Source organism: Oryza glaberrima, chromosome 3 (genome assembly GCF_000147395.1).
Source record: "Oryza glaberrima chromosome 3, OglaRS2, whole genome shotgun sequence".
NCBI classification, from domain to species: Eukaryota; Viridiplantae; Streptophyta; class Magnoliopsida; order Poales; family Poaceae; genus Oryza; species Oryza glaberrima.
In genome coordinates this window covers 31,434,801-31,492,380 of record NC_068328.1, presented here as the reverse complement: position 1 = coordinate 31,492,380, position 57,580 = coordinate 31,434,801, and the positions used below count along the sequence as shown (strand labels likewise).

General features: G+C 42.8%; 6 protein-coding genes, 1 long non-coding RNA gene and 1 other non-coding gene across 10 annotated transcripts; 5 read left to right on the top strand and 3 right to left on the bottom strand.

Annotated features, from left to right (window-relative positions):
• Nucleotides 1-3,135: 3,135 nt before the first annotated feature.
• On the bottom strand, nt 3,136-5,247 carry LOC127765393 (uncharacterized). 2 transcript variants are annotated; one of them, XM_052290283.1, is made up of 6 exons: nt 4,875-5,168; nt 4,656-4,763; nt 4,408-4,532; nt 4,224-4,324; nt 4,058-4,117; nt 3,136-3,468 (listed from the first exon to the last, which is right to left on the bottom strand). In XM_052290283.1, exons 1-6 carry the CDS (start codon nt 5,146-5,148, stop codon nt 3,384-3,386), a joined length of 753 nt encoding a protein of 250 aa, XP_052146243.1. In that variant the 5' UTR covers nt 5,149-5,168; the 3' UTR covers nt 3,136-3,383. The 2 variants fall into 2 exon arrangements, with proteins under 2 accessions (XP_052146243.1, XP_052146242.1); XM_052290282.1 differs by having other exon boundaries at nt 3,385-3,522; nt 4,875-5,247.
• Nucleotides 5,248-8,142: 2,895 nt separating this feature from the next.
• Nucleotides 8,143-15,317, top strand: LOC127768617 (uncharacterized). The gene is made up of 17 exons (XM_052294232.1): nt 8,143-8,643; nt 9,250-9,512; nt 10,379-10,456; nt 11,250-11,470; nt 11,578-11,670; nt 11,830-11,913; nt 12,059-12,175; nt 12,283-12,373; nt 12,452-12,508; nt 12,702-12,755; nt 12,837-12,894; nt 13,361-13,437; nt 13,746-13,816; nt 13,966-14,026; nt 14,478-14,537; nt 14,699-14,761; nt 14,897-15,317. The coding sequence occupies exons 1-17, from the start codon at nt 8,505-8,507 to the stop codon at nt 15,017-15,019; spliced, it is 1,710 nt and encodes a 569-aa protein (XP_052150192.1). The 5' UTR covers nt 8,143-8,504; the 3' UTR covers nt 15,020-15,317.
• Nucleotides 15,318-16,597: 1,280 nt separating this feature from the next.
• Nucleotides 16,598-19,776, top strand: LOC127767250 (uncharacterized). Its single transcript, XM_052292520.1, has 8 exons — nt 16,598-16,745; nt 16,910-16,991; nt 17,383-17,436; nt 17,529-17,620; nt 17,704-17,817; nt 19,028-19,095; nt 19,201-19,312; nt 19,394-19,776. Exons 1-8 carry the CDS (start codon nt 16,692-16,694, stop codon nt 19,487-19,489), a joined length of 672 nt encoding a protein of 223 aa, XP_052148480.1. The 5' UTR covers nt 16,598-16,691; the 3' UTR covers nt 19,490-19,776.
• Nucleotides 19,777-20,067: 291 nt separating this feature from the next.
• TRNAT-AGU (transfer RNA threonine (anticodon AGU)) lies at nt 20,068-20,141 on the top strand. Its single transcript has one exon. It is a non-coding gene; the product is annotated as a tRNA-Thr (tRNA).
• A 2,469-nt stretch (nt 20,142-22,610) lies between these two features.
• On the top strand, nt 22,611-25,849 carry LOC127767248 (malate dehydrogenase, glyoxysomal-like). Its single transcript, XM_052292519.1, has 9 exons — nt 22,611-22,910; nt 22,991-23,200; nt 23,756-24,070; nt 24,184-24,273; nt 24,374-24,457; nt 25,095-25,130; nt 25,206-25,295; nt 25,379-25,473; nt 25,582-25,849. Exons 1-9 carry the CDS (start codon nt 22,839-22,841, stop codon nt 25,652-25,654), a joined length of 1,065 nt encoding a protein of 354 aa, XP_052148479.1. The 5' UTR covers nt 22,611-22,838; the 3' UTR covers nt 25,655-25,849.
• A 990-nt stretch (nt 25,850-26,839) lies between these two features.
• LOC127767251 (uncharacterized) lies at nt 26,840-35,193 on the top strand. The gene is made up of 3 exons (XR_008016346.1): nt 26,840-27,057; nt 28,255-28,308; nt 34,776-35,193. It is a non-coding gene; the product is annotated as an uncharacterized LOC127767251 (long non-coding RNA).
• LOC127767247 (leucine-rich repeat receptor-like serine/threonine-protein kinase BAM1) lies at nt 29,508-33,400 on the bottom strand. Its single transcript, XM_052292518.1, has 2 exons — nt 30,537-33,400; nt 29,508-30,304 (listed from the first exon to the last, which is right to left on the bottom strand). The coding sequence occupies exons 1-2, from the start codon at nt 33,139-33,141 to the stop codon at nt 29,820-29,822; spliced, it is 3,090 nt and encodes a 1,029-aa protein (XP_052148478.1). The 5' UTR covers nt 33,142-33,400; the 3' UTR covers nt 29,508-29,819.
• A 5,515-nt stretch (nt 35,194-40,708) lies between the features above and the next one.
• Nucleotides 40,709-48,177, bottom strand: LOC127767486 (kinesin-like protein KIN-8B). 2 transcript variants are annotated; one of them, XM_052292839.1, is made up of 16 exons: nt 47,548-48,175; nt 47,344-47,421; nt 47,116-47,232; nt 45,631-45,716; nt 44,791-44,935; nt 44,589-44,684; nt 44,032-44,123; nt 43,659-43,760; nt 43,419-43,565; nt 43,190-43,340; nt 42,976-43,038; nt 42,650-42,886; nt 42,272-42,376; nt 42,081-42,194; nt 41,420-41,998; nt 40,709-41,178 (listed from the first exon to the last, which is right to left on the bottom strand). In XM_052292839.1, the coding sequence occupies exons 1-16, from the start codon at nt 47,593-47,595 to the stop codon at nt 41,149-41,151; spliced, it is 2,190 nt and encodes a 729-aa protein (XP_052148799.1). In that variant the 5' UTR covers nt 47,596-48,175; the 3' UTR covers nt 40,709-41,148. The 2 variants fall into 2 exon arrangements, with proteins under 2 accessions (XP_052148799.1, XP_052148798.1); XM_052292838.1 differs by lacking the exon at nt 40,709-41,178 and having other exon boundaries at nt 41,203-41,998; nt 47,548-48,177.
• Nucleotides 48,178-57,580: the final 9,403 nt, after the last annotated feature.

Here is a 57,580-nt window from a genome sequence, read left to right as displayed (position 1 = left end):
AATACTCCATTTTGTCTTTGTGGCCAACAGGATCATCGTTCAACCATTTATGAGTCTTACAATATATTAGTAGCAATAGAAAATTGTTGTATGTTTTTAATGTATTCCATTTTATAAATAAACCTCCTTGTTCCTTGTTTCAGACAAACAAACTACGGGAAGTCTTCAGACCAGTTCTTCTCAAATGGAGAAACACGAGGTGGTGTGCGGAGATAATGCTAGACTTAAAGAAGAAGGAGCAACTGTGGATAATATGGATCCTTCCCGTCCTTTTCTATACCTTGAGAAATTCGATCAGAAAAAGATGGATGAGGTATGTTGGCTACCCATCTCTGTGATCCTCCTCTTGGCTTCTGTTTTCTTCCCTTATGAACTGGCATTTGACATACTCTCTTCCAGTGGGTAAAAATTAAATCTGTTTGGGCCGCCAAGAACGTAAAGAACGATATCATGACAGATCCTACTCCTCAGGTTTTGTTTCTATTTCACTTACAGAATTCAGTTGACAGATCACTCTGTTATATTAGTTATTTCTTTCTAACCTGCAGCATTTTGGTGTATCTAAGTAGTCCATGTTGAAGCTAAGTGTTCTGTTACTTAATTATAAAGCGCATGCCCGTGAAGCTTGTTTATTATGTTCTGCTTTATCAACTGGAAAAATAACTGGCCTTCTTTTTCATTTGTCAATGGATCGATCTAGTGGGTGCAAAATAACTTCTATTGTTTAACTCCCTACTTGGAACACATCCTGAAAAAGGATAGTACCCGGTGCTTCCGCCGCTTGTTTGCAAACTCTTGGATATTGGCATGGGATTTTACCATTACCTCTGAAACCTTGACCTACATGGTCAGGCATAACGCCCTGCGATGTGCGAAAGTTGTATTGGAGGGCAAGGCACCTGAGCTCAATTATATGCATGCTAATCCCAATTGCATGAATCCATATGGATGTTTTGCACTCCATGAAGCTGCTGAACGGTTCTTTGTTGACATGATCAAGTTGCTCTTCCGCCATGGTGCTTCAGCTAATGTACGCACAGTTGGTAATGCTGGCACTGAGGACCTTCTCCCTCCATATTGCAGTTGAGAATACTTGCATGCATAAGTATCTGGAGGATAATCTATCTCCTACCCTGTATAATGAGGATTATGTATACAAGCTCATTCATCTGCTGTGCTTACCTGAGATGGTTTGTTTCACTTTCCTCTCTACAAAACGTGTGCAGAATGGCATTTTAAATATGTATACCTTTTTGAATTTTTCATATGTGGTGCAGCCTGTTTTTATTTCAAATTTAGCAGTCAGTAATCCTGATATTCTACTCCCTCAGTTGCAAGTAAGGTGTTTTAGTTTTGTCCTTAGTCAAAGTTCTTTAACTTTGACCAAGTTTATAGAAAAATAATTAACATCTTCAATACAAAATAAATAAACTATCAAGACATATTTCATAGTGGATTTTAATTGAACTAATTTGATGTTGTTTATGTTGGATCATTTTATAGAAAAAATAACATCTTAAGTTCCAAACATTGTGACGTTACGATATGGGGAGTATTAGCTAAGTAAATTTTATTTGGCTTGAAGATTGGTCCTAATTTATGCCTTGTAATTAGAAGAAACTAGGTGATGTAATATAGGAAGTTATTCAGTGCTGCTTGATAAAGGCAATCTAATTTTGTTCCTTGGCGGCCTTTTTGTTTTGCAGAAGATTTTCTTGGATACAACTAGACTGCTTGCCGAAAAAACAGATAATCTTGTTGATGAGCTATGGAATTACATGAAGGATGGCAAGCTTGTACAGTCAGCAGTTCTACTCCTGGCAGCTCAAAAACAGTTTCGGAAGGTCAAGCCTGAAGGATTTCATGTTATCGTGCAGCGATTATGCTGTGCTCCCCAAACACGCGAGAAAGGTGATACTGGAGAGGCACAGAAGCAGCTGGAGGAGAAGGGAGGACGTTTTAATTGTTCTTTACAGCTTGTTAGTATAATTTCTCTGGCTGGCGAAGTTCTTGACAAGTATATTCAGGCACATTCAGAGGTACCACCTCTTTTTTAATCATTTCGCTGTTTATTTTGATAGTGGTATTTTACTATATACTTTCAAAAATCCATGCTCTAATTTGAGCAAGAAGAATGCATAGTTCTGTTGATTTCCACGCCCTTTCCATATAGTGTGCATGTGGGAGCATAGTCAGCGTAAAGAGATTGGTGTGTCCTGTTTGTGTTAAACCCATGAGAAGAAACTTGCCACTGAAGTGATGTTACTTCTCAAGATTTTTCATGAAGCTTATGACGTCGGAGCCCCCGGTGTTTTGAGAAGCTGGAGCCCCTCGAGTCTTAGGGATGCGGCCTTAGCATGTTGAAAGAATTGACTATCAAATGGTTGAATTGAGATAGGACTGAATTAGTTGTTTGGGGTATGCCATATGTCAAGTAAACCCTGATTTATGTAGCCTGTTAATACATGACAATGTACCATTTCTACCATGACAGGCCTGATCTCCTGCTGCCTTCTATTGAGTTCTCTCAGGTAACTCGGTCACAAATTGGAGATCTACAAGCACGCACGCTGGGCTGCTATGTCACCCAGAGAACCTGTTTGATAAACTGAGATTGCCAAGATCAGTGGAGACAAACCCAGAGGATGGCACACCATGAAGCAGATTGTATTTGGTGGAAGGCTGACCGCTAAAGAGGACATTTAGGTCCATTGAATAGTCATTTGAAAATGATTATGGCTTCCCCCCCATCTTTCCCTGATTGCTTGCAGAATTCATTACCATTCAAAATTTCAAACCTGATGTTAGTATGTGACTTGTATTTGTATAGTTCCCATTCAGTTCAAGGTAAAAATTGTATTACCAAGGTTTTTCCCTATTATCCATTACTGCATAATAGCTTCCAAATAGTCGCAGTTTATTTAGTAAGAATCAATTAGTGTAATCAAGCTTATGTTGGACTAAAAAAAGATGAAGTAAATATCCCATTAAATTTTATTTCCGTTAGTTTAATGAGTATCAAGAACAAGATAGTCCTAAGAAACTAAAAGTTTAAGAAGTAAATGGATAACGATTTTAGTGATGCTATGCTGGCCAGTAATTAGTGGAGCACAAGTGCACAACAGACAGAAGATATTGAAGGGAATGATTGAACTAAAGAAAGAAAAGGATAACCTTCTATAAACAAACCTCCCTAATTACTTCTGATATTTCATTTTCCATGCTATGGAATGACCATTTTTACTGTAAAGAGGATATGTCAAATCAAATATGCTAGTCGGAGAACAACATGCTCTGATGAACAGAGGAGCTTAACCTTACCTCGTGGGTAGATTTAGGTTACTCTGGAATAATTTAATCCTCAAAGGTGCTTCTAGAAAATTCTAGATACCTAAACAGTCTTTAACACTCTGTTCAAATTTATCGATGGCAGAGACGGTGCTCAGCAAGCCATCCTTCATCTTCTCCCTGCAGGATAGTTGAGTTGATAAGCGTCATGCATTTCCTAGCTTCGCAAATATTCTGAATAAATGCAACAAAGAATCACATGTAATCGGCATCGTAAAACTCATTTTACTGGGAAATGTAAAGAAATAAGCAGTTGAGCACACTATCATTTCCATTGAATTCCTCCATCGCACTAAGAATAAGATTACAAAAACCAGTTCATGGGAACATGAAAGATGTTCCAAACTGAAAGGAAATGAGATAATGCAGTCCAAGGAATCATGTAACTTGGTTCCTAGTTACCACCTAGAATGACATAAGACCTACCTTAAATTTTCTCCGGACCGAAGACCTACCTTAATTGTTTAAAGAGAGGCCTTTGGCCCAGCGAAAAATTAAGGTATTATGTCATTGTTGCCCATGGATGAGTTATTGAATATACCATAGCCAGATGATAAAAATAGATGGCTGCACTGCAGAACTCAAATAGCAACATTTCTGATTACACCATATATATGAAACGTCAATCTATTCTACGGTTAAGAGCCAAGTGTATTCGAGCTGGTAACATGGGAAAAACTGATATAGCTGATGTGGAGATAGTACCCACCTATCAGAAGTGAGCTCAATGTTACTGTTATCCACCACAGTTCCCAGGTCAGAGAATGACCTGTACAAAGAAATTTGTAAGTGATTAGAAGTTTACCCAACACAATATAAATTACAAAGCAATTTGGTAAGTTTCTTTGTTTCTGTAACGGGAATGTTAAACCTACTGTATTAGCTCGGCAAGCCTAGCATCAGCTTCAACCTTGAGAGGGTCCTTATCCGTGAGCAGCGACGCGGCATTCTTCAGTATCAAGCTGAATGTGCAGACCTGAAGCGTAATTCCATCAAACACCTGGTGTACCAAGAAAGAAAAGCAAACCAAACCATGGATATTGTGAGCGCCTCCCAAACCTCAACGCCGCTCCGCGACTGCAGCGAGACGAGTGAGTTCCTCTGCCGCGGCACGCAGTCTCGCCCCGCCGCGGCGAGCATCCGCCCCACCTCCTCGACGTCGTCAGCACCCACATTCGCCGAAGCTGCACTCCGAAGCCACATTAGTGAAGAAATTTAACCCAAATTGTCATAGCTTGAGACGGATCGACCAAATTGTCATAGCTTGAGACGGATCGAGTGTACAAAAGGTGATCAAATGGAGTTACCGAGAAGGCTCTGGGCCTTGAGGAGGATTTCGCGGGAGGCGGCGATGGGCGCGAGGAGGAAGCGCGCCGACTTCTTCTTCTGCTCCCGCAGCAACTCCTTCGGCCCAGCTGCGGCATCCCAACAAACAACAACAGCGAGAACAACCGGAGAGGAGAAGAGGTGAGAGCACGGTCTCCGGCGAGCTGCAACAAGTGCAGAGTCAAGGGAGGTATTCGTACGGATGCCGAGGGAGAAGGCGGCGGCAGCGGCGGGCGGGCGGGGCGTCGAGCCGGCCAGGACGAGCGCTAGTAGCGCCGCCCGGCGAGAGGGGAGGTCCGGAAGCGCTTGCGGCTGCCGCGAGGACTCCCGCGAGGCGCGGGCGGCGCTGGTCCTTCGCCGGAGTGGTCGCGTCGCCGTCTCCGTCGCCGGCGCCGCGGCGAGCGAGTGGATGGCGCGCATCGGGCCACTCATGGGTAGCTCTGGGATTTGCTTCGTCTTCGTGTGGGCCTTCATGTTGTGTTGAACACATCGCTTCGAGGATGGATTAAATATCCCGTATTTACGTCTTCGTGGAGGTTTGACGGGTTTGACTTGAACTACGCTTACACTCATGTAATGGCGTCGAGTAACTCCTAAGATCATATGATAATCAGGGTTTAGGGGTTAATATTCTAAGAAATAGTAACTTTTTTGGGCTTTCACACCTGAATTTGTCATTTCATTGAAAGGAAGAGTGCAAGGTTCATTACATAGAGTTTAGAGTTCGTAGGTGGGAAGAGAAGATTTCTTTCCAAATAGAAATTACATGGTGATCTTCAGTCTTAAAGTTTTCAGCCCACGTTGCAGCCTCTCGCACACAGCGTTGCAGACATGAAGCAATCGAGGGGACTTGTCATCTGAAGACAACATCATGTCCGTGATTCCACATTGCCCATAAGTAGAGGAGGTAGAAAACCTAAAAATGTAGAATAGGCACTCCTTATCCTGGCTTCAGCTGATAGAACGGGTTCACGTCTTGAATCATCTGTTGCACTCCAATTTTCTTGCCTTGGCTTCAGCTGAAGAAATAACTTGTTGATAGTTAGCTTCGAAAAATCTAAGCAACTATAGATTATTATAATATGGATGAAAAGCTTAGCTATTTAGGGGAGCTTTTGGCTCTAGTCTCTCATGTATTCAGGCTCACGTCATGACAGCAGGAAAAGAAGGTGAACTTTGTGAAAAGCAAAAAGGATACGTGCAAGGTTGCATATCAGAGAATACAATACGTGAGGATAATTGGAGGTTATAAATTGGAACAATGGATAAAAACATGTTGCAAGCATAGGATGAACGAGTTGATCGAAATGGATTCGCACAACCTCATCTTTTCATAAAAAGAAAAGGAATCGCATATATAACTCCAACCAATTAAGACGATAACACAATCAACAGAAGATGCTAGATGCGTGATGGATATATCGCATCACAAGCTTCACAAAAAGATTTATTCTGTCCTCCTCAACACTTGCAACAACATTTTAGCCTTTGGTTTAGGATATACGTGAGTAATGCAACATATCGAATTTGTTCGATTTTCTTGTCCTTGGAACAAATGGATTCCTGCTTACAAAAAGAATCGAAGTTCTTGTGCCAAACTGCCAATGATGCAGGATGATTGGGAAAAAAAAATCTTGTACCAAACTGCCAAATGCTACTCCTAGTAATGCAAGCCACGTGCTTCAGTGTTCTCACCGCGAATCGTGTTCGGGGTTGGCATCAGATTAATCTAATCACGCCGTCCTAATCCCGACCTTAGCCGCAACAAAAGCCTCTGAAAATAGATCGGATCGATCACTTGGAGTACTGATTTGTTTGTCTCAAGCGTCTCGCCCATTAGCCTATTCTCACTCGCGCAAACTTAACACGTACTTACAACTTTATCATAAGTTGAAAGCTACTCACTCAGTACAAAAAAAAATATAAGTATTTCTAGCATAGTACTCCACAAGTTAAATATTTTTAACTTTGACTATTAATAGCAAAAATATAAAAAAGATCAATCATATAAGATTGATGTCACTAGATTTATCATTAAACAAACTATCATAATATGTAACTCTTTTTTATTTAAAACATCTTACTTTTATAAATATTGTCAGTTAAAATAGTATCTCGGAGATCGTATCAAAGTCAAAAATAATTATATTTTGGAACGGAGTGAGTAGGTTAATAATTGGACGAAAAGCTTTAACAGAAAAGGTCATGTCATCACTTATAAGATACTACTACTATAACCCAATTTGGAGTGTAATGCTCCCTTTCCAAGTCTATACTACTCCACTTTGTAATCGGTTACTAACCCCACTCTCGCAAGTAATTAAGCAACAAGAGCATGCGAATACTTTGACAAGCTAACAAGGACAATGCGACCAAAGAACTAAAGATATATACCAGTGCAAGCAAAGTGCAAAGAACTGACCCAAGCATGTGCCAAAATGCAACTGATAGCTATCGATCGCTTGGCTGCTTCGTGCAAGAAGAAGACGAGTGCTGTGCGTGCAGCTACTGGTGGCGCACACGGCGTGAGTTATCTATCTATCCAACACGCGTCGGTGGGGCCCAGAAGGAGAGGAAGAGGAGAAGAAAAAGCGACGGGAACGGCTTTTGTTCTCCTCCAGGAGTTGTTGATCCAGAAGCCCACGTGGAATCCACGGTCCAAATTGCATGGGAGAATCTATTCAACGGCCAGGATGCCCCATCCATGTCGATGCCCTCTTTATGCCCAGATCAAATATTGATATGCTCACCCTGAAATGTTCACATGGTATTAATAAACCTCTTGGTTCTACGAACAATATAATTCACTCGTGTCTGGCTCTCGTTATATGGGTGTTAGAAATATTTATTTTAAAGAATCGATATATCAGGAGCATACGTTGTATTGAAAAATAGATTGAGGTCGGATCATATCTTGTCTTATCTTGATATTTATCGTATGCCCTTTTCACCCGTGTCTCCTATCTCATCAATTCTTAACGGATACCTATATTGTCGCATGCACATTGAAACCCTAATTTTAGTCCTTCTCTCTTGTTCCATCTTCTTCCTCATCTCCGATAATCAATCGCCATTAAAACCATTTTTGGTAAGCTCATTTTAACACTCTCGTATTACCTACTCTGACATACACCTTAAGCGAAAAACTCTACAATTGCAACCACTAACATCCCTATTACCAATTCATCAGGTTATCAGAGATACATCCAACTTTAAATTTTTTTTATAAAAATAATAGTTTAACTGTGATATGATCTGATCTGATGTGATATTGAGGACGTTTGAAACCTCTGCATTGGAAATCAATCCACATCTTTTTTAGCAAACCGCTTCTATTAACACATATACTTTAGGTGAGCGTTCGTGTGGCCGGAGCAATATCCCGGAAGCGGTAGCCGAGCCGCACCGTCCGTTTCCCCCCTCGAGGCCCTGAACCGCAAGGCCCCCCTCGTGTGTGCTTCTCCTGCTTGGCGCGCCCCGGCCAAACGCATCCCCACCCCCTCCCCTTCCCGTCGCTCGCTGGCTTCCAACGCACGCGAGCCTCGCATCGCATCGGAATCCTCACGCGATCCCTCCGCCCCCCGCCGCGGCGCCGGCCACCACCGCCAATGCCCGGCGGCGCGCGGCGCCGGTGAAGGGTGAGGGCGAGCAGCGCCGTCGCGCGCGCGCCCCGCCCGTTTGGATTCCATTCCTTCCTCTCCCCACTCACACCCACTGCTCAATTTATTCCCACGCGCCCCACGCTGACGCCTCGTCGCACTCGTGTCTCGCGTCCCGTCCCGTCTCGGCGTCGCCTCGCCTTCGCCTTCGCCTATTTAAGGGGGGGCGATATGCTCTTCGCCAGGAGGCCGCTCGCCACCGCCGCCAGCCACCTCGCACCCTTCTCCCCTCCCCTCCTCCTCTTCTTCGCCTCCGCCTCCTCGTCGTGCTCATCCGCCGCGTCGCCTTCTTCGGCCTCGGGCCCTAGAGGTAAGCGCGTTTTTCCTTTTTTTGTTATATGGCGTTTATTTTTTTTTGGTTGAATTTTGCGGTTCTCTGGTGATTCTTCTGTGCATGTGCTATTGTTGGTATTTTGTTTTGAAATGGCAGATTTGATCCGACGCGAGCCGCGGAGGAGGCTAACCGTTTTGTTTTAGCCGTCCCATGGCCGACATGGTGCGGTTATATTTGCCGGTTTTTTTAATCATTTTTTGCTGGTTGTTTTAGTGAATTTCACGCTCCATCTTAGTTTACAGTGTGACTTTGCTCTCTGGTGTATTTTACATGGTTCGAATTTTACGGCCGTTTGCTGAATCGGTAATGGCAATTGGGTATTATGGATTTTGTTTGAATTTTGATGTATTCTTATGTGTGTTTCACACTTGTTATTACATTGCAATCGTAGTACAATTGTTTAGGGAATGGATAGCAGTTCAAATGTTCATTTTACTCTATGTAATCGGCTGATCATCCGTCAATTTTTACCTAGATGCTGGAATTCCAGATTGTGGCACTGCACTTTTTCACTGATTACATGGCGAACATCGATTACTCAATGTTTAGCGTCTCTGTCCTGAAATATTGATCTCATATCAGGGTGCAGTGCTGTAAGGATGGAGACCGGTGCGGTGGAGCCAGCATCAACAGGAGCAATATGGTCAACGCCATCAGTGGAACCTAGAACCATTTCTGTTGGGAAAGAGATATTCTGCAACCGGTCACTCAACATGAGGAACATCACTGCAGTAGGATTTGATATGGACTACACTCTTGCGCAGTACAAGCCCGAGACATTTGAGGCTCTTGCTTACCATGGCACAATAGAGAAGCTTGTCAAGGACCTTGGCTACCCTGAGGAGGTTAGTTGCACTGAAACACATGCATACTTGTTTGGTGTGTAAAGATAAAACTGTATTAGTTGGTTTAGATGTTTTGAATTACTGTGCCAAGTTCTTCTCTGTATAAACTGAGATATTTCTCCCCTTCGAGTAGGCAACAATTTGTTTGTGCCGTAGCATCCTCGTGCGTCCGCTGTAGTGGCTGGTGCCTGGTTGCCAATAAGGTACCGGCGCAGCGACGGCAGCCTGTTGTGGTTTGTTCTTGTAGCTGTTGTAAATACTGTAGCTTGGAACTTCTTCTTTCCAAATCTCAATAAACTTCAGCCGGCTTCTACACCGGCCCGGCAATAAACTGAGATATTTCATGGCACAGAGGGACTTTTCTTCTTTTGTTTGTAAGATTGTATTATTTGACTGTCAGAAAAGTTAAACTGTGATGGGACTTCCTTTGTAGCACGTTAGCACTATCATAATGCAATTCTTGTGATGTTTGAATGTAACTTATTTAATGAAAATATAGCATTGTGGACTACTGGGATGATATGATGTTTTTTTCATATCATTTCTTTACATTTTTTTATATCATTTCTTTATCTGTATTGAGTAAGCATATATGTGGATATGAAAACAATGAAGAGAATACCACCACAATGTATACTAACATTCTCATGCTCTGGCGTTTGTGTTATTGACTACAGCTGAAATTTGCTGGTAAAAGTGTTATGTAATAGTCTTTTGCAAATTTGCTTGTTCCATACATTGTTTTTTTGTTGGACATGTCATCTAACCCGTTCCATATTTAATGTTTTGATGCTGAGATGTATGAAGCAATTGTTCCTTTGTTTCCTTTTGCTCTGAATTTGATATTCTTTGTTTCCATTGTGCAGCTGTTAACATGGCAGTTTGACTGGAAATATATGGTCAGAGGATTAGTTCTTGATAAGAAGAGAGGGAATATCTTGAAGGTCAGCTATTGTTGGTTGAACTCACCACACTTATGTAGAAATAGTATTATATGCGCTTATTCTTATATGAACCATCATTAAGTCAGCAATCATATAAAGCAAAGTGCAATACATATTGACATATAATGAGAACTAGATTGAGGAAATCACAAATCAGATGTTATAATGCCTAGTTTTTACTTGATATCAGATATTATAATTGAACCTTAGATCTTTAATCATCATCTTATTTGTGAGTAACGCATCTATACTTCTTCAAAATGCTTATTATTCACCGAGCACTTTCATCACTTCGGAAGTATTTTTCTTGCATCTCTTGATTAAAAAATTCAATTGCTAAGAGGCAACAACCATGTAGTCCTAGGCTCCTAGCATACTTTCTGGTACTATTGGACACTCATTGCTAGTTTTTCTTTTATATATGCCCTCTATGGTGGAGAATTTAACGTGATAACTGTTTGTTTCAATGGATATCTAATGAATATATCATAGGTTCTAAAATTCAAAAGTCTTATATTAGGTAAAAATACAAATGATTTGCAAAACGTATGCTACAAGACACATGCACAAATGTTAGATTTATCCATAGAATATCCCACCGGACCATCAACGCAATAGGTGGTTCTGTGATGGTAGACTTACACCACCACTAGGTTCTTTTTCATTGTATGTAGGAAGCATATCTAATGATTTATTGCTGTAGTTTTGAGCTGGACACGACATGAGCAACTCATTGATTTTCATTTGGAAAAAAAAACTAACTCTAATTTACTGTTGGTTGGTGCAATATCAGATGGATCGGCACAAGTATGTGAAAGTTGCTTATCATGGATTTAGGGAAATGTCAAAAGAAGAAAAAGTGTCTGCTTATGGAAGTACATTGATACGAGATTCCTTTGATGAGCCTGACTATGCCCTCATAGATACACTTTTCTCATTGGGTGAAGCCTATCTGTTTGCTCAACTTGTTGATTTCATGGATAACAATCCTGGAAAAGTACCTTCAGGCACTGAGTATGGTTATTCCAATCTGTACTTGCTGATAGTCTTTTTACCTTGAGAGCCAAAGTGTTCACATACTGTGGTTTTGTTTTAGAGCTTGCATTCTTTTTTCGGTACAGCTATCCGCTTATGTACAGAGATGTGAGGTCTGCTGTTGACTTGTGCCATCGTGATGGAACATTAAAGAGAATGGTCGCAAAGGATCCTAGCAGGTGCAGTTTTGACAAAACCAAATCTTCTTTTTTCTGTAATAGGCTAGTTTGATCCAATGACATCATGCATCATTTCCAATATTATAATCTGAACTTCTATATTGTGTTGATTGCATTAGGATTATAATTCTGTTAATTTATGTAGTTTGAACTTGACAGGTACATCAACGAGGACTTGGCCATTGTACCGATGCTTGAAATGATTAGAAAATCTGGGCGCTCAACATTCTTGGTGACAAATAGGTATATGGATCCCTATGTTATTTCAGGCTCCATGGGAGGCTCGTGTTCCCACGTTACATCAAAGAAATGTGGTGTTGCTATTGTTTCCTTTTCCTATATTGCTGTACTTAAGTAAAATGGTTTTGCATCTTGCTTGTCCTTGCAGTCTGTGGGACTACACAGATGTTGTCATGAACTACCTCTGTAGGCCATATACCTCAGATGTAAGCTCCAGTCACAACCACAAGTGGCTTGGATATTTCGATGTTGTGATAACAGGAAGGTTGGTGTGCTCTAACGTTCCTTGTTTGTCCGTTTGTTTTGTTGTTGATATCTGTTCCCTGAAGGTATTTTGATTCCTCAACTTGGTCTCTTTTTGAACCTTTTCAGTGCAAAGCCAGGGTTCTTCCATGATGGTAACCGTGCTGGACTGTTTGAAGTTGAGCCTGATTCTGGAAAGCTTTTAAATGCTGATCTTCATGTTAGTAATATGATTTTGTAAGTACAATTTTTCTGTACACTCCACGTATTTCTAATGTTCTGATATTCTTCTGTGAAGATTGGAAGCCCCAGATCAGGTCAGCAGCCTTCAAGGCCAATCCACAAAATTTACCAGGTACCTATTTTCCTGACAGGATGTACATAGTAATTTTGGCCATATAGTGGTTTTTCCAAAAGTAACCAGAGGTCAAAATGAACTTTGCAAACTATTATCTGGCCAGTTAACATCAGTTCTATTGTTTAATTTTTATGACATGTTTTGATTATTGTACTAAGTAGGATTTAATTCTTGTCATATTTTTTAACAGGGAGGAAATGTTGGTCATCTTCACAGATTACTTTCTGTTGCTTCTAGTTCACAGGTATCATCATTATTTGTGGCTGGTTGCCTACTTGCATATTTTCTTACTGATCAAATAATATATCATCTTAACATTGTATAGATCTTATATGTTGGAGATCACATTTATGGAGACATACTGCGCAGCAAGAAAGTCCTTGGTTCGTCGTGCTTTTCATTCCCTCTTTTTCTGTCTGATCTTTTTTATTTAATATATATTGCGCATGATATTAAATGGTGTTGCAATAGTTAGGTAAATGAGTACACTTAAAAGTTAGTTTCAATGCTAGTTCCACTCAAGCAACTATAAGTACTGCTCAGTAATGTTTAAACTGTTTGTTTCTCATTGTTTTTCAATTCTCATGACAATCTTTCTATAGTGTCAATTTCAATATGAAAAATATGGCAAATCTTTTGAAAAATGTGTAGCATGGCATAAATCATATTTATATCATCGCTGTTTTCATTCTTATATGTTGGAGATCACATTCCTATAGTTCTCTTTGTTTGCATGCATCATCAGTGCAAATTAGCCAAGATGTCAATTTTTAACATGAAAAACGGCAGGAAATACAGTTTTACTTTATTCAATCCCTAAGTTATTATGTGTTGTGATTTTTCTTTTAGGTTGGCGCACAATGCTAGTAATACCAGAGCTAGAGCAAGAGGTGAAACTTCTTTCGGAATCAAAATCTACTCGAAAGGTATCAGTTATACTCAGTTTGCCAATCCAGAATGAATCCAACAGTCTTGTGTTAGCATTCTATGCAATTACCAGCCTGCAATCCTATACAACATAATAACAAAATGGTTCTTGTCAGGAATTAGTATACGGGTCCAGAATGTTGAGATGTTGTCTGACCTGAAAGCTTTTCATATCTTCCCTTGCATAGTTTGGTGTCAATCAGACAATTATATACATGATATTGTGCATATTGAGACTGATTGTATTATCAGTCTGCCAAGCAACTGCTTCATTACCTCTTTTTTTTTTATGTGCTAACCTAACCAGGAGCTTAGGCATCTTAGGATGGAGCGTGATTCAATTGAAGATAAAATCCATCGTCTTGAATGGTCACTCAAGTATGTCAAGAAAGTTTCTAGCTCTCTGCTTTGATTACTTCTACATGTTAAATATCTTATGTCTGCCCCTAATAGTTTGCTTATTATATTTTCTAGTAAAATTTGAGTACATCACATTCCACATCTATTACTGATTCACTTTTGTTTAGGTTTGAAAATCTTACAGAAGATGAGAAGGAAAAGTTATTCTCGGAGCATGACATTCTGCTGGTACGTATATATTCTGAGTTGTATTAGCAGTTGGTACTTGGTACTGAAATGAAAACGATTGATATGTCTATGGTGTGCTTGAAAAAAAGAAGCCACCCTCTTTCAATCTTATCCTTTTAACTATGAGTAGCATTTAATTTGCACATATGAAGACAAAAATCAATATGGGAAATGATGGCTGGAAAGTAGAAACTTGGCCACCTAGGTTCAATGTAGTTAATCGGATTTACCAGTCCACTCATTTAATAGAGAATTAGTTTTGTACCACAAGATCACCAGCTTAGAAAAATACACGTTTCTGGTAGGTTGAACTCATAATTTTTTTGATTACTGATGGTAACCAGTCATGATAGTATGATGTGCCTTTTGTTCTGAGAACAATGTCTGTCCTGGCAGCGTATGGTCTCATCTTAAGATTTCTATTGCTTATCATTTTCTCTGGGTACTGCAGCAAAAAAAGGAACATGTTCGTCGGCTTCATCAAGAGGCTCAAAGGCAACATCATCATAAGGTACTTTGCTTGGTACAAAACCTTTCAATGTTTCATCCAAAATTGAACACCTAACTCAAAAAAAAACTTTGAATTGTAACCAACTACCTTTTCTGGACTTCTGAATTTTGCATAGCCTCTTCTTCCCCATCTATTGATTGCTACTTTTTATTATAATTTAGTTCCATAAAGTGTGGGGGCAACTCATGAAGACGGGTTATCAAAACTCCCGATTTGCTCATCAGGTAACATGCTTTTAAACATTGTCTGGCGTCCTGTACTGAATGTTCGTGTTGGTTGCCATCTCTGGCAGTTGATATGAGACTCATATTTTGCTTTTTTTTTTTTGGATTAATCTTTCTCTTTGCATGTTTACACAGGTCGAGAGATTTGCGTGCCTTTACAGTAGTCAAGTCACAAACTTTGCTTTGTATTCTCCCAACAAGTACTACCGTCCAAGCGAAGATTACATGCCCCATGAGTTCGATGTGCTTGGGCTGTAGGAGTTCTCCCGGTCTCCTTGAATAGATTTTCAGCTTGCATCTGGATAGGAGCATGATCTTTTGTCCTGTGGCTCTTACCGTCTAATAACATTGTAGTTTCTGTTAATTTTGTAAGCAAGTGTGGGATTAATCTGGTGAATGTTCACCTGTTCTTTTCAAGTTACCGCTGAAAAAAGAAAGCGAAAGGTTTGTGTAATTATAGTCGGCCATAGCAGATCAGCAATTTAACTATATCTTTTTGTACATAATAACAAGCTTATAGTGAAATTAAAGGAAAAGTTCTTGATGGAAAGTTTTAGCTCTCTGTCTTTGATTTTGCTATACATTTGTCTATTAATTTTCTCAAAATTTATCAAATATAAGTATAATATATTGTATTGTAATTGCATTATAAGTTATATCTTACATATATCTACAATATAAGCTGTAGATATCTTCCATATAATTTTGAATTGTTATATTTAGTCCGATGACCTTTGCTTTGTGAAAATAGTGTGTTAAATTTTTCAAGGTTACATATTTGTACTTGCGTATAAGTTACAATGTTATTATACAATAACAGTACATAGGGTGTGTTTAGTAGTGTAAAGTTTTTGAAAGTATTAAACATAGACTAATAACAAAACAAATTACATATTTCGCCTGTAAACTATGGGACGAATTTATTAAGCCCAATTAATCTATCATTAGTAAATGTTTATTGTAGTCAGGGGCGGATGTAGAGTATATTAGGGGGGTGCCCAGGAATCCAGTCAAAAAAAAATTTTAAGCTATACCTCACCTATTTTCATCATGTGTACACCACCCTTAATACAAAGTTAGGCACCCGTATTAATTTAAACTCGATATAAAGTAAAGTAAAGTAAATTAAGCAAGTGGCACCCTCCTCTATTCTGTTCTAGCTTCGCCCCTGACTGTAGTATCACATTGTCAAATCATGACGTAATTAGGCTCAAAAGATTCGTCTCGCAATTTACATGCAAACTGTGCAATTGGGTTTTTTTCGTCCACATTTAATGTTTCATGCATGTGTCTAAATATTTAATGTGATGTTTTTGGTCAGATTTTTTTTAATCTAAACAAGGCCATGACTTATCGATAATTGTATGGATAGCCTATTTGTTTTTGCAATTGGCGGGCTCCTTATGCGTAAAGCTGAAGCTATGCTAAATCTGACACGGGTAGCAAATGAAAGGGTTTGCATACGTTGGTTTAAACCCTTTTTTGTGTCTAATGCCGACCCTTTTCCTTTTGCCAACACCAACAGACATCGATGCGCGTTGCTTTCTACTCCAATTGTCAAACGACTAGTTCCCGTTAAAAATTTAAATTACATTGCCCTGTCGCAATTTTTGCCATGTTCCTTCCTAACGTTCCTGTGTCTCAGTCAACCCGTTCATTTCATACCAGGGAGTCCAGGACTGAGAGGACAGATGGGCCAGACACTGGTGCAATTGCCACAAACCGGCCCGACGAACCGCCTCCGCGTCCTCTCTGGGCCGCATCCAAACGTAACAAAAGCCCAGCCCACCAACGCAAGCTGCAGCGCCTCTTCCTCCCCTCCTCCACCCGGCAACCTCCCCATCCACTAGCTCCCCAGGCTGCACAGCCCACCCCGACCACCCCTCGATCCGCCTCCGCCTCGTCGTCGCCGTCGACGCCCCCACCCACCATGGCGGCGCTCCTCGCCCGGCAGGCAGCGCAGGCGCTCCGCGCGCGCCAGATGGTGCGGGAACCCTATCACCCCTCCTCCCCCGCCCGCGACCTCCTAGATCTCTCTCTCTCTCTCTCTTTCCCCCTCCCCATCTCCTCTCTCAGATCGAGTATTCCTGCTCCGAGCTTCTGGGTGTTGTGATTCGCGTGTGATTCTTGGGGTGATGGTGTTTGCAGGCGCAGCTCGGGCCGTCCGCGACGGCGATGCAGGGGCACATCCGGACCTACATGGGCGCAGGGAAGCCCACGAGGTTCAAAGGTCGTAACCCTTATCCCTGTGTTACTGCACTGTTCAGTATCCGAATTGCTACTTTGGAACCGATACGTTCTACGTTGGTTACGTCGTGTGATTGCTAGGAATCCTATACGTTGGAAGTATTTAGCCCACTAGTGTGAACTGTGAAAGAGTAGTGAATCCAATCTGTTGGTGTTTTGTGGTACATACAGTTGTAAGAGTAATGAATTAACGATGTATCGGAAGCTTCACGGTGTAGTTATGTCTGGAAACCAATATGATGAAACACGCCTTGCGTGCGTGTAGTAATTTTATTATAGTCTGCAGAACTTCCTAGCCAACAACTCATGAAGTTCCATTCTAATTGGTGTGATGTCGCTACTTTTTTCTTATACTTTTTCTTCCTAATTACCAGAGGATGAGGAGAAAGAGAAGCTTGCAAAGGAGATAGCGAAAGATTGGAATGCTGGTGATTTTCTAATGATACTCTTTATCTATGCATCGGAAAAGTTTGTGATCCACTATTCCCTTTAATGCTTATTTTGAACTTTCTTGCTTCAGTATTTGAAAGGAGCATCAACACATTGTTTTTGACTGAAATGGTCCGCGGTTTGATGCTGACACTCAAGTACTTCTTCGAGAAGAATGTTACAGTTAAGTGGTGAATTTGGCATACTGTTTCCTTTATAATGTAATTGCATGCTTGTATTTACCTTCTTATACTACCTCCTTACAGATCAACTATCCATTTGAGAAGGGTCCTTTGAGCCCTCGCTTCCGAGGAGAGCATGCTCTCAGACGCTATCCAACTGGAGAAGAGCGTTGCATCGCCTGCAAACTATGTGAAGCTGTAAGTTACATTTTCTTTTGCACGGTAAATAAGTGAGTTGAAGTTATACCTAGTTAGCCATAGAAGAAGTAGATATTATAGGTATAACTAAGTGTAGGAAATTAGCCAATCCTAAAGGAAATGCAGTCTTCCCAGTTTCCATGAATAATAGCTGGATTGGTGATTCTTCTTTATGTTTAGATAATACTGAATGCACTCATGTAACTTAACTTTGCTGCAATGTTCCTCATATCAAAAAGAACTTCTGTGTGCAATACTCAGTTCAGTTGATTGAATTATTTAGACTGCTACTTTGTAAATACTTAGAAAGTTAGAATTTTAGGTTGGCCATTGCAGACTTGCTACCAAATTTAAGATAGTAATCAACTACATACTGGTTGTCCTTAACAAGAATCGATCAATTTTTTTTCTTTAAATTGGACAGACTAAAACTACCTTTAAAAATGCCAAATCACTTTCCAGGAAACATTACCACCAAGTAGAGGTTTTTTTTGGCAGAACTGGAATTTGAGGGTTGAAGCCTTCTTGTGAACTTTGAAACCTTGAGTTCGTAAGTAAGAATCCATAGTGTTTGAACTTTGAACTGTATATCAATTGGATCCCTTTCTGAACCTATTATGGTCCATTAGATTTACTTATTGTCTGTTCAAACTTATACATACTTAGTGCACATAATAGGCCTAGGAAATTTTTGGACGGGTGTCATATCTTGATTGTTGATATTTCACAGTTGAATATATGAATATAAACTTTACGGGGTGTCGGGATCTGCATATGTGCACTAGTTGCGTACTGAAAAATTTGCCAAAGATTGCCAAAAAAAACTGAAAACTGTAGAATTCCTGCACTCAGCTTGGTATGCAATGTTATTGCGACCAACTAAGGTCTTGTTTGGTTAATCCCCATGAGGGAGGGATTGGAGGGGATTTTTTCCACACTTATTGTGGTGTGGAATTATTCCCCCTCAATCCCCTCCAATCCTCGTCAATCCCATCCAAACCGAACAAGGCCTAATGCAATGTATTGGTTTGTTTGGAATGTTAGAGAAACAACTTGTAAAGCTTAAGGTAATCAGCTTTACTTATGTAAAGCAATGCATGTTTAACTTGAAGGCTTGATGATTCTCATGCTGATTAAGGGTAGTTATTGTTGCGTTTTATGTGTTCTGTTAAACAATCTCTTTTGCTCACTTGGCATTACAAATGACCAGATATGCCCAGCTCAGGCAATCACAATTGAGGCAGAAGAACGTGAAGACGGTAGTCGTAGAACTACAAGGTAATCCCGTGGCTGGCTTTCTTTGATCCGTGTGAATTATTGAAAAATGATTTACTGCCTCTTCATCTGCTGTTGAGCTCTGTTGTGATGAACTCCTTTTTGCAGATATGATATTGATATGACCAAATGCATCTATTGTGGCTTCTGCCAAGAAGCTTGTCCTGTTGATGCCATCGTTGAGGGTCCTAACTTTGAGTTTGCTACTGAAACCCATGAGGTAAAACACTTGATTCTGCTGCAGATTCTTTTTGACATATTGCTGGGATATCATACATGCATCTTTTTTCTGCAATGACAGGAACTGCTATACGACAAGGAAAAATTGCTTGAGAACGGCGATCGTTGGGAGACTGAGATTGCTGCAAACTTGGAGTCCGAGAGTCTTTACCGTTGATTTTTGTTACTCATGATAAGGATTCGGCATTTCCCTGTTTTACTCAACTAGCTGATAAATAAGCAAACTTTGTATCATAACCTAAATACCTGGTACCATGCTTTTGTACCTTGGTCCATCATTTGTTATTTTGTGCCAGGGTAAAGGTGCATTACCATGTTTTTTTCGATATCATTGTACTGTTGTCGACTCAGATGGCATTTTGAACAAAATATTGTGGTTCAGAATGCACCTTTTGTTAGTAAATTGCTTGCATCTAGACAATGCAGGACCGATGCTTCTATTTATTCTTCTCTGCGTAAATTCATTCCAACATGGATACTGCTCTATCATTTCCCATTTCATAAGCATCTTCTCTATCATTCTCTTATGGAAATGGGATAGAACTCAACTGCTTCATGCCTCAAGCTTCAACCTGTTGTTGACAAGCATGAAGCAATTGAGCTCTGAAGCAAATGAGCAACCAAGATGCTTGTGTGTAGCACACATTAAGCAATTGAGGTCTGTACAATCAAGAGAAGTAAATAAGCTCGAAAGAAACTCAGAGATTTTGAGCTACGAAAGACAAGCAACAAAGAGCTTTCGTAGCTCAGTTGGTTAGAGCACCCGTTTAGTAAGCGGGAGGTCTTGAGTTCGACTCTCAACGAAAGCAATTTCTCTCTCTTTTTTTTTCTTCTATTTTGTGCTCATAGCTACATCGTTCAGTTCAAGATAGGTTGTTTTCTACATCATTGTTCAATCCAAGACAAGTTATTTTTTAAGTTTCATTGTTTAAGATAGGTATTTGTGTTCATAGCTTCATCCTTATAGAGAGTGGAAATCTTCGTTTTTCAACTTCAGACAGCTCAGTCTCCCGCAGGAAGGGGAACGGCATCCGTTCGGTTCATCGCCCGTTAAAGGAATAAGTTCATTTGAGGTCCCTTAACTTGTCAACGAATTCGATTTTCGTCCCTCAACCGGAAAACCAGACACGACGAGTTCCTCAACCAGTGCAGATTAGGTCCCTCGGCGGTTTTGGCTGACGTGGCGCCTACGTGGCTAATTTGACTCGGTCTTCATCTGACGTGGCATTGACGTGACGCTTATGTGGCAATTCGAGCCAGAAAAATAATAAAATACTCGGGACCCACATGTCAGTCTCCATAGAAAATAATAATAAAAAATTGTGGGACCCACGTGGCCCATATGTCAGTCTCACGCATAAAATAATAAAAAAAAATAGTGGGACCCACGTGGGCCCCACATGTCAGTCCAACTCACCCTCCTCTTCTTCCTCCTCTCTCCCCGTCTCCCCTCTTCATCTATCTCTCCTCTCCTCTCTCCCGGCGACGGAGAGGCAGCGGCACGCGGTGGCCGGCTGCCGGCGGGAGAGGAGGGAGCGGCACAGCCAGGCGCGGCGTGCGGAGGCGGTTTGGCGCGGCGGCGCGGCACCGGCAATGAAGGGGAGGAAGGCGAAGGGAGCTCCATGGGCGGCGGTGGGTTTGGGGAAGGGCTGGCGGCGGCGGGGAACTCGGTGGTGGCGGGGATGGAGGTGAGATCAGCGCGGGGTGGAACGGGGAGGTCGGCGCGGCGTCAACAGCATCGGCCGGGCGCGGTGGCTCGGTAGTGCGCGGCCAGGAAGTGGCGTAGGGGGGAGGAATCGGGGCGGCGCCGGGCAGAGGAGGGAGGGAAGGGGAGCTTCACGGGGCGGCGGTGGATTGGGAAGGCCGGCGCGGCGGTGTGGAGAAGAGGAGGCTGGCGGCGGTGGGGATGGAGAGGATGGCCGGCGAAGGTGGGGATGGAGAGGATGGACCGGCGTGGTGGGGAAGGGCGACACGAGGAGAGGCTGCCGCGGGCGACGCCGGCGCAGCCGTGCTCGGCTGAGCGTCGGCCCACTCCGGCGGCGGTAGGAACGGAGAGGTGCGCCGCCCTTCTCCCCGCCGCTCCATGGCGCGCCATCGCCTCGCGGGCCGCCGGAGGCGGAGGAGGAGCTCGGGCGCCGCTCGGTGACGCCGCGTGGGGCGGCGGCGGCGGCCGCGTCCATTGGCGTCGGCAGCGGAAGGGACGAGGCCCCGCGCGACTGCGGCCCACGAGGCGATGGCGCCGGGCACGCTCCTCCGCCCGCGAGGCGATGACCTGAACGCCGCGGAGGGAGGGGGCCCGTGGCGGTGGCGGTGGCCATGCTCCTCCACCCGGGAGGCCCGCCTTCGCCGAGGGGAAACATGCGGCGGCGGTAGTAGAGGAGGAGACAGTGTTGCAGCTGCTGGCGCATGGCCGTGGCGGGCGGAGCTCGAACGAGACGAGGTGCGTGGGCGTGGAGATGGTGGAAATGAGGTGCGCCGCCCTTTTCCCCGCCTGTCGCTGCTCGTCGGTCGTCCTCCCCATTGGCCGCCGCCTGTCTCGGCGCCCCTTCTCCCCGTCGGTCGCCGCCCGTCCCCGTGCCCATTCTCCCCGCCGGTCGCCGCCTGTCCCGGAGCGCCATATCCCCATCGGCTGCCGGCGCCGCCCCTTCTCCCCGCTAGTCGCCCGCCCGTCTTCCCGCCGCCCGTCAGCAGAGAAGAGAGAGGAGAGATGAAGAGAGGGGAGATGGGGAGAGAGAGAGAGGAGGAAAAAGAAGAGTGTGAGTTGGACTGACATGCTGGGCCCACGTGGGTCCTATATTTTTTTATTATTTTCTATGTGAAACCGATATGTGGGTCTCACTGATTTTATTATTTTTTCGAATTGAATTGCCACGTAAGCGTCACATCGGTGCCACATAAGATTAAGACCTGAGTCAAATTAGCCACATGGGCGCCACATCAGCCAAAGCCGCCCTCAAAACCACTGAGGATCTAATCTGCACTGGTTTTGATAGTTGAGGGACCCGTTGTATCTGGTTTTGCGGCTGAGGGACGAAAATCGGATTCGTTGACAAGTTGGACCTCAGTTGGAAATCCACAATCCCGTTCTGGCCCAATAAATATGGCCTGCACGTGGGCCACAATCCCGTTCCGGCCCAATTTCGTCTTTTCGGCCCAATGGGCTAAACCGAACACGGTGGCGACGCACCGCAGTCCGCAGCCGGAGGAACGACGGCGACGGCGACGTGGACGTCGACGAGAGAGAGAGAGAGAGAGAGAGAGAGAGAAGCAGTGGCGGAGAACGCAACGAGATGAGATGAGCTTCCCGGGGAGATGGGAGGAGAGCTAGCTAGCCGCCGAGGCTGAGCTCGCCTCCCCGCCTCCCGATCCCCGCGACCCCTCGCAGCCACACCCCCACCGGATAACGCAACGCCTTCCCCCTCCCCCATCAAAACCCCCCTCCCCCCTCGCGCGCCAACTGCTCTCCTCCTCCGCCGCCGCCGCCGCAACCAACCAGCCAGCCAGCCATGCAGCCCGACTCCGCCTCCCACCGCATCGCCCGCGTCGCCGCCCACCTCAGCCCGTCGCCGCGCCCCCAGGTGCGCCGCGAAACTTTCATCTCTCGCTCTCTCGTTGCGTGATGTGAGGGGATGACCAATCTGTGCGTGTGTGTGTGCAGATGGAGGAGGGGGTGAGGCCGGCGCCATGCAGGGCCAAGGGCGGCGCGCCGGGGTTCAAGGTGGCCGTGCTGGGCGCGGCGGGAGGGATTGGGCAGCCGCTGTCGCTGCTCATGAAGTTGAACCCGCTCGTCTCTGTGCTCCACCTCTATGATGTCGTCAACACGCCCGGTGTCACCGCCGATGTCAGCCACATGGACACCACCGCCGTGGTAACCTACTCATTCCATCCCGTTCGACTGCTAGCTTATTGTGGTAGTATTGTACTAGCACCTGGTCTGCACATCGGCAGTGATGATTGATGCCTGAAATCACTTTTCAGTTTCTTTCCCTTGTAGTTAACCAAACGACTTGCCAACAATGAGATCTCGCTTTTTCTATTGTTCCAGTGAAGTCCAAAAAATATATATAGAAAACTATGATAACATCTTGTCTTGTGTTGAAAAAGAAAGCCACCTTATGTTAGTTCCTTTTCAGTTTAATCATTATCAACAGTAAATGGTACTGTAGGTAAACCTCTTGTTATTGAAATTTTTAATTCATTTATAAAAAAAGGAAAAAAAGAGAAAAGATTTGCCTGCAAGCTAAAAAGGATAGAAGTGAAAAAAATGATAATTTTTTACTTGCAACTTACAATTGCACTCCACTATTTTCAGATAGTTTGAATGGATTACTGATTAGTTATTTATCGAATGGATTACTGATTAGTTATTTATCTGTGCATAGATACTGATGTAACAAATAACTGTACCCAAATTCCCTTGTAGGTCCGTGGTTTCCTTGGGCCCAACCAGCTTGAGGCAGCACTTACAGGAATGGATCTTGTCATTATCCCTGCTGGTCTCCCAAGGAAACCAGGAATGACAAGGGATGATTTGTTCAACAAAAACGCTGGGATTGTTCGCTCACTTTGTGAAGGCGTTGCCAAGTGCTGTCCAAATGCAATTGTGAACTTGATCAGCAACCCAGTGAACTCAACCGTCCCCATTGCAGCAGAGGTTTTCAAGAAAGCTGGAACTTATGATCCCAAACGTCTCCTTGGAGTGACAACACTGGATGTAGCAAGGGCAAACACCTTTGTGGTATGCATTCTAACAAATTGTTTTCATATCATCTCTTAGATAACATTAAGATACATGTAAATACTGTGTACTGCTCTTTGACCATAAAATTTTTCTTTTTCTACTGCTTATAGGCTGAAGTACTTGGAATTGACCCAAAAGATGTCAATGTTCCAGTTGTTGGTGGGCATGCTGGAGTGACTATATTACCCCTCCTCTCCCAGGTATTATTCCATCAATATTAGCGCATGTAAACACTAATTATCCGCATTTCAACTTCTGCAAATATAATAACTTGCTAATCCGAGACCTGTCTCTCTGCAGGTCCACCCCCCATGCTCATTTACCCCAGATGAAATCAGCTATTTGACTAAACGCATACAGAATGGTGGCACAGAAGTTGTTGAGGTACAATGCATGCATATTCGAAGTGCTGAAATTAGCCTTGATGCACGTGATTAATTTTGCCCCAACTATTCTCTTTGTTTGATTTTCTACAAACAGTACATGCATATGTGCACATCTTATTTACACAAAAATCTGCATAAAGCTACCATAATGTAGTTATTTGTGTGGAGTTGTCTAATCTAGCCCAAATTCTTATTTATATTCAGAAGCAGTGTCTATATGCCAAGTTCTAGTCCTGTTGATTCAAAATGGCTGATTTCAATTAACAAACCTTCTAGCTCTGTCTAGGTTCCAGAAAGAAAAAAAATATAACTATGAATTTGTGATTTATTTAATGTCAAATATTGCCTCAACTATAATTTCGTTCCCCATAGCCTTAGTAGGCCAAGTTACTAGGTGTTGATGAGCAAACGTTTTTGAGTTTTTAGGAAGAAAATTTCAGCTCCTACACTACAAATGTAACGGATGCCCTTAACCGAGACTGAAGAAAGCTGTTGATAACAGTAGATAGCGGTATTTGCATATTACTTTAGTTACACGTCATTACATGTCTGAAACTATGGGGATTCTTTTTTTCAGTTTTGGTGTTTCTAATTATTTGGTCATACATATAATGTTCCTTTTGTTTGTGATTCAGGCAAAGGCAGGAGCAGGCTCTGCAACTTTGTCAATGGTAGGTTATATGGCTGCTTACTCTTTGTGAATAGTATCCGAGTTATAAATGCATACTGACAGAAAACCATCTCAGGCTTTTGCTGCAGCAAAATTTGGTGATGCATGCTTGCGAGCAATGCGTGGTGATGCTGGCGTTGTGGAATGTTCATATGTTGCATCTGCGGTATGCTTACACCATCCGAACATTCATCCTTCCTATCAACCAATAACACCATCTTATGATTATTCTCATTTTCTTTCAACTAGGTGACCGAGTTGCCGTTCTTTGCAACAAAAGTGAGGTTAGGTCGTGCTGGAGCCGAAGAGGTTCTCCCTCTTGGGCCGTTGAATGATTTTGAGAGGTACATTAGTTGTATCTAAATATGCTCTTTCAAATGCAGTTGCCTGCAAATACCATCCAAAAATAATTGGTGTGCTTAATGTGTGTTTTAACTTATTTGACACGACAGAGCTGGCTTGGAGATGGCAAAGAAAGAGCTGATGGAGAGCATTCAGAAGGGCATCGATTTCATGAACAAGTGAGGTGTATGAAGGGACAAAGTTATGCATACATGTAAAGAGTGTCCTATATATAGTGCTCATATACATGTAAAATTTTCGCCGGGCTCATATACATGTAAAATCACTTCTGTAAAACGACCGTGAAATGCTAATTACCCTTTAGTTGCACTAAACCTTTTTTTCCTGATCATGGAATAAAAATCCTATACTAGACAACATCCTGTTGTGAACAATTTTGCATGCTTATTTTCATGGTGTCGTGGCCTAATCTGGATTTGATGATCTCTTCAGCAGATCACATTGTTTTGCTCTGCTCCAGGCTTCCAACAGTTTGACTTGCATTTACTGCTGCCGATTGTGTGCCTGCGTTGCTTGCACAAGGCCTCATATAATTGGGGCCTATGTCTAAGTTATTTGATTAAGGGATTCTGCACCGCATGGAGACAGAGTCCAAACTCTGATGAAGGTTCACATAAATTCTTGACCATCTCTTATCAGGTTTTGGACGAACAGTCGGAACAGAGCAGTATAACCTTTCTGAATTTCAGTATCAGGATTTGCTTGAGACAGGTTACCTGAGCTGAGCATCGTGTGAGTATCTTATCAGAAGGAGAATGCCTCTGAGGAAGTTTTTGCAGAACATCAGATGGGCCAATCAAAGAGTACATCGATGGAGGAGAAGAAAACATGAGCTGACTGTTTTCCTTTTGGGAGAACTAGCATGAGTTGACTTCATTTCTGACGCAAAATGCTGCAGGATTCTTCTCTCCCTCTATAGCTTTTCCCTGCATTTCCCTTTTCTGTCCTCTGTGAATAGAGGGAGTTGTTGGGTTTGGTGGTGCGTGAGTGCGCCTCTGAATCTCTGATCGATGTGATCATCATTTCCATAGGATTCTCCCTGTCCCACTTGTGTCCGGTCTTAGATTAACTCGCATTTGTGTCCCAACTATGCCTCTGCATTTCTTCTCTACCAACTTCTCCATGGGAAAATAAAATTCGCCGGCATTTTAAGCAATCAGTGCCCCTGTTGTTGCAGATCAGCAAGATGACATGAGAAAATCGAGTGCCAACCAAGATTTACCGAACCGTTTTCAATAGGGTTACCGTCACCCTACAATTTCGCGGTTATCGCTGCGCGAGGTATAGCCTATGTTTTAAAAACTGAAGCGGGCATTTTACGGAAATACAACATAATAGAGGGTTCTATTAGTAAATTAGCCAGCACATCCTTTTCAGTTAGATCTGGGCCGCACGGTTTGTATCCAACGGTGATCGCTGCTGCTCGCCTTTTCTCTCCGCTGCCGTCGAGCAGGTTCGCCGGCGGCGAGCGATCCGGCGCCGGCGCCGGAGGCGGAGGTGGGGAGCTGGGCCGCTCTCTCCATGAAAATTCTCGGGAATCCGGGTAAAACCAAGCGCTTCCCTTGGTAAATTTCTCTCTCCTGATTATCCCCTCGATTTCTTTCTCCTTTCCTGTCCTTTTCGTTGCCGCGTTTTTCTTTTTTCCTTTTTGAGTTTTCACTTCTGAATCCAAGAAACTCCTAGGGTTTATGGTGTCTCTCCATGAATCCACAGATGATGAGCAATCATTTTCCTTGCAATTAACACGACGCGAACACAAAACTGTTCCTTATTATTCCGATCCAACATCTGCATAACAGAAGAGAGAGACTGATCGAGACAAGAAACGAAAATCAAACAAAAAAAAAGAAAGGAAAAACAAAAGAACATGCGTGAGCGATTGATCATCAAATGGTCCCTCCTGCGTGCCCTGTCACTGTTCTCTAGAGCAGTGCCAATGTAGGCCCTTGTTTCGGCCAAGTGCACATCTTCTTCAGAGAAAGAAGAATGGCAGCAGCTCAAAGTCCCAGTCCCCTACCATGTGAGCAGTAGCAAGCTCTCTCTTTCTCTCTCTCTCTCTCTGTACTCTGTTCATTAATGGACCACCACCCCAATTACAGGCTTGCTTCTGCCTCACATTATGGGAATTGATCAGTGGATTCAGTGCCATTAGCAGAGCATCATTTGGAGTGACCTCCCTTAGTTTCAGAATCTAAGTGTACTTTGCCTGTTCAAAACAGTACAAATGGCTGGATCATTAGGCACATGAGGCTACAGTGCTAGCTAGCTAGCCAAGTCCTTTGCTGCATCCTGCATGACCTTGTATTCTTGTCCAAAATGCTCCAGCAATGGATCCAGATGAGAGGAATCTCGAGTTGATGCTTTCTACTACCGGTACACTTGTGGCTCATGCCTGCATGCATGAACACACTCTGCAAATGTACAACACACAGTGGGGTGTTTATTAGCTGAAGCATACTACTCTAAGTTTATTACTGTGGTAAATAGTGGTGTGGTGAACAGTAACTCATCAGTGAGACACTGAGGCTGGCATTAGCAGTATTGGTGCTCGTCTCTGACGACCAGCCAGCCACAAAACCAAAAGCTGTAGTTGGAGAACTGTTTGCTTTGCATGATTGCAGTAATGACAGCATTGCTGCTTGCTCCAAAGGAGACCAAATTCTTGGGGAACCTTTCTGTTCTTTGTTTTTCTCTCCTACCATGATGAAGCAAAACAACCTTAACCTCGCAGCTGACAATCTCTATTGTTTTTTGTTTTGCAGATACAGATAGAGAAACAGAAGCACCTCCTCCTGCAAAATAGCTGGTGACAGAATGTAAGCTCCTGAACTTTTACTTTACATTACATGCAGATAAACTGAATTTACCTGCTTAAATAGATAGTTGAGAGCAACAATACATTAATACTCTTGAGTGATAGGAGTAATTACTAGAGGATTTGTGCATGTGTGAATACATGGCGTTGCCACTGTGTGCAACATTCGCTGTTTCGTCTCGTTGCCGATGTGACCATTCTGTTGGACGCATCGAACTGCACCGAATAAACGGCAGCAGTGCAGCGTCAGAATTCAATACCGTCGCACTCTCCTTCTGATCTGATCTGATCTGATGGTCCTTTCGCCTCCTAGCATTATCACCAATCGCACAATGAAATCTATAGGTACAGCCGACCATGTCCATTCCTTCACGAGCAAACCGACTTTTGCGAGGATTTTTCGGAATTTTCATTTCGGAACAAGACAATCCAATATTTGAAGAAGAAAAGGTTTAGAAGAACCAATATTCGAATATAAGTACCTCGTGGTGTTAATCGATAGGTATATTATATCTCTGGATTAACAACAAAAATGTCTCTAGATTCAAGAACAGGAGAGAAACTTCAAAAAGGTTAGGCACTGGTGCTGAATGATTGTAGTAGGGGAGCAGAGAGGCATCATCATGTGATGGACCTCACGCAGCACTATCTCCAGCACTTGGCAGTCATGCTCGGGAGAGTCTTGATGTCTGAATGTCAATCTCCAGATTTCATTTTGCAATTTTTTAAATGGAATTTGAGCGATTTTCCTAACAGAATTTATTTCACTACTCCAGATTTCAATATGCAAAAAGATTATAGTAAATATTTGTTCCAAACAGGCTAACAAAAATTTTTGGACATTAGAAAGCGTGGATTTTTAGCACAGTTCTTCTCTCCCCCATATATGCTGATCCCACATAATCTGATGTTGCAATAGTGCACTTCATGTTATGCAAAGCAGCCACAAAAGGGTAAGCATTTGTTAACCATTCTTGTGCCAGCTTTCTATACACATCACAAAAGAGAACAAAGGAAGAAGCACTCTGATTCTTTGATTTCATTCAGCTCCAAAAGAATAAAAAGAGCAGAATACTTTGACTTTGCTTGATTTAGTGCATATCTGTTCACCATGCAAGGGTGCTTTTCCATGATGGCATTCTAGTATGGGTTTCTCAATTTAAAGGACCCAACTTGAACTGTTTACACAGGACCAGGAACTCAGGAAGTGCTTTAAAGGAAACTTGGTTCCACAGTAAAGCTTAGATTTTGATTCTAAATTGGATAGAAAGCCATTGCCTACATTGAAGATGGATGATAAAAGGCTCTAAAGTACCGAAACTCGCTACGGAATCCTACATTGCAGCACCAAAGGAAACAAACTGGTAACAGGACAACCCACCAAACTGGAATATGTACAGCACAAACACCTAAAAACTTACCAAGACCTAAATCCATACCTAGATAAGTTTCCGATACTGAAGCTTGCGAACTTTGCAACAAAAGGTTGACAGCAATTTTTGACTTGGTTACTCATATGCTGATGAGATCAGGAGGTGTAGTTGACTCTGAATTTGTTTGCTGCTGCTGTTGATCTTTCGCATCACCAGTTAGTGCTTCTGCAGACCCAGAAGGAACTGGAGCTGGAGGATTGGATGCAAAACCATCGACAGCGTGTGAAAGCACTTCTCCTTGCCTGGGAGCTAGCTTTGGAAGCTCGCTGAGGATCTGTACAACCTCCCGCATTGTTGGACGCTGCACGCTCTGCTCCTCAATGCAGAGCAAAGCGACATAGAAGACGTGCATGACCTCATGAAGTGGAACTGTTGAGAGCCTTGGGTCCAGGACCTTCATCACTTGTTCCTTGTTTGAGTCGGTCATCATCCTCACCCATTGGACGATGTCAACGCCATCTCCAAACTCCCCAACAGGCTTCCGTCCAGTAACCAGCTCAAGAAGCACAACACCAAAGCTGTAGACATCACTCTTCTCATCGACCTTGAGGGTGTATGCATATTCTGGACATCCACAAAAATACAATCCAACAAGGTTCAGTCCATTTGAAGTGAACAAAGACATGTCAGATTATTAAGCAACACAATTCATGAAGGAGCACGAGGAACTAAAAACAGCAATTCAAGAATTACTCTTACATTTCTTGTACCAGAGGAAATATTACTTTGCAACTAAATACAATACTATCAATACACTGCAGAACGAACTGAAATACCATGAGATATGATGTTTTACCTGGAGCAATGTATCCATAAGAGCCAGCAATGGCAGACATGCACTCAGATGCACCGGTGTCCTGCAAGAACTTTGCAAGGCCAAAGTCAGCCACATGTGCTTCAAAGTCTGAGTCAAGAAGGATATTGTTTGACTTGACATCACGGTGAAGTATCAAAGGGGAACAATCATGGTGAAGGTAGCAGAGCCCCTTTGCAGCTTCAATGGCGATCTTGTACCGGGTGTCCCAGTGAAGGTGCCCGCCTTTCTTGCCATGGAGCAGCTCCCCCAGGCTTCCATTGGGCATGTATTCATAAACCAGCAAATTAGTCTCATTGTTTGAGCAGAAGCCTAGCAAACGCACAATATGGCGGTGCCGAATTCTCCCAAGTGTCTGTATCTCTGCTGAAAAACCATGATCGTGTGAAGAGCCACGGCCCATAGCTGGGAGACGCTTCACAGCAACATGATCTCCGTTAGGCATAGCCCCCTTGTACACAATTCCAGCACCACCTTTGCCGATAATGTTTTCTTCCTTCAAGCAGTCAAGCACATCATCACAGGTGAAGTCGAGGCGCTGGAATGCTGTGAGTTTCCACACACGTGCCTCACTGGCTTTCTTCAACGACCGAGCCTTCAGAATCGCCCCGACAGCAAATGCAATGGAGCAGGCCAACAAGCCAAGGACAATGAGTAGTTTGACACCATTGGATAGCCCGCCATGACCATGACCACCATGGTCGGTGCCAGCAACACCAGGGCGGCATGGTCCGAGGTACGGTCCACACAAGCCTGGGTTACCAACAAAAGATGTGGCATTGAAGTAGCTGAATTGACCAGTTCCTGGCACAAGCCCAGACAAGTTGTTATATGAGAAGTCAACCGCGGTCAAGCTCTGCATTGTTGCAATGGATGGAGGTATCTCTCCATCAAGATGGTTCTGGGACAGGTTGAGATAGTTGAGTATCCTCATTCCAGAGATGGCCGGAGGTATCTTCCCAGAGATGTTGTTCCGGCTCAAGTCCAAGTAAGTGAGCAACCGGCATTTCCCAATCTCCGGTGGTACACCTCCCTCAAGCGCATTGCTGCTAAGGTCAGCCTTGGAGAGTTTCTGCAGTCGCCCAATCTCAGGTGGAACGACACCAGAGAATGAATTCCGATCAAGAAGCAGCTTCTGAACACCAGAAAAGTTTCCAATTGATGCCGGCAGCGCACCAGTGAGCTGGTTGTTGGACAGGCTGATCTCCCCAAGATTAGGCGCCACAACGCCGGACACGGCCGGGAAATTGCCTGTGAGGAGGTTATCTTGCAGCTCAACCTGCGTCAGCTTCGGCAGCTCAAAGAGACCCTTCGGAATTGAGCCGTTCAAGTAGTTCTCCCCAAGACGAACACGGCTCAAGGACTTGCATTCACCAAGGGAGTCCGGGATGGCGCCGAACAAGAAGTTGCCAAGCGCGATGAGCGTGTGCATCTTGCCACCGGCGCAGAGCTCCGGCGGCAGCGTGCCGGTGAGCCTGTTCGACGAGAGGTCGAGCAGCTGGAGGCGGCCATTGCGGCCGAGGCGGCGCGGCACGCCGCCGGTGAAGTTGTTCTCCCAGAGCTGCAGCACCTCGAGGCTGGGCAGGTCGCCGACGAAATCAGGGATGTCACCACGCAGCTTGTTCCGGAACAGGTTGAGCAGTGTCAGGTTCTTGAGCTCGGAGAAGCTCGCCGGAATCTCGCCGGTGAGGACATTGTTCGATAGGTCCAAAGAACTCAGGCTCTTGAGGTAACCCAGCTCCGACGGTATGCCGCCGGCGAGGCTGTTCACCTGCAAGAACAGCGTGTCGAGGTTCTGCAGCTTCCCGAGCTCCGGCGGTATCTCGCCGGAGAGCCCGCAGTTGGCGGCGTCGAGGCGGACGAGCTCGGTCAGGTTCCCCAACTCCGGTGGGAGCCCACCGGAGTAGCTGTTGTAGTAACCAATGTACAGCTCCCTGAGGCTCGTCAGATTCCCCAACTCCGGCGGGATTTTGCCGGAGAGCTCGTTCCCGGAGACGGCGAGATACTGCATCCGGCCCCACCGCCCGTACTCCGGCGGGATCTCACCGGAGAAGAAGTTGCCGCCGAGGTGCAGGTGGCGGAGCAGCGGCATCTGCACCACCTCCATGGGGAGCGGGCTGGTGAGGTTGTTGTTGTAGAGGTCGAGCACCCGGAGCCCCCGGAGGCGCGCGAGCGCCGCCGGGAAGGAGCCATTGAACGCGTTGTTGGAGAGGTTGAGGTAGGTGAGGAACTGGAGCCGCCCCAGCGACGCCGGGATGGGGCCGGAGAAGGCGTTGGCGCCGACGGACAGCCGCATGAGCCCGCGGAGCCCGGTCAGCTCCGCCGGCAGCGCGCCGGAGAGGTTGAGCCCGGACACGTCGAGGCCGACCACCGCGCCGCGGGAGCTGCACGTCACGCCCGCCCACGCGCAGTGTGCCGCGGCGGCGGCGGTGGTGTTCGTCCTGGTCCCGTTGCCGCCCCACGACGCCAGCGCGCCGGTCGGGTCCGACATGGCGGCCTTCGCCGCCAGCAGCGCGTCGGCGTCGGCGTCGGCGTCCGCCGCCGCGGCGGCGACGCCGACGAGGAGGAGGAGGAGGCGGAGATGCATTGGGGTTTCTTGGCTTCTTGGATTGGAAGAGAGGAGAGGGGAGAGCTCACGCTCGCGGCCAGGAGAGGAGAGGAGAGTGGAGACAAGAGAGTGAGAGGGAGTGAGGGAAGGAGGGAAGGGGAAAGGTGGGGTCTTTTGCAAGTTTGCTATGGTTTTGAGAACACTACACACAAGGCCACAAGGGGGATTGTGTGTGATATTGGGGTCATAAAAAAGATGTGATATTTTTCTTGTTTTCTTTTGGTGTGGGGTGATGTGTGGGGTGTGGTTCTTCTTTTTGGGGGATTGGGTTGGTTTTATAATGTGATCTTGGGTCTTGGATGGATAGATATGGCCATATGGCAGTTTGACAACTTTGACCCATGATTATTCTTTGTTTTGTTTTCTTTATCATAAATTTAGTATTTTTTTTATTGAATTAACCTCATATTTAGGCTGAGTTTCAGATGTTGTTTGGCTTCTACAAATACTCTATTACCGTGATCATGTTTTTTAAATTGTTAAATGGTATATTTTTTAAAAAATAACTTTTATATGAAAGTTTATTTAGAAAATTAAATGAACTATTTTTAGTTACTAAGACTCAATTAATCATGTACTAGTGACTTATCTCGTTTTATGTATCGTCATTTAGCTAACCCAGTTTGGGTTTATTTATCTGTTGTTTGATGGAGCGAGTACAAATTAATGGTAGAAAATTTTGTATACATAAGAAATGGTATGTGTTCTATATGTGATAAGGAAACAAAACTACTTGAAATTCATTTTAATGACCCTGATTTTTGAAGCATTTGGTGAAATAGGCGGTGATCGGTTGTGCTGGCTATAATTGTGCAGCACAGCCGTAGCAAAGCGAAGGGCTGCAGCAGCTGCCATAGCTAGTGGCTGCAATAGATAACCGAGCACGCTCGTAGTTTCTTGATAAATATTTTTTTCTAAAAAAAATTGGCCGCTCTAACAATCTTCCAAAATAGAATGCACCTAGTTTTAAATGCTTAGGTGCACAAATTCTACAATTCCTGCAAATTGTTTGTTGTGGATTCTTACTATCCGAAGCACGTCCTAGCGATACATATATATAGCTGCCAAGAGATATAATAATTTGATAAAAAAAAAACTAAATATCACCTCTCAATCCTTTACTTCAAAATAAATCCCAAAGTAAATTACTGATTTACTGCTAGCTAATATAAAATGAAATATCCATACCTGAAGGAGAAAACTTTAGAAAACCAGTTATTTCATAGTTAAAGGTATAAAACAAACCACTGGTATTATGATGTATGGCAATATAACCTCAAGTTACATGGTCTCAATGTTTCATAAAACCTCACTTTTATTCAAATCTTGATAAATTCTAGCATATATATTAAAAATTAAAAGTAATAAAGAATTAAACTGTCAATCTTAATCAACAACTTAATAATTAAAAATTACATATAAATTCTATGTTTTAGAATTTTAAGTAAATTTGATCTCAAAATACATAAGGGTAGTATTATGTAAAACTTTATAAAACCATCATACCTGAATTATGTGTCATATATCATAATACATATGATTTCTCTAACTTTGACCATAAAACATGTAATTTTAATGAATGTACTCACTCTGGAAATTACACGCAAAATCAGGATTCAGATACACCGCGCATGCGCGCACCAAACGGATACCGATGAAAAAGACGGGGTGACGAATGCAATGCGATGGCAGCATGGAAGTGGCGCGAGCCAGCAAAAACTTCAGAGAAAAAGAGGAGGAAAGAAAAAAAGCAAAGCTTCAGAGCAACGGCGAGACACCGGCAGCCGAGCTGCTTTGCAGAATGCGGCATCAGGCTTCCACTTTCATAGTAGGGCAAGCAGATCGACAGCGACGCCTGCACAAAAACTGCAGCAACCAAAAATCATCACCCAGCAGCAGCATAGCACGGTACAATTGAGGGCCGGATCCTAACCTCCGGCGAATGCCAATTCCATGAAATTTCAGTCGAATTTGTTGTTTCAAATTTAATTTGTAAAAAAACAGTCAAAATGTCCCACTGAATCTGCTTCTGTCCCGACTCAAAATTCTAATTTTTTGTTGTTTTCGATCGGTTTTCGTCTAAAATGCTACCTAGTACAGCGTTCCACAATATTTATAGTTCTAAATTGTTTAGCAAAAACTATAGTTTAATAAAAACGTCTATAGTGCCTCCTATTAAATGATATGGCGTTTGGAATGAGAGGATAGCTGAGGGCAGAATGAATTAAATTTTGAATTGGATGTAATTGATGTGACAAAAGTTACTCTAAAGTGATAATAAGTTTTTGGTAACAAATTTTGAACTCTAAAACGATAACTGTTTTGAGACGGAGGGAGTATAATCCAACTTCTTTTTTTCTGATTTCTATTTTTACCAAATCAGATGCAGCAAACCAACAGTGCGTGATAATGGCACTGACGCAGAGCAGCTCATTGGGCTTCAAGCCCGGACATAACCATCATTACGCCGCAATAATCACGCTAAATTCCAACGCGGAAACAGCACAAGCAGATCACTCTCCGTGCACGGCAACAACAACACCAGCAGCAACACTCCCAAGCTGAAGAAGAGCAGCAGTAATAACTGATTAGAGGACAAAAACGTGCGAGAGATTTGATCATTGATGGCCACCGTCCAATCCACAAAACAATATCTCGCCGGTCGCCGGCGCCGGCGAGATCGGTCGGCTACGGAGTACTGTAGTAGAGTACAGTACAGCCGCTGCTGCTGCTTCTTCGCAAGCTGCCGGCTGGGCCGCATTCATCACTCGCCGCAGAAAAAGTCGCGGCCACGGCCGGCGAATTTACAGGCTTCACCAATAATTTTGACCCTTCAGGATGGCACAACAGTGTGTGATTCAGATACTGCTGTTTCCTACTGCGAGTACATGCTGTGTATCTGCTTGTAGTGTGTACTTCTCCAGCTACGGGGATTTCGGAGGATTGTTACGGGCTATTACTTCATCTGTCCTAAAATATGTTAACTTAAAACTAAATATGTTGTAACATAATACTCCAATGAATATAGATAAGAGGTTGTCCAGATTTATTATACTTTGTATTAGATATATATTTTAGAACGAAGAAAGTACTAATTAGTACTCACTCTATCATAAAGTATAGAAATCTATTATCAAAACACTAGTACTATGATCTGGAGTTCTGGACATACCAGTATGCTCAATTCAATACTACATTTTTATTTTTTAAGACGAAAGAAATACATGTACTACTATAGGTTGCAGGCTTGCAGCTGTGCATTGACCAACTGACAATTTACATTTAAGCGGCTGCATTCAGAGCAAATTTATAATCCGCAACGATAATCTTGATTGGAAATATGGAGTATGTTTGTATTTGTTTTGTTCAGGAGGAGTATTGTATTATTATAAGGCTGCATTTCCAGCAGCTTTATAACTTCACCAACAATGTTGACCTGCAGGAGGAAAAGGAGTAAAATCGCAATAGTACCGTGAGCTGCTGTCCGCAATTCATCAATTTTTTTCAGAGCCGCAGTTAATTTTGCAGGCCTTGGTGTACATATCGGCGTTTGCAAGAACTGGCCGGAGAGCTTGACCACTGCACCCTGAAAACTAAAAAATCCATCTTTTTTTTCTTATCTAAAAGAATCCATCTTTACCAACCGCAATTACAGTTTTTGTTACTGATTTTGATTGCAATTTCAGAACTTGATCAAAGTGAGGGCCCATGAGAGTAATTTACTCGTTGCTCTTTGTCCAGTTTTTCTTTTGCAGATTTTTTTTCAGAAGTACTCCAGTGCTACTACTGCTTTACTCGAGCAGGTAGGCAGAGGGCAGGCAGCGAGCGTATCATTGCTTTTCTACTGCTGGCTTTCGTTCTTTCTCTGACACCGTGGGGCCCATTCCTGCCTGGCACTAGATGAGAGGAGAGGAGAGGACAGTCAAATTCTCGAGCTTGCCCATTCCCTCGCAGCATCGCAATCGCAGCGGCAGAATCCATCTCTCCATTTCCTCGCGTAATTCCAAGATTGCCAGCTTACTTCGCTGTTCTATTCTACTCGGGGTGTGTTTGGATAATAGGTTAAGAGAGATAGGATTGGAAAATGAAAATGAATAAATGGATAGGATGAAATGAAATGAGAAGAATGGATGGCTAAGATTGAAACTTACCTTTTGAGGGGTGGGAAATCATATCTCAAACCCATTATCCAAACATGGCCTCAGAGTTTCGCCATTGGCAATGACCAGGCAGAGAGGAGACCAAGACCCGCGGTAAAAAAAAAGCACTCCCTTTTTATTACTGCACATATTTACTGTAGTAACATCCACGGATGCAGAGTTAACAAGAGGATGCTAATGACTACTTTTGAACTAGGATTTTTTATAAAAAAAATAAAATGTGAAAAAACTATAGAAATGATTGTTTGGATGGAATGAAAAAAAAAGGTAAGAATTAGATGAGAGAATAGACATAAGAGATTTTTTTAAAAGGTTGGACTTCATTTTAAAACTCCTTTAAAACCTTCAAATCCCTATATTGCGAGCCAATCTGAAGGAATTTTATAGGATTTTTGAATAGCTATGTTTTTAAATCCAAATGACCATACAGAGTTTCTTTTTCTATATAATTGAATCCATTTAAAATTTCTTCCCAAAGGTAGCCTAAGAATTGGAGTGATGCATAGCTTAATCTGATGACGAGGGATGCGCGTATTTCAGTCGTCAGTCTACCAAGTTTCTGCAACTGCAACACAGAGAACACCAAGACCAACAACCACCACTTCTGCAGAATAACCTTTTCTGTCTCTCACTTTAATCAATGGCTAATGAACTGTAAGAGCAGGTACAATAGCAGGCTATTAGCCAGCTATAAATATATTTTAATAAGATAAACGATGAGAGAGAAGAGTAGCGGGCTACAAATCTGTAGCCAGCTGCAGTATGGACTCCAAGACACACTATTTATATGACAGGTGGAACCATATATTAATAGTATAGTAAGCAACTATTGTATAAATTGACTATTATATCGGCTATAGATGAATTGGAGCTAGTAGTGGGCTATACGGTTAGACTTGCTCTAAGCATATATGCTAAACAGTTGATACGTGCGCAACTGGGCACTGCATAAAGAAATTGACCGAGTAACCACAAAGGCTGAGCTTCACAGCTCAAAAGAAGAGAAATTAGGAAAGGCTAGGACCTGCAGAGCTCGTTTGCTGATCAAAAGTGTACACCCCTTAATCACCGGGGATTAATAACTTAACCCCAATGATGACGATGTTCGATTACAGTATTCCCACTGTTATTAGATCTATAAAGTTTAAGAGTATTTCACTATGGTGATGTAATCAATGTGGTCTTTTAGCCTATCAGCTGGTTTTCTTTTAAAGTTATCCTTTTTATTTGGTTAAGAAAGTGTTTTATGGTATAGTTCAGGATGTAAGACATTTCTATTATCTAAAACAATTAGATCTCTTAAGTGTGGACATGAACTTGCCTCTATCGGACGCAGATTCAGTGATATTCCCCTGTGACATTCTCGGTGACATTGAGTGACTGACATATGGGACCTGGATCCATATGTCAGTGACTCAATGTCACCGACCCATATGTCAGTGACACAATGTCACCGAGAATGTCACGGGGGAATGTCACCGAATCCCAATCCCTATCTTTGAGCTGCATGTGTTGAGTTCTGAAGTCTAAACTCCGGAATGATATACTGATATCTTTAATCACCTTCAGATAATCAAATGAACTCAAAATCAAAATGTTTGTGCGTTTTTATGGGCCTCTGCTTTAGTAAAAGAAAGGTCCAGCCAAGGCCCTTTACCCCACACAGCCATGTGAAGGAGTGCCTTGAGATCGGTGAAAAGAAACAAGAGAGGAGATTCAGAGATTCTCCCTGCTACTGTAGTAGGCGACCATGGATGAAAAATGGCCCCCAAAGCATGCAGCCTCTAGGTGGTGAGTGGTCACCTCCATCAAAAACCTCCATGGATTCTTCTGATCTTCTCCTCCTCCTCATATGGTCCCTTGTTAATTATCTCAATCTCCAAGTGTTAATCATGTAGTACTAGTGCTTACCCCCACTGAACTTGTGTTTGAAACCCATTGAATGAACTGAAGGTTGGGGTTGATAAATGGTACTAATGCTTGGGCTAAAGTTTTCAACGTAGTAATGATCAATTATGTCCTTGATTAGGGTGTGCTTGTGATTGTGTTGTTTAGAGCCTAGGTGGAAGTAAACAAAAGTGATGGCGTATTGTTGGCCTAGCAAAATAAAGTAAAAATTGTGCTTTGGTGTGAGTGAGGGTCGCCACTTGCAAGCTCCGAGTTGGGTGCAATTTGTCCCCCTTGCCAACCTCTAGTACGCATTCACACTCATAGAGAAATTAATGGCCAAGCATTCTAGTTAATCAGATAAAAGACATGGTTTATCTGTGGCTAATTACAGTAATTTCCATCACATTTTCATGGGACAAATTGATTAAGTAAATTACTATAAATTTTTAGTAGCACGATGCATATGCAATGAAGCCTTGGCAATTGTGACAAAGGCGTGGTTCCAAGGAAGCCGCGCTGTTACGTACGGTAGGAGTCTGAATTCTGCAATCTGCAGAATGCAGGTGGCTGGGCTCCCAGAAGAAACCCTGTCGCATGCATCACACTTATCTCACTGTCTCAACGATAGTGGCTCACTAGGACAGGCCAAGACGACTAACAGCTAATTAAACTGCTAAAATGAACGTGACGCATGCGACAGTGCTATCAAGCTTCTAATCATGTATTCATGTACTATCCTAATTGAAGCCTACTTATTGATAATGCCCATAGTAAATTTGATAGTAGCAATAACATTCTTCATCGTAGTATCACAATTTGGCTCCATATTAGACTAGAGGCCGGGAGTGATATCAAGATGGTTATCTTGATTTCAATAAAAGCTTGCTTTCTTTTTTTAAAAAAAAAAAAACTTGGCTCCGTGTTAACAGTAAACCGAAGAATTGACAGGGTAGAGGGATCCAAAACGGCCCCAAGTTTTTAGCAATTGTGCAGTGGTGCACACGAAGTTAACAGGGCCTTAACCTGTCAGTCATTCAGTTAAGCAGGTAGCCAGACTGAACAAGCCCCAGCTGGCTGTCATTGTGGATATGGCATTTGGTGCAGTTGCAATGTGCTCGCCGTGCTGCAGCTACAGCTGCAGCGTAGCATTCATCAACCAGACTGAGAGAGCATGAATGAATTGAGCATGGCAATGGCCGGGACCATTGCTTGTGGGTTACCTTACCAGCTTACCTGAGCTGACATGAATGGTGGTCTCCAGAGTAGGTGAGGTGAGTGACGCCCAGGAGGTTATTGAATGATCCGGAGGAGATGGAGATCCTACCTGCAACAACAACAACAACTAGCAGCCCATGCATAACACATGCCTGTGCCCATCGGCCATGTGTCCTGTTGATCAATCCATTTATCAGTGGCAAGAACAATTAACATGCACATGCCTTGCATTCCAGAAGAGAGCACAAAGTTGATGTGAACAGTGGTGAGTGATGCTGATATCTGCTGAAGTAGTACTCATTTTGTTTCATCAGTGTTTTGAGACCGATCTTGGAATAATTCTGTTGATTTGATGGGTGCAAAGGGGTTACAATCACAGCAGATTTACATGCTTACAGCATTCTGAAAAATCGGATTCATCCTACAGAAAAGCTACTGTACAAAGGAGAAGAAACTCAAGAAAGACTGGAGACTAACAGCTACTGTACAGGGTGGAGTGAGCCATCTTGGGGTTCATCATAGAGGCATCAAGATCAAAATGGCCGTGACCTCATGGCCGCAGCTTTGGCTGATATCCTAACATCTAAACTGAAGCATTTTCATTTACTCAGGGTAACATTGGTGTTGGGCCTGTTGGCAGAAGATGTAGGAACGGGCTCCAGTGGCAAACGTCCGGCCTGATAATGTGCAATGGAAGAGTGCTGATGATGTCCTTCCTTCCTCACTGCCTTTCTTCTGTATACCAGGAATCCTGCAGATTAAGACAAGTTGCAATTTCACTTCTGAAATATTCTGTTGTTTGAGATAACATTGTTCTTTTTACCTTAATTGGTGCGCTAGTTACACATTTGGAATGCTATGCTTATTTAAGTTGATGTTACTTCCTTTTTCATTTTAGGTTCTCTTACTACATGAAAAACCATGTCTACTTGGGACCACGTGCATTACAGATTTCCAATCATTGTTTTTGTGTATAAGGGAAGACTGTTTACCTTTATTTGTACACGCGAATCTCCATTGCGAGAATATGAGGTGGGGTATTCCTTACTGCAGGGAGTTCTCTCGCTTTCAGTTCCAGGAGAAAAGTTATACATTTCTTTTGGTTTTCCCGGGGTAGAAAAGTATGGCATTGACCTTCCATTTGTCTTCTGTTTTCCATCACCATCAAAAGGCGAGCACTCAGACATCATGTAGTAAGAACTGAGGTGCTCCTGCCTACATACTGTAGGCGTCTCATGTTGATTTCTGAGATAAGACATGGTGCTGAAACCATGTTGGACAAAGCAAGCAGACGGGGAATAAGGCTGTGATTGCGGGCTAGGAAATGACATGAATGGTGATAACCTTCCATGGGGTGAAAAAGAAGGTGGGGTAGTAACATCAGGACTTGACACAGGCAAAGGACAGCCTTCTATAGTTAAGCCTTGCTTCGCAGCTAGTTTAGAAATCTGTTTCTGGTTTAGCCCTGTTCCATAAATAATGTTCCACAGACTCCTTAGAGATTCCCTCTGGTTATATATTACTTGATCCCTCATAGCCATCTCAATTTGAAGCTCGGCATTAGTCATCCCCTAAAACACACATTATCCATAAGCAGATTGTGGAGTATCAACTATTATGAGGAAAACATACTAAAATGTGGTGGTTACTCACAAGAAGTCTGTACTGACTGAGAATGTGGAGGTAGGTTCTGTTGCCATTGTTACTGGTGGCTTCCTCGATCATATCTTGGAGTTGACGTTTGCGACTCTCATTCAGTTCAATATCCTACATAGTGTTTGCCATATAAGTTTGTTTTGAGGAAACCAAAAACAAAGGACAATCCGAATTTATATTACAAATACCTTTCTGTAGCCAGCACCAGCTTCATCATTGTCGCGTATGTTGTCAAGAATAACTTGTCTCCGTGATGTTAATGCTTGCAGAACAGCCGAATCCTTATCTTTCACCTGAACACAAATTCATCAGAGTTCTGTACACTGCAAGAAAATTTCTGAGATACTATTGTAACAACATATGTGGTTTAGAGAGCTGCAACAGTCTGCGATGCCACAATACAATTCTTAGTTATGCTATCTCAAAGGTGACAACCAGTATTTCCCTTATTGATGTTGCACTACAGGTATTAACTAGAGTTCTGATTGGAAGAGGCTTGTAAGCTGCCAGTGTGTAAAAGAGTAGATTTTTGAGTTGTCAACAAACTGAATAGGTGAGTAATCAACCTGTTGTCTTGCAATTGCATCATCAAGATGCTGGAGCTCCATCCGATTGCGCTTATTGGTTTCTTCAAGTTCAAACAGTGCTTTCTGCAGATTAATGCGTTCTTGAACATTCTCGCCAGTTTCCTGGCTCAAGATATTTAGCCAAGATAGCTCATTGTCTGCAGCTTTTTCAGTAGGTTTTACACTTAACTGATGCTCCTTCTCAGCTAATTCCTTCTTCAACTGAGAAACCTCAACCTACAAAGTCATAATGGAACATATTTTAATGTGATGGAGTGCTGATAGAATTGTAGAAAGTTCATTTGTGTTTTTTCAGTAAGGCAAACCTGGAGATTGTCAATCATCCTTTTGTAGTCTTCAACATGGGTGTCAAGATGTCCAATGTTTTTCTGTACAGGACAACAAACAACATAAGAACTGGTTTTTTCACATTTATGATTCAGAACCAATTAAATATTTTGCATGGGTGAGAATAGTGATGACTACATAGACACAGCATCTTGTAATTTGTTATGCAGACTAAAAGAAATGGCCCCTTACATGGACATGTGTTTTTATCTCCTTTGCACGATCAGCATACTTGAGTGTATTGGTGGTGTGATGATACTGATCATCAGCTGGTGATATCGTAGCAACCATAACAGTACGAGAGTTACCAGAGAGCCCATCCTTCAGGATTCGTGTTAATTTGCTGCAGAGTACCATTGTCATATAGCTAAGATTTTTAAAACGATGGATTCCAGAATGATACACCTGAAAATGGAAATACCTGTTTCGATATGGAACATATGCAAGACCTTTCTTGTTTTGCTTGCCAAGGGCATTGATGCAGTTCGCTAGCGCTAGAAGTGAACGGTTAATGTTGGCTCCATCTCTAAGCTTTTGCCCAAAGTTGTTTGTTTCAGAGGCCCTCTCACTGTTATAATATAAGCGTTGCTTTATAGCTTACTTTCTTAGCAGGGTGAAATGAGAAAAACAATCCAAAAAGGAGTAGGTATTAGTGTATTACCTGCCCGCAAGGTCAACCAACGCAAGCTTTCCACGAAGAACCTGACTACCATATTGTCCTTTTTGTTTTCGCTTCACAGTTATCTCCAGGACAGCATGTGACCTTGGATTTTTAAAAAAAGGATAAATCTTATTAATAGAATATAGTAAAGATGTCCAGCACTACGTCCTACAGCAGCTGTCTTTGTAGAAACAAAATCTCAGTGATACATCAGATTAAGATATTAAGTATCCTCCTTAAATAGCAGTTCATTAAACAGATAGAAATGCATTGTTTTGCTAAGCAAGATATCAACAAATTCTTCAAAAGCTGAATGGCCATAACAGCATCTACTTACAGAAAGGAAAGAAGGAAATTCACAATATGTAATTACCGTGAAGAAGTTGAGTTTGCTTCTGTGCTCTCTGTCTTGCGCCGACTGTTGCCTATGTTCAAGAGTTCAAGAATCTTATCTGCTGAGTGAACCTAAGCAAATAAAAGATTGATCATCAAAATATTCTTATATGTAGAGGTGAATGGAATGTAGGCCTATTTTTACGAATATGATGAGGAATGGCATGCAAACACAGTAGACCACTTGCTGTTGTTACAAAGGGCAGAAATTGGTTGTATGAACTAATCATTAAAAGAAAAAAGATGAATAAATAGCTGAAGAAGTCTGAAAGGGTTGGTATCTACAAGTATTTCTTCCAGAAAGGACAAAAAAAAAACCATGCAGATAAATTAAATAGTGCAACTTAAAAATCATCTATTCCTTAATTGGCTCAATGACGAGAGGATATTATATGCACAAAAGAGGTTACAAACATTAGGATGGCCAAAAAAATATGAAGAAAACAAAACAAAAAATGCCAGAATTGACACTATTACTACAAGGCATTTGTTTTCTAATTATCACAAAAATTAAACAGATTAGAGGAAGCTAGAAACCTTAATGCTTCTTAAACCAGCAACCATTATACCATGCACAGGATCTTCACGAAGCTCCAGGTGACCTGACGATTTTTCAAGCAAATCATAGATAACCTGGAATTCAGAAAGCACAGAGTTTTTTCACGAAAGTTTATATGTAGTATAGAGAATTTAAGGACTAATAGTTAACTTTTTTAAGAAACTATATATTGCACATTACCTCATTGTACACTTCAAGATATGAACATGAGACCTCAAACGTATCTTTACTGTCATCCTTCTTTACCAGATCAAAGATTGTGCGAAAGCTCAGAACCATAAGACCAGGATCACTATGGGTTCCAACCATTGTATAAGTTTTCCCACTGCACAATCACAAATAACAGAATATTTCACATTATGCATATGAAGCGTAATACTAATAAGAGCCATTTCAGCTTCTAGATCAGTATTGAAGTATTTGTAAAACTTCATTATTAATGGACACAATGATGAGCGTGGATTCCCATAAAAAGGAAAAATGAACTTGCCCAAATAGTATAATAGCTTCACCAAGGAAGCTCCGTAAAGTGGCGAAGTCATATTTTTCATATTATGTCATGATTAAAAAAAAAAACTAAAGAGGCCTTTCTTACCAAAGTTCAAGTTTACTGAAAAGGTAGGATGGTCTCAGTTTGTTTTAGCATTTATTTAAGTTTCACAAAACAAGAATGGCAATGGACTAAACATAATCATGATTTTGTTTACAATTGGCATGAGGTGAACTCAGCAGATATAGTATATATCACATATCACAAATTCACAATAGTTTTAAGTTAGGCATCTCAAAGGAAAAAAACATAAGAGGAAATCAGGCAAACATAATGTGGTTGATTTGAAGAAACACTTTCATATCATACCAACTGAGTGTAGCAAGTTTTTCAAATGTAAACCATATCTAACAATAGCAGCAAATGAGATAATTCAGGGTTCAGAAATTTACGGCAGTATGTGTGATGATAGCAATATGTGCAGCAGGCAGTATGCTTGCAAACAACAAAACTATCCAGTGAGCATGTACCTTCCAGTAGAACCATAAGCAAAGACTGTTGCATTAAGGCCTTGAACTACACCAGCAATTGTAGAAGATATATTCTTATATACATCCTGCACAAGTAATGTAATTGCATTATCAAAGCACGATCTTAAAATGTGATAGTGGAGTACAAGAGAACATGGCATTTGCCCCCAGCAGTTAACAAGCAAGCAAGCTGGTGCATACGTGTGCGCACACAACAGATTCTCATCTTGTAATTCTCATACATTTTTTCAGTAATGGAAATATAGATACTGAAAAGCTCCCAAGATCAAAAACAAAATCTATCAAGACTTACAGTTTTAGGCAACTGCGGTTCAAGAAAACATTTGTACATAACTGCAAACCAGTTAGCATATAATTGCAAACTGGTTAGCCCAATTATGTATAAGCTAATTAAAATTTATTTACAGAGCATATGTTCATTTACATGTCTTCATTAATCAGCCCAACATGGTCCAATGATCACACAATTATTTACGTTTTGTACATCTTGTCTATATGAATGTGACTGACAGATGTCAGATATAGAACATAAATCATTTTAGCGCCATTGAATTTTTTTTCTTGTTTTTTTTTAAAAAAATAGGGATGTATTTCTATGAAAAAGATAATTATTTTTGTAGACCTGTTGGACTACAATAATAAGATAGGCTATATGGTAGAATAAGTTGCTACCATTTGATAGTCAGTTTTCTTGTTTCCGGCCAGGATCTTGCTGACTACAAAATTTGCAGATGGATTTTGCTTTAAACAGGCTAATAAATTAGTACACAAGCAATTTGGCGCTCCTGCGCTCAGCGCTCTCATGGTTGTATGGTCCACCAAATAAACACAAGACATGTGCGGTAACTCACTACCCTACATAATTTTCAGACCTTAATACAATAGGCACAAGAGGTCGTGTATATCTAAGATGGCCGTGGTGTCGAATACTGTAACTGTGTCAGGAAGACTGGTTTTGACAGGGACCCAGAGTTGCAAGTATTAAAGGTTGGAGCAATGAAGTTAATGTATAAGCGTGCAAAGCATGCTTACAGTGCAGGTTTTCCTAAGAAGATCTAGGTTGTGGAGTTTAATACAACAACTAAACTACAGTCCTTTTCCCTTAACCAGACGTATGTATTTGTTAGGTAGACTACCTAACACTAGTAACAGTACATACTGGATTGCTCCAGACTGAACAATAGTACAAATACTTCGTGTTGGCCTTTTGTTGGTACCAACAGTATTGTTTCAACTGTACAAAGCACGAGAACCTCCTAAATTTAGCAGTTAATGATCCAAAGAAGTAGGTTGGGGTTTGGCCTTTAGGGGCATCATTTCCTACCATGCTAGTTATGAACAATTCAGGAATTTCCAAACTGTGGTGCAGTTCCAAGCACTTGCTGTAAACAGCATATGAGCCCATTTGGTAACAGACAAAGCAGTTCCAGTTTAGAGCATCACAATCTATCTGAGCCTGCATACCGCATTGGAGCACCCGGGCGCATACACATGATCGAAGCTGTATCTTCTCTCCTTGGTCCTGTTTTGGATGAGTTCAAGGTAGTCCTTGGACAGATCAGGGTCCAGCACAACGACATTCTGGGGGGCAAAAAACATACAGGCAACACATTACAATCACAATCTGGCAGAATTCCAACTGAACAACTGCACAACAAATTACGCATTTTACTACTAAACTAGAGCCTGCACCTTATCATCAATGACTTGTATGATATGCCGCGAACGCCGCTGCTCGCTGTCTGTCAGTGGCCTGCACTTCACAGCCACCTGCAGAGAGACACATGATTACACATCGAAGCAACAGAGCAAGCAGCATCATCCCAACAAAAAATCAAGAATCGCGAGAAATTACTCCATTCCATCCGTTTCATCGCAGAAGGATCTATAATCTACCTGTAGCGTGGCCGTCTGCTTGGAAGCCGGAGCTCGGATGCTCGGCATTGCCAGGAACCTTCGCTCGAGAGCTCCCACCAAACAAAAAAGATGCGGTTTTTATCTACCAGAAACCAACGCAATTGCGCCGACGCTTGATAGCCACGCCACGCAGAGGCGGCAAAAGGGGGCGAGGCGCATCCCCACCACACACCAGCAGCAGCACACCGCGGCGGCGAAAAGAAAGAAAAAAACACAAAAGCTTCCACGGAAAGGCGCCACTGCACCGGTGACGACTTGCCCGGCCGGCCACCAACCGCCGCCGCCACCGCCGCCGCCCAAGAAACCGCGAATGCCGGATCAGAATGCCACCTGAATCTCCAGAATCCGCGCAACTCTCTCTCCAAGAACAGACAGGAAGGTCGGGGCCCCCAATCCACGTTGCTCCCTCCACCCAAATTGCCGGGAAGAGGGAAGAACCCGTCACGGCCCCCGAGACGAGCAGTTGGTGGGCAGCACGACACGACGAGGAGACGAGAAGATTCCGGAGGAGGAGGAGATTGGGCGCGAGGAGGAGGGGAGACGACGAGTGGGGGAAGTGGAAGGAAGAACAAGAAGAAGGGTGGAGGTGGTTTAATGGGGTGGTAGAATAATTAATTGGCGGCAGCTGTCGCGGGGGAAGAAGACGACACGGAACGGAAGAGGGGTGTGTGGGGCCCACTCGCAGGGCCGGGCCCACCCTCACCAACGGTCCGTTTCCCTTCCCTCCCTCCGGTACACGACGCCGTACACTACCTCCCTCCCATCCCACACAGCACACAGCTGTACCAACCATCATCCAACATCCATGGCGCCTCTGGACCATGGTGATAAACTCCTCCATGCCTTTGCCATGGCGCCATCCTCTGCCTGCTGCCCCCTCACCTGACATTGACATTGGATTCTACACACTGATCGGTGAAAAATCCCAAATCCGTGGATTACTCCCAAAATGCAAGGATCAGATTTAGGAGTGGTATAGAAAATCAGTGTACCGTTGTGCCGCAGCCAACACCAACAGTGTCGTAAACATCTCAATGCAATGGCAGGCTGCAGCAACTATAGCCGCACCCATTTCATCTGAACAGCTTTATAATGTATTGTTTTACAATAAAAAAAAAGCATCCTTAACCATGGCATATGCATTTTTGATGTGTTCTTTGTACGGATAGATGAGTATGGAAACACTTCGATGCAATGGTACTGTTTATTTGTGTGAAGAAAAATGATTCTTTTTTAGAGGAAAAAACATTTCTGTCTGGTGGCAAACAACAATGACATGATGTTTAATTAGTACCTTTTGATTGCCCTGCCTCCTTAATAAGCCCTACGTTAACCGGTTGTGAAAGCAGCAATAACGTGTAATCACGGAGGAGTACGTATTTAAGTTTAATGTTGACGTACGTTGGTCACGTTCATAACTGCATGCTAAATTAATTCCTCCATCAAAATAGCCATCATCTGGGATCTGGAAGTTGCTCCCGTGGACGCAATCTTGCACGCATACGCATGCTGATGCCTGAGGAGCATCTTTTTTGGGGACAAATCCAAGATTAAATTTTAATGTCAATTTCTCATAAATATATTCATAATAGGTATAAAATCAACTTTGTGGGGGAAAGTATTTTAAATTACGAATCTATTGGATTAGTTTTAAAACACCGCTTATACTTTGAGTTTGACTAATTTTGTGGGCCACCGTTGGAAAATACTAATTTTGTGGGTAAATTATCTGGAAGTTTCGCTGTTTAAAAACAAACCCAATAAGAGAACACTTGATACTTTGATGATTGGGTACCCTATTTGAAGATCGATCGAATAGCACCGTCCAGTGTACTGCTAGCTACAACCTCGAATGTTTGATTTTGTATCTTGTATTTCCGTGCTAAATCTAACCTGCTTCTGGATGCACCAAACAATCATTGAGATTTGGTCCTGATCACAAACACTATTCATCTTGAAATTTGAAACGAACACGTCAACAAAATCATTAAATTGCTTGCACAATTATTTTTTCTTTTTTACAAATATCATTTTCTTGCATTAGTGGCATCCTCCGTGCCGCACCTAACATGGGCACGACTTTCTGGTGGACCGATAGAACTGTTCACTTTCTGGAGATGCAGTGCCACTGGCCACTGCCAACCCGCCTTCTGAACTTGAACTAAAAAAAATTTGAAATGTACGTGAAATAATTAAAAACACCCAACTACAAAACTGACTCGTTTGTTGTGTTTGTGCTTTCATGTCTTCAAGGCATCAACACAGGCAAACAATAATTTGACACGAAGTTCAGAAGTTGAATGCACGTGGAGCCAACAACAACCAAATGAAAGCAATGTATACCTCGGTGAAGTTTTTGAAACGTGTGTGTGAACAAAATAAAAGCCCCAACAACGAAAACTTCTGGTAGTTATGCTTAAGCCTCAGATACCGGAGGCATTCAAATGAAAATTCAAAAGTCAAATGGCCATGGAGCCAAAACAATTCATATATATGTGCACGCACGGCTTGGATCATACTTTTCAAAGTAATTTGGCACGCATGTCAGCACGTAGAACACCAATTGGATCATGGAGTGCAACCATTCCTTTTGAGTATTTTTAAACACCTGCGTATTGTCAACCGGATTTTCCATTTGTGAAGTAATCATGCCTCTTTTCTAAATACTTTTAGTTTGGATGATTACTTTGTTTGCAGAATGAAGGAACCTTTAAAGCAAATAGTTTTGGACTGGTTGCAAACTTTGTAATCTTTTAGTGTTTTTCTTGTAACCTTGTACGTATTCTCTTTAATGAAATTACACTACTAGGCAAAGCCATGATAGTTTTCTCAGTTAAAAAGAAATAAGTGGAAAGATCGGAAAAGGAATACTAACCGAAAACAAGTATAGTAATAGAAGAGCAGATATATATGAACCATCTCCATGGAATGGACAACATGGGTACATGTGGGTCCATAAGCTGTGGAGCTCACATGTCAGCCGCTTAAAGTCAGAGGATAATAAGTTAGAGGATCTGCATTTTATGGGATAACAATTAAAAAACTACTTTCATTTTTTTTTGAAGAGATAAAAAACTACTTTCATTTTGATTTGTTAGATTTACTTCTTCTTTTTAGAAAATCTCACACTAAATTAGAAGGTGCAACAAACTACACTGCTACCCTCATTAGTTACGTCCCAACCATCTTTCTGATGCAAGCATCAATTTTTTCATGAGCAGTACTAGTATGGTTGTATCTATTATCTATGAATAGATTAAAAATGCTTTGAAATGTGAGAACGATATTTTTTCTTAAAAAATAATGAATGCTAGAATGATAAATAAACTGGTACGAAGAGGATACAACATTTTCGTGTATTAATGTTTGTTTTTTTCTACAATTGCATACTCCCTCCGTCAGTTCCGTCCATTTCATATTATAGGTTTTGACTTTATCTAAATCATACTATCAAGTTTATTGATAAAATTAATAATATCTACAACACCAAATTAGTTTCATTAAATTTAGTATTAAATATATTTTAATAATATGTTTCTTTTGTATTAAAATTATAGTATATTTTTCTACGAACTTAAAAAAATTTAACTAGAAGAAAAAAATGACTTATAATATAAAACAAATAGAGTAAAACACGTGACATTTAACTATTTGTCACTTTTAAGATGTGGTAATTAAGAACTTGCCACTCGCTGTCTATGACATGTGAGTCCTCACGTGTCTATAATATGTTGGTCTGGTGGTAAATCATTTATCACAACTCGTAAGAGTAGCAAGTAGTTAATTATTCTGTAGAAGACGGACACACCACACCTAAAACTGTGGGGTGGTACTTGATACTCCGTGAACAATTCGTAAACATATCGATTTAAAATGTACAGGAGTGGAGTAAAATGTAAGTTTGGCTTGTTTGGCGCAGCTCCGCTCCCATTTTTGGTGGAGTTCTCTCTCACAAAATAAACTATAGATGTGGAGCTGGGTTTAGGCAGCTCCACAACTACACTCCGGACCCAACTCTTGAATCTAAATTTTGGAGTTGGAGTTATAGGTTTACTCCTCACTGACTCACTCCTCCGTTTAAGAGCAAGGCTAATAGTATAGCCAGTTGCTGACTAATAGTCCATTGCTAAAGTTGACTACTAGTATAATAGATTGTCTGTTGGCTGACCACACCATATAATCAAATAGTTAATTATAACCTGTACATATCAATGTATATGATCAAGAGTGAATTGCATCCTTGTAGCCATTTGTGCCAGAGCATATTTAGAGACCATATCAACCAAAATCTCTGTAGTACAAAAATTGCAAGGCACTATTACTACATGACATTAACTCAAATATTCCCAAAAATAAAACTTAAATACCATAGATTAATCGATAATAATCTATTAGCGGGCATGAGAGATTAGCGAGGGGAAGAGGGAAAGCGGATAATAGGGGTGGATTTGTGTCAATCTTACCGGATTTTTGAGGCCGGCAAAATAGTGAGATGTGATTTTTTGGGGTGGATTTGTGTTAATCTTACCGGATTTTTGAGGCTGGCAAAATAGTAAGGTGTGATTTTTTTGGGGTGGATTTGTGTCGGGAGGGGAAGAGATCTTCGCGCGTGGGAAGGGAAGAGATGGCGCGCATGGGAGAAGAGATGGCACGCGGGCACATCTACATCACGCAGGAGGGGCGGAGATTGAGCGAGCACGGCTGGGCATTGGGGCAGAGGGGAAGGGCATTTTGCTTGATGGGGTGGGGAAGGGGATCGGCTACGGTGTGGGGGTCCACAAATCGTGTTTTTTTATTGCTGAGTTGGGCTGCAATCTAGCAGTAGCGCGTGGAAAAGAGAGCTATCGCCGGGTGATAGATTTATCGTTCGTTCTCCTCTCTCATCAATTCTCTCCTCTCCACATAGAAATATGATGATGTGGCATAATTTTAAAGTTCGTCTAGTCAGCTTTTTTTACCTGCTCTAAACCCTGCCATGGCCAAAGCCTACCGAGACGGTGCACGGCTGCACACCCTTCAAGATACGTGCACTCACTCACTCGCTCCGATTAGAATACCGGAAACGGATACACCCCGTTAATTGGCACAAACAAGCACGGCTCGTGTCGCGTTCATGCGCGCGCGCACGGAGACGAAGCGGCGGAGGCCCCAGCTAGCGCATACCTCAATCACGGGGAGGCCACGCCACGGCGGCAAAGTTGCCGACGACGCGGTGGTTGGAGAGAGAGACACACTTTGGCCGTTTGCCGCCACTCGCCACGGATCCCCGTTTATTTTACTCGCCGAATCATCGCCACGCAGGCAAAGAGTAGTAAGTTCATCATTGGTCTAATCAACCACGAATCATGGCTCAGCGGAATCTAGCGAGCAACGCAGTGTCATATCCTTCCCTTTCTGCTGCATTTCTTTATTTTTTCCCGCCCCGATGGGATTAATTTTAGCTGCTGGTGTAAGGTACGGATGCCTCCGTTTCTTGTCGACGATTGTCGATTGCATCTGTTCCTGCAGTTTCTGCGACGGTGGCAGCCACTGCTAATAGAGGGTGTTCAGGGTCTTAGGGTGTCACATCGGTTATTATATAGGGTATTATATACGTTAATAAACCGTGAGACGAATTATTAAGTCTAATTAATTTATTATTAGCACATATTTACTGTATCATCACATTTGTCAAATCAAGTAGTAATTAGGTATAAAAGATTCATCTCGCAAATTATTTGCAATATGTGTAATTAGCTATTTTTAATTTTATATTTAATATTTTATATATGTGTTCAAATATTCGATGTAACAGTGCGTAAAATTTTAGGGTGACTTCTAAATAGGCCCATAGCATGATGGATTCCTCCTGCGATGAGATGGCAGCACAGTATTAGTAGTACTAGTACCACACACCGCGCAATGCCCCGTGTGTGACGAGGTGCTGTGCCCATGTCGGTGGCAGTAATAGTAGCGGTATGCCGGTACGAAGTACGAACTGGCCAGCTGGGTTCTCACAATTGTTTTGCTCTTTTGCTGAAACACAGACACAGTGCACGGAGGGTAGAATTGAGTTCACTCCATTAGTGTCTGCAGGCTACATGATCCCAAGAAATGGCCGTGCCAAGCCTACAAATCGATTCATCCCGAGTCCCCGACCATGTGACTACGGGAGATGGGCTGCAGGTGCCGGTGACGAATGAGCTCGTGGCGGCGCAGGGAACAGGAGCAGGACAAGATCTTCCTGGACGCGTAAACAATGGAGCACTTGGAGAGAGGGGATCATGCTACAAGTACTAGCGAGAAGAGATGCCGCGTCCACCGTCTGGCGAAGATCGCGTCTGGATTGCTGCCACTGGCAGCATCACAAACCCACTATTTTTGCTGCCGTACTACGTGCAGGCAGGCAGCACGGCGGGCGATCTCATCTCGTGAGGTTGGCGCACCGGGTCGATCACCCACCGGCACAAATTAAACCGACTCGATCCGCCTCGTGGCACGGCAACTAATCGACCGGGTCGCTCCGTTACCTGTTCTAGTTGTACCAGCCCGCGACCGCGACGGCGACGGCGCCCCACGACCACGAGCAGTTGGGATCCTCTCCAAAATTCCAAGCTTCCAACGTCTTGGCCCAATCCAATCCCCAGCCACAGGTCGCGGTCACCGCCAAGCTTACCACACGTACTACGTCGCGCCATCCGCTTCCTCCGCCCGCACGGCGCAAGCGTGCTACGCCGCTACGCGCTGCGTACGCGTCGCAGAGGCCGAACGCGATGTGGAGGAGGGCATTTAACTCGCGGCGCACGGGTTTGTGTCCTCGCCGCCGTGGCCGTGGGCGTCGGCGGATATTGAGTGCGGTTCGAGGCGAGCGAGAGGAGGCGTAGCCTCGAAGCGAGGGCGAGGCGAACGACCGAACGAACTGTGTAGTACGTGACGCGCGGGGCGGCACGGGTGGGAGGCAATAAACGGTGTGCCGGCTGTACACCAGTAGGATCGCACAGGGATCATCGCGTCGTGCACGTGATTCGCCGTACCTGAGGTCGTGATTTTTGCCGTACCTGCGAAGGCGTCGTTTCCCTTGGAACGCAGAGAGAGCCAGAGATCGACAGAGCCGAGTACTGCTATTGTATAGTTGTATGCATTCATGTATAGCCCCAGGGAGCAAGTATCCCAGATCCACGTGATCGCGTTCTAAGATTATACGTCTTGTATTGCTTGTCTTTGTGTTACTAGTACTACAAAAAGTACGTATCTACTTTTCCCTTGTAGTATTACTCCATTATTAAAAAAAAATGGAAATACATGGATAACGAGCGAGTGCTTCGGTTTCGTACATGATGGGCTCTGTATGAGATTTGGACATTGCGGAGGGGACAAAGAAATTGGTCAGGGCATCAGGCCCAGAAAAGTTAGATGGGCTCAACTATAGGCCCCTCTAAACTAAAAGTCAGGTGGGCCTGGCACAGATTTTTCCTTTTCGTTTTATGCTTGCTTGGTTGTTCTACGACTAATAACAATTAACACGAAAATGCCAGGCGTCAAATGCCCGATGGGCCCGAGAAAAATCGGGCGCCGCGCAGCCCGCGCCAGGCGTCTCCACCACGTGTGTTCCCGTTGCAACAGTCGTCCGGATATAACGGAAACACCCTATTAAGCGAATCCGTTTTATTTTTTTCCACCAATAATGTTGCAACAATCTTATTTAACTGGTCCTTATACTACAACAATCCCTCGTATCCCTTATCATAATTGTACTATTGAAACATACATCCACTTATTTTTGACCACGATTATGAAGAAGCCGCATTGGAGAAGAGTGGATCTATCCCACCCTAACACCGTCTCGCCATCCCTCAACATTTACTTTGTGCTGTTGTCCATAGAGAGGGTATGCAATTTTCAAAAGTTTTATGGTCATATTTTAGGGGTTCAAGTTCGTAGACTATTTATAAATGGATTGAGACCCTATTTATATGGGACTAAAATTTTTAAATCCCTATCACATCGGATGTTTGGACACTAATTATAAACATTAAACGTAGACTATTAATAAAACCCATTCATAATCTTAGACTAATTCGCGAGACGAATCTATTAAGCCTAATTAATCCATGATTAACTTATGTGATGCTACAGTAAACATTCTCTAATTATAGATTAACTAGTCTTAAAAATTTGTCTCGCAGATTAGTTTTCATTTATATAATTAGTTTTGTAAGTAGTCTATATTTAATACTCTAAATTAGTGTCTAAATACAGAGACTAAAGTTAAGTCTCTGGATCCAAACACCACCTGAGACTGGAGCCTAGTACTACCTCCATATTTTAATGTATGACGCTGTTGACTTTTTATCTAACGTTTGACAATTCGTCTTAATCAAAAAATTTATACAACTATCATTTATTTTATTGTGACTCGATTCATCATTAAATGTTCTTTAAGCATGATATAAATATGTTCATATTTATACGAAAATTTTAAATAAAACGAGTGGTTAAACGTTGGTCGAAAAGTCAACGGCGTTATACATTAAATAAAATATGAAGGGAGTATCACATAACCATGCTCAGACAGAAACCATGTATTGGAGCACCCAATGTTTCGCGGTCGTTATGGGATTCTCATTATCTGCAGATGATCCCTGTCCTCGCGGTCGTACTAGTCCTCAAACAACAACTTTGCACCGTACTGCTGCGTTCGGTAGTACGAGTGTACGAACAATATCGACATCAAACCGTTGCCACTCCCACACGTATCGCTTGGCCGCACGAACGCGTACACAAGCCTAACGCAACACGCCCATGTGTGTAACTGTACCACACTGTTTAGACTGGTCCATGGGCCAGCCAATGCCATCCCCACGAACGAAAAATAGTTTTTGACCGGTCCGGAATGTCCTTTTTAGCCTGCCGTGTCACGTCTTAAAGCTCTTAATTATCCGATCACGAGAAGGGAATGCAAAAACACACACAAACACGCGTAATATGAACGAGCAGTATTGCGACCGTGACGCGCAGGATGGAATTCCAGGTAAAACTACAAGGTAGGAGTCGCAGATTGCAAGCTTGACTCGACCACTCCGGTCACTGGCCTAGCTGTAGCTAGCTTGCTGACGCTCACGTCTAGTAGTACTGGTCGGCTGCTGGCCGAGAGGGGCACTGCTGCCGACGTGACATACGAAGCTTCTTTTATCGATGATATATATAGGTAGACCGTCCCTCTTATTTAATAAATTGATAAAAAAATAAAAAAATTAGTCACATGAAATATTATTCATATTTTATCATCTAATAACAACAAAAATACTAATCATAAAAAAATTTTCTAATAAGACGAACGGTCAAACATTAAACATGAACAATACAAAACTACACTTATTTTAGGACGGTAGTACTGCTACTCCTCGTCCTGAAATAAATAAACTGATATAAAATAAGATATATTTTACTAGTAGTATTATAAATCTGAATAATTTAATTTATTTTGGGTTGAAAGGAATACATGTTTAGGTTCGTGCACCCATGTTTAGTCGTAAACTAGCTGCACTAGTATTTTCCAGACACTGTTGTGTTGGGAGTATTCCGTACAAAAGTGGGTGTTTAATGAAATATAACTAGAATTGTAACTGGTGAAGAGTTGATTAGAGTTGATGCCTTTGGTGTTGTGTCAGCGTGCGCGTCTCACTCTCACCCCTGTCGGCATTTGGAGTGGCCAATCATGCAAGCGTCTATGTACACAAACAATCTCGACGACCCAGGTGAAGACTTGGACCGGGCAGCGGCCTTCACAACTTGGATCATTCGGCGACACGGCGCATCAAAATCATTCGTCGACTGACAGCTATATGCTCGGACATATATGCGCACACACAACAAACGGAATTTACCACAAGTTGCTCGAGTGGTGAGTTTGGAATTCTTGCTAGATATAGCTAGCTCCAGCCGGTAACGAAAATAAGTAATCGTTTCTTCCATTGCTACTTTTCCACGTGCAATTGCCAGGTTGTGAACTTATCATGTTGCTCTCTCGAGT

Excerpts from the sequence above, each read along its gene's own strand:
- LOC127768617 (XM_052294232.1), top strand. The coding sequence starts at position 8,505 with ATGCTCTTCGCCAGGAGGCCGCTCGCCACCGCCGCCAGCCACCTCGCA. Across the intron at positions 11,471-11,577 it reads AAAGTACCTTCAGGCACTGA|CTATCCGCTTATGTACAGAG; the intron begins GTATGGTTATTC and ends TTTTCGGTACAG. Across the intron at positions 13,438-13,745 it reads AATCAAAATCTACTCGAAAG|GAGCTTAGGCATCTTAGGAT; the intron begins GTATCAGTTATA and ends TAACCTAACCAG.
- LOC127767247 (XM_052292518.1), bottom strand. The coding sequence starts at position 33,141 with ATGCATCTCCGCCTCCTCCTCCTCCTCGTCGGCGTCGCCGCCGCGGCG. Across the intron at positions 30,305-30,536 it reads TTATGGATACATTGCTCCAG|AATATGCATACACCCTCAAG; the intron begins GTAAAACATCAT and ends GTGGATGTCCAG.
- LOC127767250 (XM_052292520.1), top strand. The coding sequence starts at position 16,692 with ATGGCGGCGCTCCTCGCCCGGCAGGCAGCGCAGGCGCTCCGCGCGCGC. Across the intron at positions 17,437-17,528 it reads AGCGAAAGATTGGAATGCTG|TATTTGAAAGGAGCATCAAC; the intron begins GTGATTTTCTAA and ends TTCTTGCTTCAG. Across the intron at positions 19,096-19,200 it reads GGTAGTCGTAGAACTACAAG|ATATGATATTGATATGACCA; the intron begins GTAATCCCGTGG and ends TCCTTTTTGCAG.
- LOC127767248 (XM_052292519.1), top strand. The coding sequence starts at position 22,839 with ATGCAGCCCGACTCCGCCTCCCACCGCATCGCCCGCGTCGCCGCCCAC. Across the intron at positions 25,296-25,378 it reads GTTCATATGTTGCATCTGCG|GTGACCGAGTTGCCGTTCTT; the intron begins GTATGCTTACAC and ends TCTTTCAACTAG. Across the intron at positions 25,474-25,581 it reads CCGTTGAATGATTTTGAGAG|AGCTGGCTTGGAGATGGCAA; the intron begins GTACATTAGTTG and ends TTGACACGACAG.
- LOC127765393 (XM_052290282.1), bottom strand. The coding sequence starts at position 5,247 with ATGAGTGTAAGCGTAGTTCAAGTCAAACCCGTCAAACCTCCACGAAGA. Across the intron at positions 4,764-4,874 it reads CGCCTTCTCCCTCGGCATCC|CTGGGCCGAAGGAGTTGCTG; the intron begins GTACGAATACCT and ends GGGATGCCGCAG. Across the intron at positions 4,533-4,655 it reads CAAGGCCCAGAGCCTTCTCG|CTTCGGCGAATGTGGGTGCT; the intron begins GTAACTCCATTT and ends TTCGGAGTGCAG.
- LOC127767486 (XM_052292838.1), bottom strand. The coding sequence starts at position 47,595 with ATGCCGAGCATCCGAGCTCCGGCTTCCAAGCAGACGGCCACGCTACAG. Across the intron at positions 43,341-43,418 it reads TATGTTCCATATCGAAACAG|CAAATTAACACGAATCCTGA; the intron begins GTATTTCCATTT and ends GGTACTCTGCAG. Across the intron at positions 42,377-42,649 it reads ATGCAATTGCAAGACAACAG|GTGAAAGATAAGGATTCGGC; the intron begins GTTGATTACTCA and ends ATTTGTGTTCAG.